Genomic DNA, 71,135 nt, shown 5'->3' on the forward strand with positions numbered 1-71,135 from the left:
TCAGTCTAGCTTTAAAAGCAGAGCCTGTGTCAGCCTCTCTAACAGAAACTGGGAGCTGGTTCCACATGACAGGAGCCTGAGAGCTGAAAGCTCTGCCTCCTGTTCTACTTTTAGAGAACTTAACAACCTCCAGTAAGCAGCACTCAGAGAGTTAAGTGTTCTGCTGTGTAATGTAGGCCTAATAGATCTTTAAGATATGATGGAGCATGGCTGTTAAGGGCTTTATAGGTTAAAAGAGGGAATTTAAAAATCCATTCTAGATTTAACAGGAAGCCAGTGAAGAGAAACTAGTATTGGGGTGGTGTGATCTCTCCTGCTGGTTCATACTTTTGCTCCAGTATTTTCACTCAATTAGCAGCTATTGGGACACTCTGATAACAGGGAATCACCGCTCTCAACTGTGGAAGTGACAAATACAAAAATTATTGTGTCAGCATCAACCTCATTCAGCATGATCCTGAATGTAAAATCATTCAAGCAGGTGAAAAAAGGAGGTCCTGCAGACTTGTTTAATATTGGAATTGAAGGATTAACTCCTTTATTGGACCAAATATAATACATTCTGTTTAAGCACAAAAACATGACTTATCCAGGTTTGTGTCTTCAAGACAAGCTTCTAGTTCGACATGTTGATCGGTGTCATCTGGTTTCATAGATAAGTAGATTTATATGTCATCTGCATAACAGTGAAGTTAATGCAGTGTTTCCTGATGACATTTTCCTGAAGGAAATATTATCTGTCTATGTTATTATCAATTAGCAAGAGGAAGATGCTCTATAATGTTTGTGGTTCTTGAAAGAAACTGATTTATTCTGTATTGACAACGGGAATAAGCATCAGTGACAGAGAATAAACTATCAACATGGAAATGGCAGCAGACAGCTGCTGGGAAGGGAGTTAAAGCTTTATTCAAGGCTCTTAATGTCAGTTGTTGATAATAAAGCTAACGCTCATCAAAGTGGGACATCTTTCATGTTGCTGTCACTTCGACCGAGACAGTTCAGGAATAATGAGACACTCATCCAGAAGAAGCTTGGTGAAATCCAAGCAGAGCAGTTCGATGTTGAAGACCACAGCTTTGGATGATGCTCACAGTGAAGCTAACAGCGGGCCTCAGTGAGCTCTCCAAATTCGAACGCTGTAAAGTTTCAAATGGGACCTTGCCAGTTGGGAACTATCCCATTGCCCAGTTGCATGAATGCACCAAAACAATGACAGCAAAACCTCTGATTGCTGAATAAAAATAGTATCTCCGCTTCAAGTGTAGTTATTGTGGATGGCTTGTCGGGGGAGCGGGGGGCTCAGTTATGTCTGGGATGTATGTGCTGGAGGAAAAGTGCCAGAGTGATTCAGCTGCTCTGAAACCAGTTTGTGTGTTCAGACTGTGAACCCAGATCTGGATCAGGAGAGAAACGGTTAACAAGAGACGGATCGTCGATTCTCTGGATGACTGGAGCCGAACAAACCTTGAACCAGAGCAACAAAAGACCACAATCCTGCGCTCCATCCTCCCCCCAAAGAAATAGAGGGAGGGAGAGAGGAGGCCATTATGTAACCCACCAACATCCCGCTCATTAACTGGTTCTCAGTTAGAGGAGCAGGGGAGAGGGAGGGGGTCACGTGGTCTGCAGGCTTGTTTACCACAACAAGGGGCAAACGAGAGAGAAACAGACTGTGAAGAGAGAGAGAGAGAGAGAGAGAGAGAGAGAGAGAGAGAGAGAGAGAGAGAGAGAGAGAGAGAGAGAGAGAGAGAGAAACAGAGAGAGAGAGATTTTCCCACCGACTCATTCACAACTCGAACTGCTTTCACACGCCACGCTGCCGACCGCCGTTGCTATGGAGATGACCGCCCAACCAGAGCAGCACCAAAAGAGACAAGATCAACTTTTTTTCTCCCAAATTTGACAAATTCATTAAACTTTCACAGATACCTGAACAGCTACAACACAGTAATAATACAATAGAATATCATCCAAATAAGCCGGGACATGTGGGAACAGTGAATTGAAAAAGCAAGTTTTAATTTGAAGGTCCTCTAGTGTCTCCATTCAAGTTAAAGCAGTTGAGAGTCAACAGATGAACGTTGACTGTTTGAAAACTGTTCAAGGTGAATCTGACAAATGCAGCAGGTCTCAGAAAAGTCGAAAGAGGGACACAATCATTAAAAATGTAAAAACAAACAGCATAAGGATCACTTGGCACCTAATGAAGTCGAAGGTCAACACGTCAGAAATCTGGTTGGATGTAAAAAGAAGCTGAGACCTTTCAGGAGTTAAAATAATGAGATTTCACTGTCAGTACAGTACCGCATTGAGAACAGACCAGGTTCTCACATGGACTTGGGCACACTATATAACCCATCACCTGTCAACACTTAGAAAAACTATTGTCTAGGGATTTTTAACTTTCCATGTTAAATTATATTATTATATTATATTATATTGTATTACATTATATTATATTATATTATATTATATTATATTATATTATATTATATTATATTATATTATATTATATTATATTACTAAGGCTGCATGGTGATCCACTCAGACTCACAGTGAGTGGCTTTGGTTCTTTCCGATTCTTTCTGTGAAGACTTTGCATGTTCACCCTTTGTGTTCTAGAAAAATGAGCTCTTTACTAAATTACGAACTAATTTCGATAGTCCATCTGTAATGTTAGAGAAGGATTCAGGAGTTTTCCCTCTGTTTGTTGTGGATGTATTTCACTAACTTTAAGCTTCCTCTGGGAAGAACATCACGTATTTATACATATTACATTATATTAAATCACCTCTTAAAACACTGTTATTTGCTCAGGCCTTCCATAATGTAAAAGTTTTTTTTTTTAATATACAGTCTCTGTCCTATTAAATATTTTATGTTATTTATAAACCGTTTTGTGGATTTCCTAATTATCTTGTTTAAAATCTAGTTTTTATTTCTTTGTAAAGCATTATATGTCTGAATGGTATTAATATATGTCTGGAATAACTGTCAGAAAGAAACTCTACTGTATATCCAACCTGCTCATTCTTGCTAAAGGCTGTCTTATGCTCTAAATTGTCATTGTCACAACTGCCTTACAATATGGTGCCACTGCAATCCCCCTTTTCTCTTGTTTGTGTTGTTTCTGTTGTCAATGTTGCCTCCACTCTGTTTTAGTTCTATTTTGACATTATTTTGAAAATTAATCCCTTGCTGGATGTTGTATCTTTGCTGTTATCAATAAAGTAAAAAAAAAAAGAATGGTATTAAACTTACCTTGCCATGCCTAAAAATATTTTTTTAAAAATATTTTTTTCATATGTAATATCCGAATTTAAGTTAACTTCATATTTTGTAGGATTATGTAAAGTTGTTTGATTTTAGCCGTGTAAACAAGGCGGCTGAGTATTTTTTTCCTTAAAAGTTTCTATTTTTCAACGGAGTTTGGTTTGACGTCCGTGAGCTGGAGCTCTGGCCGTATTCCGGCGGTGACTGTCGTAACTGTAAACACGCTGCGACACGTCGTACGGCAGTGAGCGCGTCTGGGCTACACGTGAGTGTGTGAAAACAAGAGTGTAAAAGACATTTCTGCCGTTTGCGTCTGTGTTTGGGCGCAGCGGAGGCCGGCAGGATGCTGTATCTGATCGGTCTGGGGCTCGGCGACGCCGCCGACATCACGGTGAAGGGTCTGCAGGCGGTGAAGAGCTGCTCCCGGGTCTACCTGGAGGCCTACACCTCCATTCTCACCGTGGGCAAAGAGGCGCTGGTGAGTCCAGTATTTCCTCGGTGAGCTGAAGTCTGCACACACCGCTTCAGAACCGTCATACCGGAGATGTAATCTGTAAAAACTGCCCCGTCTTAGCTGGAATTGTAGCTCTACATCTCTCCTCATTTCAAACCTCCACATTTTCACAAAGACTTTTTCTATAAATGGATCCAGTGGTGATTTACACTGCCAGGTTTTCACGTGTTACAAGCCATACATTAAAAATGAAAGACGATTGACATTTGTCCTCAGCCTCTGAGGACAAAACACACCCACATCTCACAGTGTCAGAAACAAAATAGAGCACAGTACCAATTAAAATGCTTAAATAACCCAAAATAGGAGTAACCTAACGTCACTGTGCACCACAGTGTGTATACATATGCTGTGCGTTATCTTGTTTCATTTGTGTATTATTACTGCTGTGCCTATGTGGTGTTGCTTTTGTGATGGCAAGTGCTATACAGTCTTCTTTAGCAGCAATGTTTTAACTCCTAGAACATTTCTGTAACATTGCACTTTGAGTAACACAGTCAAGACCTGAAGAGGTGTCTTAAACTGTGGGTAGCGTCATCAGAGAGATAGCAAACTGTCTTTTCTCCGTGTTACACACTGAAATAGTGAATGAAGCGATTGGAGACTTTACTCATGATCTTAGTCAGTCACATTCACCCGTCAACACACACACTCACACACCTATGGTGACAGCTACCGTGCAAATTTCTCACAACCTGGAATTCAACGTCTTGCCCAAGAGCACTTTGACACATGGACCACCAACAGCATGATGACCCACCCTATCCACTGATCCAGAGCCACTCTAGAGATAAACCACGGGGTTGTCCTGTTTCGGTTCAGGACAAACACAGCTGGAAAATAAACTTCCCCCACTTAAGCTCCAACAATGATGAAATATTGGAATTATTGACAATCTCTTCAGTTTCCCACAGGTCTCCAATAGTCCTTAATATTTCTGTATACTGTTGATGTTAAGTTAATTATTGGGGTAACCACATGAACATTAATTGACTGCTGCTTCTTATTGGAACTGAATGATCAATGTGGCGTCTCCTCTGCTCTACATGAGGGATGTCTTTATTCAGTTAATCATACATTTCCATTGATTTATTACACACATTGGAAATATTACTGTGATCTGGGATGCTTAGCTACAATAAAAATATTACTTTCCTAACTGAAATACTTTATTAAAAATGTAATAATACTGATGAAATTGGCTATTCAGGTAGTAATATAGCACTTTGGAAATGACATGGTTTTTCACTTATTATTTATCACATATAATGTTTGTAAGAGATAAGGATTATACTGTATTGATGAATGTGTTATGCTATGTTTCAGTCATGTCATATAGGTCACAGAAGCCCAAAAACATAGTATATAGGTTTGTTTGCCCCAAATTCATCTTATGTTCGGAGTTTGAGCGGTCTGAAAAGTGGCTCTGAGGAGCCTTCCTCCGAACAGCCTGATTTTCACAGCCTACTTTACGGAATGCACTTGAACGCATCTGGCCACTACCACTCTCTGGCTGTGTTGGAAACCCCATACTTACCTACTACTCATACTAACTTATTGAGTATGCAGTGCGTTTACACTGGCAGTATGCCAGTTGTGAGTATGCGAGAAGTTCCCGGATGCATACTGCATTCGCCAGAAATGTTGAGTATACATCGTGGGTTTGCTACTCATACTGAAATTACCCAAGATGCAACGCGACGGACAGCGGATTTGTTATTTATTTATTTGAATAAACTTTATTCAGTTCACAATGTTTCTTAATGATGTGCATTTACCAAGCTGAATATGGTTATAGATATAATTTTCCCTCCAATTTTTGTGCTAGTAGGTATGTTATGTTAGAGAATTCTGATTGGATTTACATTGATTAAAAATAGTTTAAAAACAAAACAAAAAAAACACTTAAATCTGACAACAAGTCCATGTTGAAAGCAACCATGATGTACCGAAGACAGCGAGCCAATCTTCGTTGAAGAGCCGAAAAAACTCTCCGTCGGTAAAACATCGTAACTGGTCCAGTTCCGTTAACGGGACACCGGTCCAAACGGCGATGTTAAGCGAGATACATTGCTGAAAGGTTGGCTTCTTGTTTTCAAAGTAAAAGCACAGATTTATCACTAAGGTTTCTTTGCATGAGAAAGGGAAAGGGGGGTGGTTTATTTTGGTGAAAATAACCGGAAGTGCGTTGCTCACTGCGACTGGCTTAAATTTCGCTGAATGCGTCCGAGCAAAATCATAAACGTTTGGTATTCGGACAAATAAACGACACACTCGGGCTCTAAACGACCACTTTTGTTGACGTCGACAAGAGGAAGATTTCAGAATCGTGTGTTTGAGTGTGTATTTCCTTAAAAGTGGAGTGCGCAATTGAGGGAGGCGACTGAATTTTTCACTTCAGGGGGATCATACAGAGGCTCTGGGAGGTAATATGACTGTGAAGACACCTTTTTAAAGTAAATTTTGCATAATATGACTCCTTTAAAAGGATACACTTTGATCATTGATTTAGTTTATTAGTCCCCATCACAAATGAATATTTGGGACTAAAACCCTTGTATTAACCCTGTTTGCTGATTCTTTGAGCTGGGAAATAACTTTCTTGGATACATTTACAGTTGAATTATTGATTGTGTTGTCTAAACTTCCTCAGGATACCAGAGGCAGATCCCTGGTTTGTGATGCTCTTTAGCTTCGGGGTAGTTAATCTAACAGTGTGGTGAAGACACAACTCGGGAAACCCGTCCGCCACAAGCATTAAGTGATGGTTCACAGAGTCCGACCTTGTTACCCGCTGTAATAGCTATAGACTCATGGCAAATCTCTCATACAAACATGAACATGACAGTGTTCATTAAATGGACCTGAAAAAAGCAATTGTTTGACGAACAGTGATGAAATCTGGATAATCTTTGACATGGTTTAGAACTTGTTCTCAACTACTATGGTCTAATATAGCTAACCAAGCCAGGAGCTAGCTTAGCATTCTGCTAATGTTCAAATGACACAGGTTCCAGTGATTCAATGTTATGAAAAGATCAAACACAACCAAAGTCATGGTCCAGTCTCACAACAATATTGAAATGTAAGGTTGCTTGTTACTGTCGCTTTAGTTGATTGAGACCCATCCAATATGGCTGCCAGGCTGACTTTTGCTCCAGCAGTCAGTGAGGCACCTGTGTTACTGTCTAATGTGTAACATTTTAATTTATGGTCGCTGTTAAAGCTGACAGCTTCATCTATGTGTTTGTGGTATCAGTTAACGCTGACTGCAAGACAAGTGTTTAAGTTTAAATCTGAGCTAAACCTAATTAAGACTGATCTTTGGGGTTGACCATGTTATGGTTTTCAAGTGAAAACTTTTTTTGTGCTTTGTCTGCAAAACAGTCACTAGCAGATAGTGACTAACACCCCCCATATTTGTGTTTCCCCCTTCAGGAGGACTTCTACGGGAAGCCGCTGATCCTGGCCGACCGCGACCTGGTGGAGCAGGGTGCCGACGAGATCCTGAAGGACGCGGATGTGACCGACGTGGCGTTCCTGGTGGTGGGGGACCCGTTTGGGTGAGTCAGGACATCAGAGGCCTCTCTGCCAGCTCGTAGCTTTCCCACAGATGTGAGGATTCACTGGAGACCGCATAGTTTAGTGACGGAGCTGCTCGGCCCTCAGATCTGCAGATTTCTCCCCAAAACCACCAGATTCCTCTCCGAGTTAATAACAGAGTGCCGAACGCCTCAAAAAAACAAAGTTTTCTTCAGAAGAACATCAAGTTTATAGATTACAGGAGGAGAGTAGCTGCTTCTGTTTGTCCCGCAGAGATGATGAGAGTTGTTTTCGTCACGCAGAAGTTTGACCTCTCTGTAAACTCCACATCTGTACTGAACATGCATGCGTCAACTTGTATACGTCAGCATCTCCTCGTTGATTTGTGCATCATCATTTACATAGACGATCAGAATTTTTCTCTATTTGTGAGTGTTTTTTTTTGTTCCTGCAGAGCCACCACTCACAGCGACCTGGTCCTGAGAGCAGTGAATGCTGGGATACCGTACAAAGTCATTCACAATGCCTCCATCATGAATGCCGTGGGATGCTGTGGTCTGCAGGTACACGAACGCAGCAGCAAAGTGTCTGCCTGGGAGTCGAAACGCAGCATGTAACCTTCTTCTGACATAAATTTCAATTTACAAGATGCGTAGCGGTTCGGTCATAACTCAGGGTTAAAGCCTGCGGTCATTATCCCACAAACTGTGTGCCTGAGAGTCACTGCTGAGGTGAAAGCATAAAATTTCAGGGTGTGTCGACGTGGGTCAAGTATCAGATTTATGATGTGTCGACCTGTGGGTACCAGCACAGGGCAAAAAGCACTCTAACCCTCCACTCCACACTTTCCATTGAGCCAGGTCACATATCCTGTAGTCAATACTCTGGGTTTTAATCTATCAGTTTAGGGAATCTCCAATTCCCAGATATTTTCTACACAAGCGTCCACTTGGACGTTGTTTTCATAGAGTACTTTTTTGTTTTTTTAACTCGGAAGTCTTAACCCCGGGAATAATTCCTTCTTTTATGGCCTTTTGACTTGATGAAATGTCGACCAGGAAGTCAAACCTGAGAAGCTAAGATTCTATAAGAGAGTCGTTTCTTTGAATTATTGCTCGGTGCTAAAACTGCCAAACCTTTTTAAATACCGAAACTGTTGACTGTATAACCAGACCTCCGGATGAAAATCTGAATATCTGAGATCTTGCAGCCTGAAAGTTTAAGCTCTGGGCTGAAATCTTTTCTTGTTTTTCTTGTCAATTGAAGGCAAAATAGCCTGAAATGACAGATCACTAAATGGCGTGCCTGCAAGTCATACATGATGTGTGTGTATGAGAAACCTGCAAGCCTAACCTCTGGGCAGAAATGACCCATGTGCCTACCTGACAGTCTGGACCAAGGGAAGGAATATAAGCCCATCATGTGAGAGTCGGGCGAATGCAGGACGGCTCACCTTTTATTTATTTATTTTTAACTGCCTGTGAGTCGGTGCGGAGGGCAGAGACGACTCCTGCTGTTAAGCCACATCTGCTGATGGAACTCATTAAACCGCATCATTGTTGTGATAGAGAAGCATCACATTAACGTGCCCTCATCAATAACTGAGCTGTCAGAGCGGCCAATCAGAGAGCTGGCCACAGCTGGGCCCACACATGCACACACACGCACACACACGCTCTGACGTGCGCTCCACTGGGAGGTAGTTAATATGCTAATGAGGGGCGGGGTATGCAAATGAGCTCACTTCTGCCCCTCCACTGGGAGCCAGTCCCATCAGGCCCTGCTGTCTGAGACGCCCACTCACCACATCACTTCAACAGACTTAGAATAAATACATAATAATTAATTCATCTAAATGTAAACATGTTTAATGATAGCAGGAAGAATACATGTATATTTTAGCTTATAAGAAACATTTTCTGTTGAGTTTTTTTTTCCCCATCGCCATCAGAGATTGTCCTGCAGTGTTCGGTGATTCATCCCAACTTTTTTTGACAGAAGGTTTTTCAAACATGAAGAATTTGAAGTGAAAAAATAACGTAATTGTTGTTTGTCCAGTTTTCTAGCCGCAGTCATCTGGTACAGCTCAGGTTTGAGTGCCAGTTAGTATAATACTTACTACTATTAATACATGCGTGTGTGTGTGTTTTTGTTTGTGTGTTGTTTGTTAGCTGTACAACTTTGGGGAGACGGTGTCCTTTGTGTTTTGGACGGAGACGTGGAGACCTGAAAGTTTCTATGACAAAATCTGTAAGAACAGAACAGCTGGACTGCACACACTCTGTCTGCTGGGTGAGACACACACACACACACAGACGTACACATGCGCACGTACATCATACTGTTAACATTAACCTAATTCGGCCCTCAAACCACATCTGGAAGTGTCAGCTCGCCTTATCTGCTGTATGTTTTTAGTGTTTTGGTCCCTGTAAGTGGTGTTACTCTCTGCATGCAGCGAAATGTGAAACGGATGAATATTCGACCAAAATCTGTTCAGAGAAACAACAAAATAAGAACATTTTTCCAAAGAAAACTCAGATGATTCAATAATTAACAATATGTCAGCATCGTGTTATTTAAACCAGTTGAATGGTAAAATGAAAAGAAAAAAAATCTACCAATAAAATTTTTCAAAACAATTCATAAAATATTTACTTTCTGAATTTTGAGGGCTGATAAACAACAGGAAATGTTTCATAATGAAAATTTTAAAATATGAAAAACATGTCTTATTTGAGAATGTTGTGAATTAACAGTACGATAATAATATTGTTGTGTGCTTCTGAAAAAACACGAAAAGAAAATCTTCAGTTGAAAAAAAGAGATGACGAAAAACTGAAGAAAAAAAACCCACTTTAGATTACAAAGGTACGGAAAGATTACAAAGGTAATGTCTTAATGTTCCGCTATGAATGATTCTGTTTGTGGAAATGTGGCTGGTGAGGCGTTCAGAGTCACCAGGTGTCTGTTTGTTTGGCCCTGAACGGACCACCATCAATCACCCCGGGGACCCTGAGGGCCTCCGAGGGCCCCCCACCGCACTGTCAGCTCACAGAGAGGTGGGAGGTGGAGGTCCTGCTGGTGCCTGATTAAAAATGCATCAGAGGAAATAAAAAAGATCATCAGAACAGGAAAAATGACAAACACCTTCAGTTTTTCTGACATGAAGACAATATTAAAAACAAAACAGGCAGAATGAAGTAATGAACATATCATTGAAACTTATTAATCAAAAACACCAAATTCTGACATGAAAGGGTTTTTTGGGGAGATAATGAAGAAAAAAAAATGCTTTAATCATCTTATTGTTGTTGTTTTGTTTTGGAAGTTTTCCGTTTTTTTTCTGTCACTTTCTTCAGCATCTTTCCTCTAAAAGAAAATGTTTTAAGCAGGTTTCTGACAGTCCGTACAACGTAAAAATGAAACAACACTGGAAACAATTTCAGTGTTTGTTGTTGTGTAAAACTTTAAAGCTTCATTTGTTTGTTCTGCAGACATTAAGGTGAAAGAACAGAGCGTGGAGAACATGATGAGGTGAGCGAGGACCCGATGGATCCATGCTGGTAGTGCTTCAGTGAAGCAGGCAGAAGCAAACAAACATGCAGATTTTGACTTAGGTGTTTGAACTCACAGAAGACGTTTGAATTTTCCTGATTGGCGGTTTCAGAGGGAGGAAGATCTACGAGCCGCCACGCTTCATGACAGTCCAGCAGGCCGCAGACCAGCTGATCCAGATCGTCCAGAGGAGGAGGGGCGAGGGGGAGGAGCTGGGTGAGTCTGCTCGCGTCTGATTGGCTGGTCGGGAGCAATCGGGACTACGCTTGGTTGGAAAAACCGTTACCAGATTCGGGTCAAATGCTGCACTGCGTACTGGGAAAAAGATCTCCGACACAAATCGGCTCGTATACATGATGCCATGCCGAGAGACTTAGAAGTTTAATAGTTTTAGAATGTTTTAGAATTGTGCGCATGTTCCAGAACTTGTTGAAACTACAGACCACCGGGTGATTTCCTGAAAGTTTTGGGTGTGCTGCAGGTGTGACGGAGGACACGGTCTGCGTGGGCGTGGCCCGGCTGGGCGCCGACGACCAGGCGGTCCGCGTGGGGACGCTCCGTCAGCTGGTGTCCTGCGACCTGGGAGCGCCGCTCCACTCGATGGTGGTCACGGGGAGACTCCACCCGCTGGAGGTGGACATGCTGCGAATAAACGCCGAGCCCGACGCGCTGAAGAACCTGCAGGCGATCGACAGCTCCACCTACACCTCCTAGCGCACACGCAGACCCGGACCAGTACCAGGACCGTCCTGAACTGTGAAGCCATGTTCTGATCTAACGGACCAGCAGGTGTGCGCACGTCTGCCTTGAATGTGACCGAGTCGCAGGTCTGGAGGCGAAGCTTCGAGGAGGATTCGGTTGGTCCACATTTCATCAGAGACATTCAAGACGCTACAGCAAACCCTGGCCCGCCGGTCCGTCAGTGTTTCCATTAAAGAATGAATCCTGAGAAGCTGAACATCATTAGAAACTGCACAACAACCGAACCATGCGGCTCTGAAGTTATTTGAGAAAAGGACCTTAAAGAACTAAAGCCAGAACCAGAATATTTACGATGGAATCCACACCGTCTCATGAAGGAGTTTTAATGAGGCGTCATTACATCAAAACAACTTCACACACGGTTTCCTTTCCTACTTTGAGATGACTCTGGTGATCTCCGGACCCGACGTCGGCTTTCTACTTTTAAATCCCTGAAACTATTTAAATACAGAGGCTGAAGTGACGTCAACGCCAAAGTCTTCCTCACAAAAGCCACGACGACATTTCCCACTATTGCTCGTCTTTCTTTGTGAGGACCATTATGTCTCTGGCAAATAGACTCTATAATAAAAGAAAGGACATTAGTTGGACTTTGTCTCTTTATTTCTATTAAATGTTACAAATTGTGATTTGTAGCATTTCATCACAGTTAATGATGGGGGGGGTAAAGATTTTCTTGAACAGATATTACCTGGAATAAAAAAATACTCTTATTACAACTTCATTTTGTGAGGAACATGGTGCAAAACAAAAACCGTCATGGCTGCAAAGAATTAAATTTTAATTTACAAAATATTCAAAAACTGCACTGAAGACCAAAGAAGAGCAACAAGGAAGTCACCATGTTTTTCTTACAATTTGAAATGTTACATTTTAGACAAACATTTCTGAGGGTCTGGAGGACAATTTTTGCTTACACAAAACACTTACATTGTGTAAATCTGTACTCAAGTGTTATTTTGTAGTAACTGAACACAAATTTGTCATGTTTACTTCATTTGCTTGCTCAAATATGTGTGGCAGGGACAAATTTGAATGAAAACAGAAGTTTGTAAAGCTGTCACATTGACTTGAAGGTAAATTATCAACACGTGTCTGACCACCTTTTCTTCAAGGTGACGGGCTCAGTATCGCTTTAGCACAAGTGTGTGGAGGAGAAAGTTTGTCTCTTAATTGGGAACAGGTTCATTCGTACAGTTCATGTTCAGGATGTGGGGTCAGGTTTCTCTAACCTGAATGGTCCTCCCAAAATTAATCAAAGCTCAAGTTTTGGAATAAATTGAGAAAAAGTTCTCAGGATCCAGTTGAAGTCAGCTCAGGCTTTAATGCAGTTTGTAGACGGGATGCTTCCATGTGAAATCACCTTTAAAGAACAGTACAGCTCATAAAAAAACCTTAAAAAATAAACTGACTTCAAAACAGAAAAAAAACATAAAGATGAGTTATGATGCAACTTTTTTTTGTCCTCCAATCCACAACAGCTGTGTTGTGGTCCATGAAAATGGAAATGATCAATAACAGAAATGATTAATGCGGCTTTAAAAAAAAAAAATAAATAAAGAGAGTGGACCCCTTTTTCTGGTCACATTGTTTTGGCACATTAAAAACAAAGTGACACCACGCTCTCTGGACCAATCAGCAGGCCCCCAGCAGTGATGCCACCGGTAGTAGGAGGGGCTCAGATTGTCTCTGATCAATGATGAAGGCACTTACCCAGAATACACCAGTCTACAAAGTGCAGGAAGGGGGAGGGGCGGCGGCTACCACCCACCAACATGAACAGGCAAACAAAAACAAAAAACAAAACAAAAAACAAACAAACATGGAGGTGGTGCTTGTGAGTCCATCAGTTCTTTGGCCCCTCCCCCTCTTGTCTCAGTCTGTCCTGCAGCAGCTCGGAGGGGGCGGGGTCAGCTGCAGACTGAATGTGATTGGTCCCAGGTGTGGAGGAGCGAGCTGCGCTTCTACATGGCGGCTACGTCGATCTGGACATACAACTGTCGGACCCCCGCCTGTCGGGAGAAACAAACAAAAACAGCAACTGAGTTTACTGCACGCAGTTAACACAACAAATATCAAGACTGTGGCAGCAGGTGGATGAGAAAGTTCAAACCTTTAATCTTTATATCTTATTAAATAGAAACAAATGTGTTCAAAATATGCAATTTAACATAGGATTTTAAAAAAAAGGTAATATTTATGATTAAAGTGAGAGCTGGAGTAGATCAGAGGTCTGCAGCCACATGTGGCTCTTCAGTCCTTCTGCAGCGGCTCCATGAAGCTTTCAGAATAAATCACCTCACACATTTTGTTTTCATTTGTTTGGTCAAGCTTCAGTGATTAAAATTGCAATTTTCTTTTTTCATAAAAAGGAAAATGATTATTAAAAAAGCAAAAGAAGGGATACAGGAAAATGATTCAACAAGAAAAAGGGGTAAAAGTTGCTGGTGGAGCTCAAAATGCGCTCACACCCAGAAACACGTTACAGTTAGCAAAATATCAATGAAATAAAACAGAGGAAAAATCTCTAAAAATAACCACGAATTGCAATAAAATATATCTAAACTGTCCCTGTGAAACTTCATGTTCTGTTTTTCAATGCAAGTCTTTTTTCAACATCTTTATTTCTTCTTGGTTTCAGATAATTAACGTGTTTTGTGACTCCAGACACATTTTATTTGGTGGAAAATCCTGAAAACGTCTCTTCTGGTCATAAAGGTTACGAATGTCTGACTGAGATGAAAGGAAACACGTAAGAATGAACGCCGGACTCTGACAGACCGACGCTGAGCCGCCACCACTCCAAAAGACCTGATCTGCTCACGGGAGGTTCTGAAGTTCTCTGCGGGTCTGAAACTAGCTTGAAGGCTCACGTCCCACCTACACAAGTGGAGGAGAACTCGCTCTGAGAGCAGCAGCCCCGCCCCCTCCCCATGCACCTGCAGCCCCGCCCCCTCCCCATGTACCTGTGTGAATATGTTGTGCGTCTGGCTCTGGATCCAGCGGGTGTCTGCGTCTGGAGCGACGAGCAGCTTTAGCGTGCCGATGTAGACGTCGGTGCACAGCGTCCAGAAGTGAGGCTCCTGCAGGTTGTAGACGCCCTGCAGCTGCTGCACCTGAAGGCAACACCGCGGATGAGGAAGGACGATAAACACACAGATTGGACACACGGCGCGGGACTCGGCCGTCACTCACCCTCTGGTAGCACGCAGGCAGAGAGGCGTCCAGGGAAGGAGGCGTTCTCTGCATCAGGATCCCAATGGACTCCTTCAGTAAGGGCACCACGCTGAAGGTCAGAGGTCATCGGTTAGAACCAGGGAGTATATTCACTCAGCATTTACAGATGGGTGATAGCAATAGCGCCTTTCAGTTAATTAATCCTTGAAAAAAAAAAATATCTTGACATTTTTTGAGCAGGTTTAGTCTGAGTTTTAGCCTCAGTCATGTCTGGATGCAGAGAAGCTATAGGGAGTCAACTGGGAGTTCCTTCAAAGTTTCACATTGCAGAATTAGCAGATTAGCGAGTGGGTTTTGGTTTAAATTGTTAGCATGAACTCAGCTGCGTGTAATCTGCAGGTACTTGATAGGAGTTTGAATCGGAGGTTCTTCGCCCACAGTTCTCTGGGTTCTGGTCGAGGTTTCAGCCTTCAAGTGGTCTGCCTTTGAGGAATCTGCAGAACAGCGAGCGAGCGAGGCTCCCGTGTGACTTTGACTTTCCAGCTGCAGAAACCTGATGACTGTGGTTGAGTGAAGGCCTCTCAGCCTCTCAGCTGACCACAGCGCGGCTCTGCTGACGCTTTCATTCTGCAGCTGGCTTCACTTTAGCCTATCAAACCACATCAGCACGCATCATCCTCATTTATCACCACGGAGGCTTCTGGGAAATCTGACCACTGCATTTGCATCCAGAAGATCAGCGAGCCGAGCCCAGACTGTTTCCAGGCCCATGCCGGTGGTTTGGCTAGTTGGAGCCCATTAACAGCTAATTGCACATTCTTTACATTAGTGGGAAGCATTTTTCCAAAGAGTCCATCAGGTTGGCGATTGATTTCCTTCCTTCCGTCCAGGCAGACGCTGGCATCAGGTGCTTTTTCACGGAGAAATCAGCATGCGGGGCTGAAACCTGAGAGTTAATCCATCTCAATGTGTTTACAGTTCTTGACTGTTTTCTTGAGTGCAGCTCAGCTTGGTAATGAATGTTCCTTCCACACACTTTAAAACATTTCAACAGACAACATGTTTTCTCTCGTTCTTCTCCGGGAACGTATATTTTTCAAACTAAACTTTTGGGATCCCTGCAGAGACTCGGTGATTTCTTTGGAAGACGGAGAAGTTTAGTGCAGAGCTCACACAGTTCGTACTAAAAACAAACTCTTGTGGGGTTTTTAGCTCCGACGACGTCAGTTCAATAAACAATGCAGTTTTAGCGCCACAATGTGGTTCTGGTGGTCGATGGCAGATTCCTCCAGTCAGACAAGGTTCTACTGGTTACTGAAGAGATCACTGGATGAGTGCAACTAGTTACTGAATGGTCGTTGTGGTCACTGCGGTGATTCTACTAGATACTAATGTTATCTGAAGAGTTACTGAGGTGAGATCAGTTCCCGCAGACGAGATCTTCCTTGATGATGAGGGGTCTTTTAAAAGGTTGTGGGGGGTCACACAGGCGATTGGCTATTCATCAGATCAATTAGGAGTCTACAGGTCTCCAGAGAGATTTCAGGGCTTATCATGTGGTTCTCTTGGTCTCTACTGAGCTCTAATGGCCGCAGAAGCAGTTGATCGAAGTCCTGGAAAAACTCATTAAGATGGTTCTTCTGATAACTAAAGCAGTTCTACACTCTCGGTGGTTCTGTTAAAGTCGGCTTCACACTGTGCAGTTTTAACCATCGCATCGGTTCACGGCTAGCGACACTGTACGATGTGCATCTAAAAAAACCTGGGAATAACGCAAGCTGAATGACGTGAGGCGACGTGAACGTGTAAGAATAAAACAGATTTTTATCCTGTTGTCTTTGGCCAGAAGACGGGAGAACGGCCGTCCTTGATCCAGTCTGACAGCGTGACGGCACAGAGCCAGGGATGTCAACACGATTCTCTCACAGCTGCTATCTTTTGTTTGGGAAGGTTGAAAAACGCACAGCGTGTAGCGGGCATAAGGTGGATCTTGTAGTCTCTGACGAGCTTCTATTAAACCAGTGGTTCTCAGACGTTCACACCGACTGAGAAAATACTGAAGTAGAGCTGAACATCCAGCAGTGGAGGCTTACCCTGTTTCTTATATCACCTATGAATATCATCTGTTATATTTATCATCGTAAGCTTTGCATTACTTTGATAATTGTATATATTTTTAAATACATTTAATTAGAAAACAAAAATTTTGGACTTGCCCTCTTGCACCACTGGAGGGAGAATCACCGTAGAGAGGACTAGTAGTTCTCTCGATCCATTAAAGGGCTGTACTGACAAAACATGTTCCACGGGTGTCTGAAAAGCTTCGAAACCGACTCCACATGTTACCAAGGTTGTCTGACGGTTTCTCTGGTAACTGGGGTGAACCTATTAAAGGTGTTCTTCAAGTCGACGCGGGACTCTACTGGTCATTCACCGAGGAACTTTGTAACAGTTACTTGAGTGGATCTTATGGTTCTACTGGGTATCAAAGAGATTTTACTGACCTTAAGTTATCACACACACAAACACACACCCATGATGTTAGTGGAGAATCGACAGGCTGACACAGCAACACCGTCAGTCTCTGCATGCAGACGATCAGCTGATCGATCGGCCGGCGGCGGTCACCTGACTCCGATGAGGATGGCGATCAGCATGGAGCAGATCGGGTCGGCGATCATCAGCTCGTATTTCTGCATCAGCAGGGCGGAGATGATGACGCCGATGCTCCCCAGCGTGTCCGCGATGATGTGTAGCAGGACGCCTGCCGCACGCAGAGTCAACACAAAGGTCAGAGGTCAACGAGAGAGCAAGTAAAATCAGGTGAGAAAAATATAAAACCAACAGCTGCCAAGAAATCCCAGCATTTCAAATTAAAAATACAACACAGGAAGTACATTTTAAATCATTTAAAAGATAAAGAATAATTAGTTCTTTGGGACATGTGATTGATAACATGAACAGATTTTTAAAGGCACCTCAATCTGGATCATGAGTCTGGAGGATCTCAGTTCTGATGTTGTGAAGCAAAGTGATGGTGTGAGAGCGCCCTCTGGTGGATCAGTGACCATAAGACCACAGCAGGTGGAGGTTTTACGTGTTCAGTCTTGTTTGAACTCTGGGATCTTCCACATTTACAGATTCGATAAGCAGATTTATGAGCCGATTGTATGTGTTCATTTGACCTCCTCCTCTCACTGAGCAACGGGAAGCCATCCAGCTCCACTCTGCACAAACTTCTCTCTGCTTTTGTCCAAAAGGTTTCAGGACTATAAACAGTCTCAGCAACATTCCTCTTGAAGAAACTCGGAACAGAAATCTTTAAAATCAGCTTTACACAGATGTGCAACACTTCAGTGTGTGCAGCCGAGCATGTTGGCGAGCAGTGATGTGAATAAAAACTAAAAGATACTGTTAATTCTACTGGAACACCATTTAAAAAAAGGATTAGTTTATTCAACTCAGTTAAAGTTACTGAAGTCTCTGTGAGCTTGTTGCTCGTTACTTTTGCTGTACGTAAACAGTGCACTGCAGCGCTGTCGTCTCCGCCCTTACTGCTGCCACTGTTAGCTTTGGCATTAGCTCGATCCAAAGCAGTTCACCGTAGTTAGCAGCAACTGGAGGAAGATCGCCGCATTAATGCTGAACTGATTCAGTCCTAGCAGCCGCATGAAAAACACCACCGCAGCTGACATTAGCATTAGCTTGCATTAACAGTAGCTGTGAGCTTGATGACCTTTAAAGGTGAGTCTTTCCTTCTGCTGCTGCCTGCATCCTGGCAGTTTATCTCAGATATCTCACTTTCATTATTATAATCCAGTATATCTTTTAAAAAGTACTAACATCCAGATAATAGGGCATCTTCCATCCACGAGCTAACTTCAGGTGAACTCTGTACAGGAACCAGTCATTACACTGCTGAGCTTTCAGCTACTGAGGGAGCAGATACAAACGAAGTAGTACATTTCTACTTGTTGCATTGAGCAAAACAACAACACAACCTCTTAAACAAGTACTTGTATATGAGTGGGTGTGGGTGTGGGTGTGTGTGTGTGTGTGTGTGTGTGTGTGTGTGTGTGTGTGTGAGTATGTTCTCACCTTGCAGGATTTGCTTGCTGGAGCCTTTTCCCGGTGTATGCAGCTCATCTTCAAAAAGAAAAAGAAAATACAAAAAAACACTAAAGATTTAGCTAGAACATCAAACGTCTATCAGATCTTTAACTCGGACTCAGTCTGCTTGATCAGCGGCTCTCACCGTGACAGTGTGGCTCCTCGTGGCTGCTGTGGCTGTGTCCGTGTCCTCCATGTCCATGATCTCCGTGCCCGTGACCGTGTCCATGTCCCCCATGTCCATCGTGACTGTGTCCGTGTCCTCCGTGACCGTGCTTGGCCTGGTGCTCGTGTCCGCCGTGACTGTGACCGTGGCTCAGGCTCCCGTTAAACAGCGAGTGACTGTGGCCGTGACCTGAGGACAGAGAAGAAACCCTGTGAGGACCCAGGCTCACCGGGCAAACAGGTTTGACCTGCCAGGCCACACCAGATCTGTGAGGCACTGCTGGGTTATTAGTCTAACATCTGTGTGTGAGCGACAGGAGTTGAACAGGCTCCAGTCGATGCCACCTCAACCTTAAGGTCAACAACCCCCCAAGCCAGGAGCTGTACAAAACACAGACCACCGTGCACTTTAAATTTCAGGTTTTATTTGAATTTCATTGAACTTGTCTAATCTATTTCTCATTTTGATTTGATTTCATTCTATTCTGTGTGTTGATACTGCTGGAACTATGAATTTCCCATCAAAGCATGTATCTATGTGCTGTGAATCCACAGGGGTGGGTTATATTCCAGGGGTCTTGGCATTACAGCAGGGGCCTGTAGTGCTACAGTACGCTTCGCATAGTTTTATATGTGGTTCTGCCGGTTTGTGTTTGTTTGTTTGTTTGGCATAGTTCTGATAAGTTTCGCCTAGTTGTCCACACGCTAGCACAGTGGTTGGTGTTCTCACATTACAGAAGATCTGGGTTTTTCTGTGTGGAGTTTGCATGTTCCCCCCCATGTATGCATGGGTTTCCTCAGGCAACTCCCGTCTTCGAAAAACAAGGAGGAGGAGGAAGAGGAGAAGAGACAGCTCAGCGACACACTGTGCATGATCTTGAACTGTGGCAGAACATGCTAACTCCGCCCAGAAAGGAAAGGCCCAGCCGGTATCTGAAGGCAAACGGATCAGTTGTGTGAACAGCTACCTCCGTCCCCATGCGAGTGACCATGTCCTCCATGCTGAAACACAAAGATCCCGACCAGATTGACCAGCAGGCCTGCAACGGAGACGGGCAGTAGCCGCTCGTGGTGAACATCCGGAGGCTCCAGAGCTCTCTGAGAGGAGGGCAGACGGACAAAGCTGATCAACACGGACGCCTGCAGCAGCTCCTCCCTGAAGGCGCCAACGTGTGAGAGTTTCTTACCTCCACTCCTTCGGAGAAGATGAAGAAAGCAGTGAAGATGAGGAAGAGGCCGTTGACGAATCCAGCCAGAACCTCTGCTCTCACGTAACTGACAAGCACACAATGCAGCAACCATATTGACCTGAAGTCGAACCACTCAGAGCGACAGTTATGGACAAACGGCGGCTGATCTTCTTACCCGTACGAGAAGCTGTCGTTAGACCTCCACCTGGAAATGACCGAGGCTGCCAGACCCGCCAGCAGGGCAGTGCAGTCAAAGAACATGTGGAAGGAGTCTGAGATCAGACCTAAACTGAACACAGAACACGAAGGCAGAGACACATGTCAGAGAGCAACGCTGGTGCAGGACATAGGCTTCAGTCACACGTTTAAACATTGGACACTCAAAGGTTCAGTAATCAAACACCACCAAGCGCAAACGAATCCAGGACAATGAACTTGAAAAGGTTACTCATTACCTCCGCCAGGAGGTTATGTAATCATGTCGGTTTGTTGGTTGGTTGGTTTGTTGGTTGGTTGGTTTGTTAGCAAGATCACGGAAAAAGTAATGGAGGGATTGCAATGAAACTTTGTGGAAAGGTGGGTCTTGGGCTAACTTAGAATCCATTAAATTTTGGTGATGATCCGGATCACTGTCTGGATCCAGGAATTTTTTAAAGGATTCTTTATCATTGACAGATACAGAGTCTTTCACATAGTTGGGCAGGCCCACCGACAGGGGGCAACAAACACCTGGTTCACACAGGACGCGCCGCTTCCGACGCGGAAGTGGAAGTGGAAGCACTGCGCACCGACTTTCAGATCGGTGCCCCTGTTAACCTATCTGACGGTTCATACAGGAGCGCGGTGGACCGCCGCGTGCGTGGCGGCTCGCGCCGTGGACTGCGGGCGCTCCGCTCCTCTATTTTCTCCGCGAACTGCGCACGCTGTGGACCACCAGTTGTAAAGCTGGACAGAGCAGATCGCACCACACAGGCAGTCGGGAACGGACAATCTGGAATCCGGTCCATTTTCAAATTAAAATCAAGTAAAATAACATAAATTATGTGGCTTTTCGGTTTTACTTTTCAGATATACACACACACACAGGGAGAGAGAGAGGGCGACAGACAGAGGCACCGCACGCCGCAGTGCTCCAATCACACCCCCGATCACAATGTTGTTTGATTATATATGGTGTTCTTATTGTTGTTGGTGACTGATTTGAGCTGTGGCAGAGGTCTGCGCTCTCTGAGTGCCAATTTCTAGTTTTATAAATAACCTAAAAGACTGTTTGGCTTTAATTTGTTATGATCATTCTCATTCACTAACGTCCATATTTAGAAAAACGGGTTGAGCCAGTTAATAAGAATCCATTTGGCTTCTTCTTTTGAAATGAGAGTTATTAGAATGCTCTATAATTTGGATGTCACTACTTCTTAAAAAAAAAAAACAAAGGAGATGAAGAAAAAACATGACAAACAGGAAGATGAAGATAAGGAACAAAAAAAAAAAGACAATGACAGAGAAAAACAAGATGAAGAACAAAATAAGGACGTGGAATAAGAAGACCTTGCTCAGTGGAAACCTGTTAGCTGTCAAATCTAATCCAAGACCTCAGAACGCAAGCTTGCACCTCTAACCTCTAGGACACCACAAATGTATTTATGAGCGAGTGGCAATGAGAAGCAGCAGCAAGGAAACAGTCGAGATAAATTACCAACATGCAGACAGCTCTGAGAAATAGAAACAAACCTTCGATTCGCAATGCCAGCGATAATCACAGCTCATGTGGGTTCAATGGGAGTTTTGCTAAATATCAACAGTTTGACAGACGTTTTGGCTGCAGGACCGGGGTAGGACAGTTGCTCGACAACACTTTTTTTTTTTCACTCAAGAGAAATGTAACAAGCTCAATGACACTTCGGTAACTGAACAGGAAATGGGGAAATGGATTTCACAGACACCGTGTTTTTTTACTGCTTCAGCAGTCCCTAAAGTGTTTCACAATGTTAATCATATTCACACACAGATTCACAGCCCAGTGATGATGACTGCCAATCAAAGCGTTGTATCCATCCACTGGGAGCAATTTGGAGTTTGGCATTTTTCTCAGAGGGACTTCATGTGGGTTTTCAACGAGTCTGTTCTGCCAACTGAACCCAAGCTGCCTCAACTATGACTGTAACTAATTTCAATACTGTAATCACTTATTGATTTGTCATTAATGCTAAAGGTGCTCCCGTAAATACAAGTACCAAATTGAAAGACAGGTGATCTCCACTGTGTAACAGGGACTCAGTGAGGGATAAAACAACAGCTTTGTAGCTTGTAGTGTTAATAAAATATGGAAATGAAGTCTATATCAGTATGTATTGTAAATTATGAGCACAGATCAAAGTGAAAGAGTTGGCATTATGTTAAACCACATGAACCCGACCACACTCTGAGCATATAGATGTACTTGATATTTAAAATAAAAACATTTGTCTGGTTGTATTCTGTTCATACAACTAATTATGTTTATATATGAGCCATCTCCCTGTTTTTATGGTGTTCCCCAGGGCTCTGTCCTCGGCCCCATCCATGATCACATTTTTCATAAATACGATATACAGTTTCTTGCGATGCAGATGACACCCAGCTCAACTTCCACTCCACACACACCTCTGTATATTAAAGGAATACTCTGAAGATTTTGGACCCACGCCCTATCCCTATCATTTACAAAGAGACATAAGCTCATAAATACCTTTTTGTGTCTGTCCGTCCAGTGGCTGGTTCCCAGTTGTTAGCATCGTAGTTAGCTTAGCTCAACCGCTGGAGGCGAAGAGGAGACAAAGCCGGACTGACGAAAGTGGACACAATACTCCTTCCAGTGGTCCAGGGGATGGTGTATTAGCGCGTGAAGTGAATCCAAATGGTTATAAAACGCTTAAAAAAAATGTGTTTTCTTTTCAATCCATTAAAATAACGTTTTGATACACACAGACCTAAGTATGCGCAGTGCTCCGCGGAAGGATATACCGGAGCACAGCAGTAGAAGCCAAAGACTCAGCCGCTGTGCGCCGGTACATCCTTCCGCAGCGCACTATGCTTGTGCAGATCTGTGTGTATCAAAACGTTATTTTAATGGATTGAAAAGAAAAAAAGTCTTTTAAAATGTTTTATAACCATTTGGATTTCCTTCACGTGCTAATACGCCATCCCCTGGACCACTGGAAGGAATATTTTGTCCACTTTCGTCAGTCCGGCTTTGTCTCCTCTTCACCTCCAGCAGTTGAGCTAAGCTAACTACAATGCTAACAGCTGCTAGCCAGCCACTGGAAGGACAGACACAAAAAAGGTATTTATGAGCTTATCTCACTTTGTAAATGATAGGGATAGGGCGTGGGTCCAAAATCTCCGGAGTATTCCTTTAACTTTTACAGGATATGAAATCATGGCTCCCCTTCAACTTTTTCAAACTCAATAGTGATGAAACAAATGTTATTTTCATTGGTTTCAAGCCTCCCTCCCTCACAAAAGTCTAAAGTTTTTCCAAATTCATTCAACTCCTCTGTCTGTCCCTTCTCTCAGGTTAAGAGTATGGGTGTCATCCTGAACAACACTCTGATTATTTGAAACATCAATAATTTCAATCAGCCCGCATATCCACAACATCAAGCACAGTTGCTCCTCCCTGTCATCCTGCAGAACTGCAGCCCTGGTTCACCTCCTTTCTGGTCTACACTGTAACTCCCTTCTCTCTGGTCTCCCTCTCAAACTCCCCCTTCAACAGGTTTATAATGCTGTTGCAGATCATAACCAGAATATTGTCTTTTCATCGCAAAACTGCAGTTCAACAATCCAACCCCTTCAAAATGTTAGGTCTGACATTCAAGGTCCTGCAGAGCGTCACACCTCTGTACCTCCTTTACTATATCTAGTCCCCCTGAATCACTTCCCCTCCAGTCCACATGACCACCATGGGATCCAGAGCCTTCAGCCTCTGTTCTCACAAGCCTCTTGAGCTCCCTCTCTGCCAACATCCAAAACATTCAATCCCTGGACCTTTTTCAATTCCATTTTAAAAAACATCTTTAAAAGAAAACGTACCACAGATGTAGTGGTTCTACTGCAAAGACCAGAATGTGTGCGATTTTAATTGAATTCCTTGTTTATTTTCAACCGTCCTCGAATATTGCATTGCATGATTTAGCAATGACCTTGAGTGTCTTGACAGGCACCTAAAATTACCAATATTACTTTTTACAAACAATGGAGCGATTGTTGATCAATGACTGCAGCAGTGATGTGAGAACATCCTATCTGCATTCATGTAGTGCATCCTGATGTGCTCCTGTCTGTTGAACATGTTGTAGTTTTCTTTTTATGTTCGATAGGAATGTTGTCATTAAAAGATAAAGTGACACTAACAGACAAACAGCACAGGAAAGCATTATTATCAGTGTTGCCAGTCAGGAAGATAAGCCGCCTGATAAACATCCGGAAGGAGCATGTGTTAAAAAGGAAAACAAGCAAAATAATCAAACCAGTGCTGGATGCTGTCTGACTTATTAGTGTGTGTTCAGGATTTTTAAGTGACATTTTCAAACAGCTGCCAGACGATACTGAAACCATTCACAACTATGACGGCGTGTGAACATTCACATTTACCTCGTCCTTTCTACAGTATCCTCTTCGTCTTTGGGATTGGCGCAGCAGTTTTAAAGTGCTTGAGAAGATTTTCTGGCGCTTTTGTGTTTGTGTTATTGTGATTTCAATGAGAATGCTCTGCAAGGGCTTCTCCGTGCTAATGCTAACACATACGTGGCATTTCGTGAACACACACACACACACACACACACACACACACACACACACACACACACACTTCAAGTCTTTAAATTCCTACCTGTTACTCCATAGCCCATAGGTCAGCTCCACAAAGGCGAAGGAGAGGTTCAGACAGAGGAAGAAAAACAGATTTCTGGACGTTTTATCGGCGAGAATCGACCTGAAAATGAAAAATTTTAAAATACGGAACTACATCAGCGGAAAAAAAAACTGAGACCAAATCACCGGTTTCCTGGTCATTCACGCACCACAACACTGCACGAGCACAAATCAGACGCCCGACTATCAGGAATAAGTGAAGGCATCAGTGAGGCTAACCGGTTAGCTCCAGGCTAACAGCTGCTGGTTACAATCAGCTGGTTAGCCGCGCTAGCAGCGAGGACTCTCACCTGAACCATCCCGACAATTTGAGCAGCAGGTTAAACTTGGCCGGTTTGTACTCGTCGTCTTTGATGGATAACGGTAACATCTTCACACTCTGACCCACAGGCACACACTCTCACGCTCTCTTTGCTCGCTTTCTCTCACTCACTCACTCTCTCACTCACTCAGACACTCACACACACACAAGCACGCACGCACACACACGCTTGCTGTTAGCCGCTAACCCACACGGAATGCTAACAGTCCACATCCGCTCACAGTGCATTTCATAATAAGAGCATGAATAAATCGCGGCTGGAAAGCCCCGATGACTAATACATAACGCTGTGTAGTACTACGACTAGTAACACCGGGATTATCATAACTACTTCCTGTGCTTGTACTACGACTTGCAACACCCGAATTATCATCAGCAATGCTACATACTACTACTACTTAATTAGTACTACTTAGTAGTTACTGTTGTTGCTTCTGCTTAGCATTGCTGTCTACTACTACTACTACTACTACTACTACTGTTATTCTGATTCAAAATAGTGGTAGTATTAGTAGTAGTAGTAGTAGTTGTGGTTGTGAATCAGTAAAATGAGAATATTGATAGTTATTATAAGTTTCATGTTTGTAATCACAAAGGTATAACAAAAATGTAAGTTTAATGAATGACTGAATTAATTTAATATTTACATGTTTTTTGGTCTGGCAAAAATATTAACTAACGTCTTTTTAATTAGATCTTTCTTTGTGAATGTGTGTGTGTGTGTGTGTGTGTGTGTGTGTGTGTGTGTGTGTGTGTGTGTGTGTGTGTTTATGTAGAATGTTAAATTGCTCTAAAGAAAAACAGTAAACATAGGATGGCATGATCACTGGCATCCTCCCCTTCCAGTAAAGAGCTGTACAGCTCCTGGCCCACCTGGAAAGTTGTTACTATCACCACAGACCCAGCCCATCCCTTCCACCTGCTGTACAGTCTTTTGACATCTGGAGTGTACAGGCCCGCTCCACCAGGCTAATGCAAATACAGTCTGAGCAGAGCAGCACCAAGCACCAGTGAGCAGCAGGTGGAACTCTGGTGCAGCAGGTGTGCTACAGTGAGCAGCAGTGAAGACCACTGTGCCACACTGTGCAGAAGGTGGTGCTCTGGTACAGTAGATGCACTCTCATCAGTTTTTTTTTCCTTTTCTGCATGTTTTTTTTTTTCTTGGAGTCATTTACCTGCATAATTATACATATATAAAAAAAGCTGCATCAAACCTAGACACTCGCATTCATTTCTATGAACTCAAGTTGCTTTTGTGCCATCTTGTCTTTTGTTTTGGTTTGGTAATTACTGTGGTACAGACTGGGTCCAGTGGTTAATGGCTGTGTTCTGTATAATGTATGCTATACCAAGAGCCAAGATCTTCAGCTATTGTTGTCCTTTCGCATTCTTTTGCTCATTCTTTGAGTGAGGGAATCCTCCATCTTTTTGTTCAAGCTTGCAGTGCTACAAGGTTTAATCGGCTGAAATTGCAGATTTTGATAAATATGCAAGATGAGTGTCACACAGTTGTCTTTTTGAGGTGATGTTAGGACTGCTGTTGTAATCTGGTTGACTGAGGTTATATTGATTGTATTTAAAACAAAATTCATATTGCATTTTTAAATGTAACTTCTTACACAGTGAGTGAACAAACCACAGGAACACAGAGACCGTAAAATATATCATTGAAAAGAGTAAAAAGTTATTTCTCCTGGGAAATTCATGTGATCACATTTGAAAGATACATATTCCCTTTTTCACTCCACTCTGTTTAGCTGCTTAAAATAGAACATTTCCTTTTAAAAGGAATTCATTTACAACAAATTACACGTTTATAAACACGATTATCACAAACCCACCTACAGTTCAAAGCTTCTGCTAATTTGACCATCAGTATTGTTAACAGTGCAGGTGTGTCTTTCACTGGTTCAAATATTTAAACAATCAAAATTAAAACCTTTTTGAAAATTCGTCAGAATACAGAAATTTCTCAAGCATGTCAGTGTTTTATTGTAATGAAAAGAAATCTGTTCTAATGAACATTTTTACACTAATATAATGGACAACAACAACAACAACAACAACAACAACAACAACAACAACAACAATGATAATAATAATAATAATAATAATAATAATAATAATAATAGAAAAGCTTAGAGGGGCGGGGCTTCTTCAAACTTTGGGAGCCCACCATAGACTGTATATATTGAGCCCACACACGATTCACTGCCCTTGCGTTTCCATAGCAACCGTGCACGGCGCTGGGGGACGCCTAGAGCGACCTGTGATTGGCCGGAGCGCAGCTGTCGTTCGGTTGAAATTTGCTCCGTGATTGGCTACTTTTCCTGTCTATCTAAAAATCTGTATTGTGATTGGCTGGCCGTCCCGCCCGGAGCCCGCCCTAGCAAGTAAGCTCTTGCAGTTGCACACTGGTCAGAAAAAAAATAGCGAGCAGAGGAGGTGGTATCACACACAGACTGGAGTTGTTTTCTAAAGTGGAAAGTTAATCTGACTCCTGACAGTTCGTGGGAGTTTTGTGCTGACTTAGATTTTATTTTCTCGAGCTTGCGAAAAAGTTGAGAGTCATGTAAGGACTTTTTGGCCTCAGGTGTTGTTGCTTCACGATGGAGGAACCTGTGACCAGGCAAGTTAGCTTAAGTAGAGGCTGCAGTTTTACTTTGTTATTGCAGTTCCTGTGGACTTAACGAGGTACTTGACAGACACGTCTTGTTGTGCATGTGTAAATCTGCAGAGAGTGTGAGGGGTCCCTGTCAGAGGGCGGCTCGGAGGAGGACATGCCCCTAACGTTACCTACAGATGGCAGCCACAGTGGGAGCATCAGAAAGGTGAGCCAGCACAGGGAAGGTAAACCTGGGCAAACGGGTAAACATGGCTCTCTATTACGTCTAAAAACTTAAAAGAAATCAATTTTAGCATTAAATATCAACCCAGAAGTATTTTCAAAGTTTTTCCAACTGTAATCTCTCTAAACAGTAACAATAACTTTAGCTATGTTTGTGGATAACTTGTAACAACTCACAGGCTTTTCGTCTTAATAGTTTGCTATTACGAAGTCGCTATCTGGTATTGTTCCTCTTTTCTCTGTGGTAATTTCTTCATTGATGATATAATGCATTGTCATTCTTTTTGATTCTGGAGAGAAAATAGATAAAAACAACTGTTTTTGCAGCAAATAGACTGACTACTCATACATTTGGGCATTTGCTTTCTTTTATTTGTGCACACTCTGATATTTTGTATTTTATCTATGTATCATTCATCCATGATTTATACCGTTTTAACAAACTGTCTGGGCTGATTGTAGCTGACAATGAGTTAGGGTAGGATACACCCTGCAAAGGTCGTCATATCAGTCACAGGACAAACAGAGAGACACACAGGTACACACACTCACGTTCACACTGATGAGCAAGTAAGAGTCACCAGCTAACCAAACATGAATGGAAATAAAATCATGATTATTGTTACTGTTTTAACATTAATGCCTGCATGTGCAGTGCTGCCACTTTCACCCTGACACCTATTCAAATGACTAAGTTAATATAAAATAATCAGTTTAAGGATGCAGAGAGTGGCCCTCCTTCAGACATATATTGATACACATCATAACTCATATCAAAACATAATGTTTCCTTAAATACCCAATGTGGTTTACTTCTACAGTTCAAAATGATTTTGTTGTTTTGTAGTAAATTTTACAAGCATTTTATAAGTCTTGTGTGAGCACAATGAACTGAATCTCTATCACTTTGTGTATTACAAACCAAGCTCATCAAAAACAAGAAAACCTTTTTAACTTGGTACATGTTACTCTTTAATTGATCTAATTTTGTTATGGGGGTGTTTGTAAAGTTTAATGTGCTTTGTATGTAGCTTTTTAGTAACTTGTAACTTTTTTACTATGCACAGTGTAATACACAGTATATCAAAAAGTGTGGATTGAAAGATGTGGGCAGTGATGCTGACTTTCTTGTGCACCTGTGTGGCTGTTTCTTGGAAAACAATAGGGATTAAAGACAAGGCCATTTGTTAACAGTGATTTGTTTTGCTGGAAAGATGTTAGGAGAAAGTCACCTGGTCATCCAAGGATCTGGACGCAGGTTTTAAGCCTCTGTCAGCACAGATGTCGAGCTGCCTCCATCCTCCTGCCCTCCTGAGGGTGGAGCAGCGGTGGGAGCTGGGCCAAAAGCCTAATCCATGCAGGCACTCTGAGGATTACTTGACGTGCGCATGCTAAACAAACACCTTAACTGGGTGAGAGGGAACGATAAAGATAAAGGGGAAAAAAAGAGTGTGAGAAAGTCATATGTGTGTATACACGGAGTAAAAGTCAGCTGCTTTGCTGAATCAGAGCATTATTGAAGTAACCACAGGGATGAGGAAAGGGGAGTATTCGCCATGTTTACAGTGCGGCTGGTCCATCTGTCATTTAGCTGAACATCTGTTTACCTTTAAGTGTGAAACAGCTGCATTGTATGACATACTGATGATTTTAGCTAGCAGACATTTTACAGTATGGAAGCTGTTGCCATGTTAATGAATTGCCTACAAAGGGAAGAAATCAGAGGGTGTTAAATCTTCAAACAGATGCACAGCTCTGACATATTAGCCTTGTTTGGTGATAGCTCTCTGCTCACTGGAGATGATAGCATGCCAAGAAAGTGTAATGCTTCTCACTCCTGAGCTCTCACTTTCTTATTGCTTTTGATATGATTCATCATACTTCGTCAAACTAAGCCTCTCAGTTGACATTCTATCAATCCTTAACTTATTTTCTAATCAATGAGCTTTATTAGTAAAATACTGCAAAAGCAGGAGTGAGGGAAAAAAAAGTCAGTGTGTCCCGCTTATGGTTGTGTTTACATCTTTACTAGAACTTAAGAAAGCGTAAGTACCTAAAAGGGAGTGTAACCACTGAGAGATATCTATTTCAGATGGGATGAATGAGCAAATAGCACCTTTATGAACACATTTGTGGTGTCGAGCACGTCCTATTACTGTGTGTTATGCATACAATTGTATATGTATTACACAGTTTGCAAACGACATGACAACAGGATGTAACATATGTGGAAAAAATCATTCTTATTTAGAAGCATTTTTTAATCTATAATTGAAGAAAAATGTGTGATTTTTGCACTTCATAACAGATTTGATTATAGAGAACCCTTCTTTATGTCTTAAGTTTCAACATCTGATTTAATGCTCAGCTTAATAATATGGGTTCATGAGCTTCATAAATAATTCCATTCTGTTTTTGTTTACAGTTACCACAGTGGTACAACTTTTTCTGAACTGGACTTGTAGGATGTTTCTTGTTTGGTTTGTCTTCATGAATCACTCAGAAGAAAAATTAATTTTCCTATGGCTTCGTCAGTTGTTTCCAACATGGCCGATGTGATGTTGGTTCACCTCAAAGTAGTAATACTGGTCATTGATAATACATTTTTAACTATGGGTGGGTACCGTTCACATTTGAATCGATACGGTACCAATTCCTGGTACCTTGCAATCGGTACCGGTACTCAGCAGCACCAGCTTGCTGTGCTTTTGTGTTTGTTTATGTGGGATTAAATGTTATTTTCTTGCTGGCTGCAGACGAGTCTCTAACCGATGCTAGTGTTCTAACGGTGCCAAATGCTGGAGTTGTAGCCGTAGATCTTAGATCTGAAGCTGTCAAAAATGCTGCACTCCTCAGCCCTGAGAAAAATCTTATGCTTAACCAGGTGTGTCCTAAGATTAGAAGTATTCCCGCCGCTGGACTTTTCGTCACAAATATTGCAGCAGACATGCTGGCTACTGACATGACGCTCTTGTTCGTGCAATGCTTTATTCATGTCCGGCACAGAGAATTGCCTGCTTTTCCAATCCCTCACAGTCACAAGTATGTGTTTAGGTTCCGAAAGATGGTTCCATTTTATTTTATGTGAATCGCTGTTCGGTAGCACTGACATAATTCTGTTGGTGCCTATAAAAGTACAGAATTCTGGACCCATACCTTCTTTTCAGCTAGCAGTTTATCCTCAAAGAAAAGAGACAAGAAAGTGTGAGAGCAGTTATTATCAGTAATGGTCAATTTGTTGTTCCTTTTTTTCTGCAGGGGTGTGATCCTTTTGCCCAGACTCAGCGCAGCAAACTGCAGCATCGGCGAGCTCGAATCAACCAGCAGATCAACAAGGAAATGCGTATGAGAGCCGGAGCGGAAAACCTGTTCAGGTGAGCAGCTGGCACTTGTTTTATCTATGCTGATTGGATCGTCTGTGATGCCTGTACAGCAAATGATGGCTGTAGTAAGTCCATAACCGACACATTAAGGGTATCTGGAGAGTGGCGATCTTTTATCATCGCCTTCTGAGTCGTAAAGAGTTTTTTTCCCCACACAATTTGTCCGTTTCACATTTTCATCTCTCTTCTTGTGTTTCTTTGCCAAGCTAATCTGACTTTATAAAATTGATCCAGGTTGGTCAGAGCTAGCTGTTGATTAGCTGGATTTTTGTGTTTATGGCCAAAACCAAAACCATGATTTTGAAAAGTTATGATGATTGTTTGTTCGACAAGGGACTTTGAGGAGTAATTTACCAGTAAATAGGGCAGAGGCGGGATGTGTTTGTGATGAAATGGTGAAAATAATAGCGTCTTGATAAGGACACATCAACCTGAATAAGATCAAAATTTGTCGATTTAAATTAAAATATCATCGGAGTATTTCTTAGTCAAAGAAATCAGGCTGCGACCTGGTCCTCAGTTGTGTGTATATATGCTTTGGTATTACATTTGTGTCTCTTATTTAAAAAAATCCTCAATCACCTGATTAACAGGAAGATTGCAGCGAATGGCTGAAGTTATGCTGTAGCAATGGTTTGTGTCTTTTATTCTGGTAAGAAGCTCGCTGTACAAGTACAATGGAGGGTTAAAAGAAGCTAATACGGTGTGTTTTGTCAAATGAGTTTACAAGCCTAATCTGTAGCTTCCAATGCTGATTCTTAGATTAACTGTTGACATCATTTATAGGAAATATCGTAAAGCTTCTTTCAGACAGGCCTCTCCTCTCCAAGATTGAGTTAGAAACACCATTCAGTCACGTCCGTATCAGTGCGTCTTTGTTAAGTTGTTGGTTCTGTCACGTTTGTGGCGCGGTCCAGTGATGGGAAAAGGTCAGAGGTCACTCCCCTCTAAAAGACACTCGCACACACACCAGCACCACCCAGTTTTATAGCTCTGTTTGTGTTCACTGTGTGTGAACGTGCATGCTCATATGCCTGTATGCCTCCTCTATGTTGTTTCCACTCTTTGTTTTTCTCTCGTAGTATTAGTTCTCGTAGTTCCCTAAAACTGAACTGAACATTGCATACTTTGGCACTAGTCAGCACCACTGTGCTGGCTTTGTGTCTTAAAGCAGCCGGCTGTCATTCACGCGGCACGCAAGAGCTTTATCACCGAAGAAAAGGAGGAATGAGAAAAGAATGGTGGCAGGGCATCAAAGTATTCCCTCTGAAAACATTAGCATCATCTTTATCCAGCTTCTCACCCCCTTTCTGTCTCCACGGCTTATTCTCCGTCCACGCACAGTCAGAAACATTTTCTCAAAGTGTACATATATGTGCATACATTTACATGATAAACAGCCCACTGTGCAAAACCCTGAGAAAATAACAGTTGCGGGGAACTTGCAGCCTCTTTTCACTCATAAAGATTCAACTTGAGAGGAGTAGAAAGAGGAGGAGGAGCCACTTAATTAAAGCAAGGAGCTACTTTGGGCCTCCTGAATAGAGCTGTGTCAGAATCTAACAACATCAACACAGAGGACACCAGTGTTTTATATTAAAGGCAAGCTCGCTATGATCCCCACAACTGTTTGGTTAAATCTATTCAGGTCCTGCTTTTAATCATAGTAGGGACACACGGACACTGTATATATGTATATAAGAAGGCTGGTAAATTGTTATTAGTTAAGTCTCTTTAGAACATGTTTAAAGCTGCAGAAACTTTGTATTTCCTCATTTCAGGCCTAAACTGATCGCTTGAAATTGAATGTGGTTTTATATATTGATTTTAATTGATTTATTTATTTTAATATTTGAAGAAAAACTTATCAGACAATCAAATTTGAGGAATATTATAAAACCTGATAAGCTAAGAACATAATATGAAACAAAAGTGAGTAAATATATGCACACAAATATGAAGAAGCAATAACATAAGCTGTAATTTCTTTATAATCACCTTTAATAATCACCTCATATCGCATCCTGTCATTCCATGTCAGCACACCCCAGCTTACCACAGTTACTATCTATATGTTCGATAATGCATCGTTTCTTCATATCGTCCCATACTGAGTTGTATTTTAGCACATGTCACTGTATCGTATCACACTCCATCAGATTGTATCATCCTGTACCCGACCCGATCATATTACACTGTCCCAAACTATCAAATCAACTCTATGATAGTGGATTGTACAGATTTGTTCTGCATCCTTTCAGACTGTATTCTTTAAGAGGTTGAATATTATTAACTGGGTGACAGTAAAACCCTTAAACGTACCAAATAACCTGTTGCAATTTCTGATATTTCCTATTTCCTTATATAGAAGACAGTTGAAGGTCCGGCGTTGGGTGGACCTCTGTGTAGTGTAGCAAACCTCTGAGTAGCTGGAATCTGTGCATTGTTAAATAAATAAATGATTGGATGACGATCGAGTCCACAAGAATGTTACCTCATTCACAACATCTTTTGGATTTCTGTGTGTAATGCCATTCAGAGGTGATGACTCAGTTTCAGGGAAATAAAACAAGCGCTCCTGCCCCTTTCTCTATTGAGGTGCTCAGTCAACGAGACAAAGAGGACCCCCACACGGCCCGCCGGCCTGTAATCGGCCGGCTTTGTGTCCACCTCCTGTCCTGTTCCCATGCACACAGTCCCAGCCCAGCTCCAACAAACTCATCCCCCACTTTATTTGTTTGGCACGGTCAGACTTTTTCTGCCCGGTCCTCCCCCTTTCCGGTCAGCTGGAATCGTCCACACACAAACACAAAACTTTAATTTTCACCTCACTCCCCCTGAAAATGCCCTGGAACTGGGTCATGGCTAGATCGCTGGTATGTGGGGGGTGATCAGGGGTTCACGATGCTAATTACTCTGCAGAGGGAGTGAAACTCATCAGGGCATGTGATTGGCTGGCCAAGACATTGCGCTACAGGAGGTTTTAGTTTAGGGACTGTAGTTGGTGTCATCCTGGTTAGTTCAGTCACGGCAAAAAAGTATGTGAAGTCGAGCAGAAAGCAGTTGTTGGTAAAGAAATAAGAGTTGTTTTCTCCTCAAAAGCCGTGGCATGTTGTGCATGCAAGTGGGTATGTGTGTGAAGGGGATATTTGGCTGCCCATTTAAAGCTGACTAATCAGATTGCCTTTGGCCTGATCCTAGATATACGTAGGTGTGTATGTGTGTGTGTCCTTGTGTGGTTGCAACTAGGTGGAAAGATATAAAGGCAGAGGTGAAGGTGAAGTGGTCTTACTTGGCAGGATAATGTTGTTTCAGAAGCTTTATTGCAGTGCTTTTTAAGCAAACAATACAAAGAAGTGGTGCTGAAACATTTCACTGGCCTATAAGAAAAGCACAAACATTAATGATGAGCTTTATTTTTCATTTACAGTACAGTGCAGCTACAGTGACGTTCACAAAAAGGCGTTCAGTTGAATAAGGAGCATTATCTTGTTTTAGTCATTTTTCTATGATAATAGAATTTTCTTGTTTGCACATGACAGCTAATGGAAGGTCTTTGTGTTCGGGACTGTTTGTTGACAAGAAAGTAATTTTACAGCCATTGACGTTGAATGTTTTGCCCTGTTTGCTATGATAAAAGCAAATGATGTCACACCGCTTGCCCAAAAACTTTGCACAATTGAACCCTTTCACTGCATTTCATACACTTAGCCATCCATTCATGCCCACTTCATGGAGACAATCATGACTGGGAGCTGGAGCTGATCCCAGCTGACGTCGGGCGAATGGTCGGGTACACCCTGGATGGGTCACTCACTGCTCTGAGAGTTGCATCGTGTATATAAAACCGCCCTTTCTTTTGTTCAGAGCTGGCGAATTTACAGTTTAATTGAGACTTTCAATGCTAAAATACAGGATGCTTGAGCACCAAGCTGTCATATTTGCCTGTAGATTATACATTCATTGTCTTTTATCTAACTTTAAATGAGTTATAGGGGACTGTAGTCTTACTAACTAAACCAACTATGTGCTCATTATCTAGGGAAAAAACATATTGTACAATGTTTTTAGAAGAACAAGAAGTAGTAAACTGTGTTAAAAGCAAAGATGTGATCAAAAACATTGTGAAGTGTGTATGGATTCATCTTTTTGTCCAAGTCAGAAAGTTATTTATATCCAAAGCAGTGAAATGTTGTTAATCTCTTTTTATGCTCAAGCCTCCTTCCTAAATCTCCTGCTGGATTTTATTTCATAGGCCCTAAAACCTTTTTAATTTTTCATCTACCTGTTCGAAAATGGAAACACTGCAAATTAAAAAAAAAAACATTATAAACCACACCATGTATTTCTACATGTTTCATGATGTTAGTGTCTTCACTGTGATGGATGGAAAAGTCTTATAAAAAGTTCTATTGCTGTGTAAAATTTAAAATCTTCTGTGTGCCAACAGGTGCTGTTTCTTTGGTCAAGTTGATGATTAGCTATCCATAATGGTTTCATCTTGAAACCTCCCTCCCTGTGTTTCTCACGCCTCTTCATCTTCTCCTCATATCGTCATTTGTTGTTTGTACAGTGAGGGGAACTTCTTGGTCTTGTATGTATCATCGGTCACCATGGCAACCCAGTGATGCCTCAGCTTTTCCAGTAACACCGTGGGTTCTTGACCTCAGAGAACTCACGACTGTGTGATCTGGCTTTACTCACCACTTACCGTCTTTTGTTTGTGTTTGGAGGGGTGGAGAGCCTTTGACCGAACGCACAGTGAATACCGTTTTTTTTTTTTTTTTAAATGCGTGCCAGTTTTAGAGTGTGTGAATAAAATGGCAATTGCTACTGCAGCAACACATCATCAGTAGGGTAAAACTAACCTGCCTCGCGATGGTCTAAACAATCCAACGCTTGGTGAATTCTGCTTTGCAGTGATAGGAAGAGCCGACATCGGAGGATCAAAAAGCGACGTCGCTGTGAACGCTTGGCCGCCACAAGCCAGTTCTAACAGCTCATGCTTAAAACCCAAAAAGTTCAGGATCGTGAGGCCCCGCTTTCACGGTCTGTACTCAGACTGAAAATCAAGATCAAGCGAGAAAAAACATCAAGATATAAATTTTTAGCCAGGTTGCCCAGCTCTAAGTGAATGAAGAAGAGAGGGAGAATAGTTTGAGTCGGTTGTATTTTAAGCAGATACATTTTGATTTGTCCCTGCTAAGCCTTTTTTTTTTCTATCACAATAAAAAAGAAAATCAGTATTCTTCTCTTGGCATCAAACAATACAGGATCTCAAACTGTAACAAAGACTACCCGGTAATATCATTCACAGTTCTCTTCATTTAAAGACCAAACCATGCATTTAGTTACTCATAAAATAAGGAAGAGGTTCCGTATATGCTGCATAGTAACCGTCATGTTTATGAATGTGGAATCTGTCATGATGGTGTACTGCTGTAAAACATTTAACTTTAACATTAAACTAACATGGTGACTGCTTTTGTTGTTTTTGGCACGTTTCTGTCTGTAGTCAGCATGCTCATCTCACAGTGAGAATACATGAGAGTACACTGTTAGCTGCTTTATGTGTAAATTTTCCACTCTCCGTCTGTGCATTTGTGCATTTTTGCCAGGTAACTCTGGCCTTCTCCCTTGATCCAAGGGCACGCTTGTTTGGTTAATTTGTGACTATGTGTTCTCCATGGATGAGAGTGTGTCTTCATGTGTTACAACGGGCAAAATGCTATTGGCTCCACCCTCTTAACCCCAATTTAGATAAGAGGTTAGATGGATTATTAACTAAATCAGAAATACCTCTCACAGAAGTCAGATTTTTAAAAGGAAATGCTTTAATTCGTCAACTAAACTAAACTAAACTAAAGCACCAGCAACTTTACTATCGGTGGCTAGTTTGCACTTTTCTCAGGATCACATGTTGTTTGCTGCTGATTTGATGTAATCAATCATTGTTTTGGATCTTTGCTGTGATCTCAGTTAAGTTTTTGTCATCACAACCTGGTAACGGATATGCCTTATTTTGCTAACATGAACCAAGGTTAAAAATCTTCTTATTCAGTCCAAACATGTCTTTTTTTTTCTCCCCCTTCAACCGTCACACTTAAATTTATGGTCTGCTGTAGGCGGTTGGCTTTGTGTGTGTGTTTTTGTGTGTTCTGTGGTTTTAAAGTGTGTGTCGTCTGCTTCTTCAGGGCGACAACCAACAACAAGGTGAAGGAGACGGTGGCCCTGGAGCTCAGCTTCGTCAACTCCAACCTGCAGCTGCTCAAAGAGGAGCTGGAGGAGCTCAACAGCAACATGGAGGTCTACCAGACAGACAGGTACACACACGCACACGCTCAGTCTTGTATTTCTATCCTTGTGGGGACCGTCCATTGACTCCCATTCATGTCTAGCCCCTAACCCTGACCCTTACCCTAACCCTAACCCACACCACAACAAAGCCTAACCCTAAAGAAATGTTTTTGCACTTTTACTTTTTTCAGTAACAACAACATGGTCAAGAAAACACTGTTTCTCCTACTTAGGACCGGAAAAAGGTCCCCACAAGGCACGTCGTTCCACGTTTTGCTATCCTTGTGGGGACATTTGGCCCCGACAAGGATAGAAATACAAGAACACACACACACACACACACACACACACACACACACACACACACACACACACACACACACACACGTGTGCTGTGTGTTTGCATGTCTGACAGCAGTATTGCCAACCTCAGGGTTCAGTCAGGGTTCAGGGGTCACTCAGCTCAGTTTGAGCTCCGGTGGGCCAGACCAGTGAAATGATAACCTCATAATCTTTACACACACACTTTAGATCAACTCCACATGTCTGACTGTGTTTCAGTGCAAAGATACATGAATATATAAATGGTAATATCCATTTATTTATTTATTAGACAGTGATATTTCATTCAGTATTTTTTTTTTAAATTTTTTTACAAAACTCATTCAAGTTGTAATTGAGTGTAATCTTAACATGCCATTTTAATTCTTCCAACTGGCAAATATGATGAAATCAAAAGTCATTTGGTGGTGGTGTGGCGTGCATGTTTTTAAAAATTCACCGCCATGCTGTGTCATTTCTGCTAATGACCCTTGTTGAGTAAGATAGCTTCGTTTCTCTGTTACACAGCTGTTGTCTTAGCTTTCAGTGTTCTGTTACATCTCCTGTAATGACTTTTATTGAAAAAGAGAAAAAAAGTGTATTCTTTGTATATTTTACATCTTAGAGATGTCAGATTGGCCCCTGGTGGACTGGTTTTGGCTCAGGAGCTATAAAGTCTACATCTTTTTCTTTAGGTACATTGCATTAAATCAAACTCCACAAGTATGAAAGCAGGTTGCACACACACACACACACACACACACACACACACACACACACACACACACACACACACGCATCCTGTATTTCCATCACTTTTGGGAAATTTACATTGACTCATTATTTGCTGCAGTTTCGCTCTAATCTGACATCAAAAACACAAGGAAGAGCAGCTCTAATAAACAGATTCATGTCCATCCGTCCCTCTTATTTACCCCGTTACCCACTTCAGGGTTGTGGGGCGCTGCAGCTGATCCCTGCTAATGTGATCTTGTGTACCTTGACACACTTTGGTTCGCGGAGCAAACATCAGCCGTCACATTTTCACATGGGTGATTTAAGGTCACCAGTTAACATGTTTTTGGGCTATTCAACAAAACTGAGAGCATGCAAAGGCCACACAGAAAAGCCCCGCCTAGACTGGAACCAAGAGGCCACACACACAACAAACACGGAGCACTCTCAGATTCAGGCGCGTGCAGGATTATTGGAGCAAGCCATCATCATCAGGATTAAAGTAATTTGATAAAACTCTGGAACTTTTTGTTTACAGGAGTCAGCATCTCTCCTTCATATGATCCTGAAGTGAAGGAAGATGGTTTTGCTGTGTTTCTGTTCTTCCAATACACACACATGGACATACTTTGTTCACGTGTCTTATTGAGACTTTGCATTAACAAGCTTCATCAAGCTTTACATTTAAAATCAGGCAATAGATACAGTTTAAAGTCTTCACACTCTGTATTTATAAGGCTTGATTTTTTTCCCTTTGGGACCCTGAACATAATAAATTGTCAGCTGGGTTTATTTATTTATTTGTTGTTTCAAAGTCAAGGTAAGGAGCTTGACATTTATAGTCCCGACCAGTGTGGAGGCTTTAAACTTGTGTGAGCCATCCCCCACAGGCAGCAGGGTTTTTTTTTCCCTCCACAGACCCCGGGTTAAAGGAGGGATAAATCCCCCGATTAGAGTGTCATTAATGACCCCGTGGAGCGCCTGTTTGTGGTCAGTGTGAATGGGAGGTGCTGGCTGCCGGGGGGTGGCGGGGCTGTAAGGGTTAACTGGTGGCTTTGGCTTTGCTTATTGGCAGGATAAAGCACTGAGTAGACCGCCTGCTGGGTTTGAAGCCAAGCAGATGGCGGTGCTCACTGGACAGTGATGACTGAGGCTTGTGCCGCCTGTGGACATCAGTGTTCACCTGGTTTGGCCTGTAAATAAACCACACACACACACACACACACACACACACACACACACAAAGGAAGATGTAATGTGTTTGTATTTTTTCACAGTGAAGCCATCAATGTTCCCATGATCCCTCTCGGCCTGAAAGAAACCAAAGAGGCGGATTTTACTGTTTCTATCCAGGTGAGGACAACAACCATCTAGCCGGGTCATAATTGATCATAATTTATTGGCCCATTATAGCTTTTGCACCTTATTCTCAAACTAAAATAAGTATATAAGTAATGAGTCCTTAGCGAACAGTGTAAACCTCCCTGCTGTACGTTCAGGTCAGCCACAGTAGTGGCGAGCTGGATATTCTCTCAGGTGTTGCACATTGTGAAAAGTCCCAGAACTGCTGCCTGAGATGATCTTAAAAGCATTGATCGGCGTTCATGGCTTAATGCGTGTCCATCATTCAGGTCAAATCTCCACATGAGAGGCAGACCTGTGATTGCATCTCTCTCTGTTCTTGCTGCAGGACTTCATCTGCGAGCACTACGGAGAGGACAGCGCGCTCTACGACAAGGAGATCAAAGAGCTTATGGAGCTCAGACAGGTTAATAAATGTGCCCAGTCCATTTCAAATACAACAAGCACCCCTGTGGTTCAGCGTGAGATCGGTTTTTATGAAGAATAATTGTCCTTCTAGCATTAGGCAGGCGTATCGGTGGAAACAGTGCAATAGTGATATATTGACTAATCGACATCTTCAGTTTACTTGAATATAAAAGACTGATTTGTTTAGTATGTCGAAAAGTGATTGCTTGAACTGAAAAATGTAATGTAACTCACTTTTCTGATCAGACTACTGTTGCCTGATTCGGTGTGGTCGTCCACTTCAACAAGTTAAAATGTAAAAAATGTTAGTAAGCATGTTGAAATGGGAATAATATTAAATACAGCAGATAAAAGCTGGGTTCATAAGTTGAAGTTTATGAATAACAAAGCTTAATCAAACTTTATTTGTATAGCACATTTGAGGTGTGAGGCAACTTAAGGTACTTCACGTCAACAAACATAAACTAAACGAAACAAGAAGAGCTGAGAATTTAAACAATAAATACGTAAATATTTTATACATAAAAACGTTTAAAAAAAAAATGAATAAATAAAAGAAAAAGTAAATGCAATATGACAGTTAAAGATGCAGTGCAGCACAGAAATGGCTGATTGGTTTACTGAGAGGCAGCCGAAGATGAAAAGGTCTGGAACTCTGTTTTTAAACAGTGCAGATCTCCAGCTGTTTGACAGGTTCGTGGCTGGATTTTCCAAATATGTGGTGCTAAGAAAAAAAAGCAAACAATTTCTCAGGTCATTGTCTGAGCTTCTGTATAAAACTAACAGTAAATAATGAGGTGGTGAAGTGGATTCATACAGTTTGCATTGGAGTATACAGCTAACATGATCCGATTCTGCTTATTATAACTCAACTGTCCGTCTGCCGGTGGAGAAACTTCTACAGTCGTGATCTTCAAGTACTGTGTGTGAACGCAGTAACGATGCATGCCTCACTGGAACAATCAGGTTGAATTCCAGTGCACACACGTCTCAGGGGGCTTCAGCTTTAGTCGAGCAGAATAGTGAAGTTTGGACTGGTGTGGTGAATGGCCTCACGCAGACTGAATGAGTGTTTGTGTCGTCGTGTTTGTGCGGCTCAGGCTATGCGCACGCCGAGTCGTAACCAGGCCGGCCTGGAGCTCCTGATGGAGTACTACAACCAGCTGTACTACGTGGACCAGCGCTTCTTTCCCGCTCACAGGAATCTGGGTGTTCACTTTCACTGGTAATACTTGATTGCTTTGATAGCAAGATGGGAAAAAAGTGTGTTTTTTTATTTCTGACAATTTGTTTCACAAATTGGTAATGTTCCTGACTGCTGATGTTTCTGTGATGACTGAACTGTAATTTCAAAAATTTTAATTTTCTGGGTTACAAATTAAAAGTTCAGAATCAGAATTTAGCCTGAAGCCTCAATTCATTTAAATTCAATTCATCTTTATTTATATAATATCAATTGCAACACAGTTCCTCCTCTAAATGAGGATGGTTTCTCTACAGACCACAGTGTGACAAGTGACTCTTTCTCGCTCAGGTACGACTCCCTGACGGGCGTCCCGTCATGCCAGCGCGCCTTAGCCTTCGAGAAAGGAAGCGTGTTGTTCAACATCGGCGCTCTGTACACGCAGATCGGAGCGCGGCAGGATCGCTCTGCGGCAGCCGGCATAGACCGAGCCATAGACGCCTTTCAGCGAGCTGCAGGTACAAAACACAATCACACCCGAACGTTCCAGCAGCTCTGGTTGTGTGAGACTCTGGACATAAAGAAGCTTTGTTATACACAGAAACAGATGAACCTGATGACCCCTGTCTGCTCTGTTGTGGCTTCTGTTGGTTTCTCCTCTTATTGTGTCATTATTTCTAATAAAAGCAGCCGGTGTGATCCACTACCATGTCCCTCTCTGCGTTGTAGGTGCATTTAACTACTTGAAAGAGAATTTCTCCAACGCCCCGAGTCTGGACATGAGCGGGCCGTCGCTTTGCATGCTGGTCCGGCTGATGGTGGCCCAGGTGCAGGAGTGCGTGTTTGAGCGCGTCACGCTCACCACGCACAGCGCACACTTCAGCTCCCACCTCCGTCTGGCACAGGAAGCGGCGCGGGTGAGTCAGGGAGCGTCCCGTCTGGCTGTTCAGGTATTACAAATGTGATGCACTCACCGTGTGTGTGTGTGTGTGTGTGTGTGTGTGTGTGTGTGTGTGTGTGTGTGTGTGTGTGTGTGTGTGTGTTCTGTAGGTGTCCGACGTTTACCTGCTGGTCCAGCAGACCATGACGCAACCCCTGATGAAGGACTACGTGCCGTTTTCATGGGCGTCCATGGTTCAGGTGAAGTCGGAGCACTTCCGGGCTCTGGCGCACTACTATGCTGCCGTTGCGCTGTGTGACCACATGTGTACGTAATGGATGTTTTCATTTGCTGTTCATGTGTGGGGCACTATTATTAAAAAATGCTCCTTTTCTGAAATGAGTAATAATAAAGTGAAAATCATCCCCCTTATATTCTTATAAAGGATGTGGCAGTAACTGGAACGCAGCACTGCTTTTGCAGCTAATCTCCTCATTGTGTCACTAAATGTTTGTCTGCAGCTTTGCACTACTATGCCCAAGACAAATTTCCCCATGTGGGATAATAAAGTTTAATTCAATTCAATGCTGGTGTTTCCACCAGAAGCCGTTGGGCATTGCTCTGACACCTTAATTTAACGACACATTTAACCCACAGCGTCTTCTGATGATGGCGAGGAGGAGGAGAGTGATGAGGAGGCAGAGAAGTCCTTCCTCCAGTTCTACGTCAGTGTTCCTGCAGGGCCGCCGCTCAGTCAGGTTTTACAAGATCCTGAAAAACGACGAAAACTTGGTGAGTTTGCTGCTATGAAAGATAGTAAAAGCTTAAAAGTCGGGGAAATATTCAGGATGGAGTTCATGTCGAAATGTTTAAAGATTGTTATTTAAAACTTGCATGAAAGGTGTAATTAGTCTATTTAGTCTGTTATTACAGTGCTGTAGTGAGTTTTATTTCTTAATTTTTGTAAACAATTAAATCTACCATTTCTCCTTCGGGACTGAGGACAGATGAGTTACTGGATTGACAGGACAGACTAGAGCTAGCTGTATATCTGTCAACAGAGTGCGATTGTGCCTGTCCCTGTGTCTGAAAGGTAAAGCCCACCTGCGGCGCGCCGTGATCAGACACGAGGAGGCCATGCGCGTCCACGGCCTGTGCAAGATCCTGAGGAAGATGGACATCCTGCAGGACGTCCTGTCCCTCACACACAAGCGCTCACTGGACAAATACTCCGAGCTGGACCGAGAGGATGACTTTGACGAGACCGCAGAGGCGCCAGAGATAAAGTGTAAGGTTTCGTCTCTCTGACAGTGACGGCGATCGTGACTAAATGCACAGTTTGTGATTTGTTACTCCGTTTGCAGCTCACACTCACCAGAAACCAGACATCACTGCACCCAACTTCTCCACAGTCCAAGTCACAGACATCTTCCAGAGACTGGTGAGACACACACACACACACACAGTGTGAAAACCGTAGGTAAAAGACTGACATTTCCTGTTTCTGTTCCAGGGTCCCCTGTCAGTGTTTTGTGCCAGGGCTCGCTGGGGCCCGGTACGTTTAATCTGCCTGCAGAGGAGAGAGGGAGGACTGGGCCTCACACTCCGAGGAGACTCCCCCGTCCTGGTGGCTGGAGTGGTGCCTGGAGGCTGCGCCGAGGCGAGTGGGCCCGCACCGGGGGAAAATAAAGCTTTTATCTGCCAGAGTTCAGCTTGACCTTAGACTGAAGTGCCGCCGCCGCTAGAGGGCACGAGGAAGTTACCACAGCTAATGAATTTTAAAGAGGTCAGAAATGTCGTGGCTGACAGACAGTCGTCTGTTGTTTGCTCTGTGCTGTTCAGGAGGCGGGACTCAGAGAAGGAGACTACATTGTGGCGGTGGATGGGGAGGACTGTAAGTGGGCCAAACACGGCGAGGTGGTCCACATGCTGAAGAGCTGCAGCGACAAAGGCGTGGAGATCAGCGTGATCACGTTGCACGCCAACGATACGCAGGTGAGGAGCGCTGCTGCCGTGACCTGCAAATAAAGACGGTTTCTTTTAACGAGGGGTGAAACGATGCATCGCCAGACAGTTAAAAATCCATAAGAATGTGACGAATTAAACCGGTGGGATAAAAAATGCATCATGACGCCATGAGCAAGAGAGCGGAATGTAGTTTTTGAGCGCTTCCCTTCCTTGCTGCTACGTGTTCCACACTCCATACATGACACAGAGAGAGGCAGACGGCCTGTACAGACGACAGCTACGTTCTGGCTGTGGCCTCAGGACATTTCAAACGAGGGGCCTGGCAGCATTTTGGCTTTTCGAGTTCGGAAAATGAAAATGGTGGGAAAGTAACAGACAAGGCCAAAACTATCTGCATACAATGCAATTAGGCTTTGATTGTTCATTGGAGAGATTTTTCATCGCAGTTCATTTATATGAGAGTTTATTGTTTTAGGAGGAAAAGTAGATATGCCTCAGTTGGTGAATTGCAGTCAGTTGCTGTACCTACTCCAGGAATAAAAAGAAGTTCACTTTGACAAGGCACGGAAAAGATAAGGAGAAAATGCAGCATTGGATTTTAACAGAAATAATGAAAAAAATTCAGTCACAGTTTGTTAGAATCATTTTGTTAAAAACAAGTCATGGAAAAAAATGTTGCTGTGGACATAGTATTGTGAATCTCATCCAATCGTGAGCTCAGTGAATCGTTACACGTGTTTCTTTTTGCCTCTTCTTGCAAAAACGACTGCCTTGGGCTCCTAAAAAACCTGTTTGCAGACATCTCATCGAGGATCTCAGGTTGAAGCTGGTCCTCAGTTACAGTTTTGAAGCAGTAATCAGTTTTCTTTGAACGTGCAATTTGAAATTCTTACTGTAAAGCATAATGGGGCAATGAGAACATTTTAGACGCAACTTTTTTTGTTGCTTCAGTTTTTTTTTGTTTTCTGTGTGGAATTATTGCCTTATTCCTCATTTGTGGGACAGAAGGATTTGGCTGAGTGGGACAGTGAAGTTTCTATAGGTGAGGCTGGTTCAGAGGAGTCAGTGGTCAGTACGGACACAGATGGAGAGGATGGACATGCATACGAGTGCTCGATGCGCACGCATGTGGCACTCGATGCCTCCGGGTGGCATGCATACAAATGATCTGCAGGCACTGACGTCACCATTCAAGACTACATCTTAAAAAAATGAAGTCATTTATATTAGTTAGAATGTACTGATCGGTTATTGATACATTCAAACAGGCAAACATTGACATGATTCAGTGCACTGCATTATATTTAATCTCTCATAACAATTAGTCTTTTTCTAATGTGGATGCACTGATTAAAAACACAGCAATCTCCATGATGAAATCACCCTCAATGTTTTTCTTAGAATGTTCAAATTATTGCAGATTTTGTGTGTGTGTGTTGCATAAATGAATACTGATTTAACTACATCTACAATGTGTTTAGCATACAGGATGATATTTTCTACAAAGACAAGAAGGCAATTCTTGACCTTAACCGAAGAAAATCCTTGGATCTGTTGAGAAACAAAAGACTTGTGCGAAGAAACTAAGAAAAAATGAGAAAAGTTTGTTAAATCCACCTCAGCGTGTTCAAATTTTTGGGAAGAATACTTCCTGTCACGTCATTTCCAACAAGCAAATTCCAGTCTTCATAATTTATGGCTTCCTGTAACGTCACTTCCAGTGAATGCCTTCTGTTTTATCGTAATTCGATATGGCGGCGGCGCATTGTACGAGTACCTCGGCACCAATATGTCCACCGTCTTGGATTCCGCACCAACGCCTCTTGATGTTTTCTGTGTGTTCAGCAGGTGGACAGGAGGATCATCATGCTGTCCCACTGTGGCGACAAAGAGAACAGTCGGCAGCGTCTGCTGGGTGGGGCTAAGGGCCAGAGCTCCGCCTCCCTGCTGAACTGGAACAGGAAGAAAAAGAGGGAAGGCAGCAGCGTCACCAAGAGACTAGGGAGCACTTTCAGCCTGTCGTTTGGAAGCATCCGAGACGCTGAGGCCATGTACTGAGACGGGACAGTGCCGGATCCACTCAGGGAGTCTGCAGCCAGACACGCGGTACGACTCGGAGCGACACCTCGCCGTACCACGGCAAACGGCTTCTGCTGCGGCCGACACAGACCGCTTGACTCCGCCGCTCCGCAGCGTTCTCACATGCCTTCGTTTCCCAATCAGACGCGTGGCGAGGTTTACTGTATTATTGAGTGGAGGCGTGTGCTGTCCTCATGACGTCCAGAATCACTCACTCTGCCGTCTGAATCAGGATGTGTCTATACCAGTGTCAGATCTGGGTCTGACGCCGTGTCAGGCACTCGCACTCGTTACGCCGCCACCCACTTTATGTCGGCAGAGCAGGAACCCAGTAAAGGAGGAGCAGCGGCAGCACTGCGGAGAGTTCTGACCCTCACACCAGCACTTGAGGCAGAATCCTGTGATGGTTAGTGTTCACAGTGAACCCAGCCTTTTTATGGAGGGATCCCATTTTTTACCATTGCTAACTCTGGCGACCCCCGCTCCCTGCAGCACTCGCAAACGGAAGGAACCTCATATAAGTACACCATCTGTGAAATACAGCTTCTTTATTATACTCTGTGACAGTGAGTCCCTTTTTTCTGAGGGTAAACTGTCGGGAGTTGCACCCTGTCTCAGCTCGCACAGCTTCAAACTTTCACTCACCAGTTTTTCACCCCAAAAGAAGCATCCAGTTGTAATTTCATCTATCGCTTCCATGAAGCCAGATTCTGTGTAGCTTTCTTGCGACCCTGTCTTTACCTTTGTAACTGATTCATCTTTCTCTTTAGCCTGAAACTGGGCCATTTCTTGTCCTGCTGCCGACTCTGCGAGTTTACCTTTGAGATTCACATTCAGCACGCCCGTATCCTCAAGAAATCTTACAACTTTTTCCATTTATATTTTCTGCTTTTTAATATGAAAATTTCACTTTTGACATAACACTTACACTGAGTAGATTTATGGCATCAATTAATCCTTATTATCATGTGGTGTTAAGACAATTAGTATACCCCTCAAGAGGGCTTTGCGACCCCCCCAATGATTCCTTCCATTCCATGCCCCCCGCCCCCAGTAAGTCATTTTCAGATAAATCAGTTAACTAGATGAAATGGATGAATGCACTGCAGCAGCCTGCTGGTGTGTGGAGTTCTACTTTCCCATGAATAGAACTGGTTGAATCACAATAAAATAAAAGTTTCTTATGTTTCCCTCATTGCTGAGCTGCACTTCCTGTGGTCTGACGTAACCGTGTTTCATCTACATGATTATTTGTCATTAGAGTCAGTTGTGGGTGTGTTCAGTGTTAGAAATGATCCCCCAGATGTTGTTTTTCTTTCTTTTTTTTTTCCTGGCCTTATGTCTTGTGAACTGTTGCACTGGCAGTCATGGTTGTTGTCATCTATGAAGTTGAACGGGGTGTCCTGGAGGAGTAGAACGGCACAGTGCGATTTCCAGGAGCTTAAAAAGTGTGTTCCGACAGAGCGTGGAGGAACTTCATTATGTAGCCAGATAAGTGAAAACTTTGGTAAGGATGAGTAAATGGCCCTTTCTCTCTGCATATTCTGTATATCTCCACAAAATTGAAGTGTGAGGTTGGTCTAAGGGAATACAGACACACTGCAGTGTTAGGTTCATCTGTTTGTTGAGCTGCAGTCATCAGTCTGCATGAACACGCCCTAAAAAGTCTTCGGATTGGACTCTGTCCTCTAGTTGGAGTTTCAAGTGCAGATTCATTGTCTGCAAAGTAGCAAAGCATTCAATCATGTTGAAATATTGTGGCAAACAACTGTGAAGATTAACCATTTCAAACAAATCATGTTTTTTTTTTCCTTCTGTACCATACAGGGAAAAAACACTAGCAGCCAGCAAATCATTTCAAACGGCATCAGACAGTGGTGGGCTTTTGAACTTCATTTGGGTCAAACTGAGTCTTATTTTCATGTTTTTAGATATATCACTGGTACTAACTGTGGTACAATCCTAAAGCAGAAAGGCCGTGAGCACATTTACAGGATGAAACATTTCAAATGAGAGAAAATATAACTGCAAATGCTCTGTGGACTCATCTCATGTGTAAGATGAAGGAGAAAAATTGAGAGATGAAAGGAGGATTGATGAAGAAACCTGCATTTCCTGTGTGCTGTGATTCCAGATTTTCATCGGTTTAGCCTGGATGTGTATTTCTAATTATGTCATAACTTCTGCAATTTAAAGCACTTGACAAGATTGATCTGAAGTTTTGTGATGTAATTTTTTTTTTGATGCACTGAGACAAATTGTCTGCTAACAGAGTTTTTGATGTAATAAAAATAATGCACACGCAGAAGTTAATGTCAGAATCAAATGTGAAACTCAGAAAAGGCGCAAAAACCATGTGGAAAATTAATCAATAATGATCTTATTTTAGTTTTTTATTTCTTGAAAATTCTTACAGTTTAGTTGATTAAGACAGGTGACTTTTTTCTTTGGTTTGGTGGGAGTGTTTCTTTTTTAAATGTTCTTTTTAACCTGAATTGACATTTTCTCCACTTTCTTTCTTTTTACAGACAGAAAGGTTATTCCTTGTTTTTTAAGAGACCGTTTATTTTTCAAGACATGACTTTTGGTTTGTCTTTTTTGTCTTAAATTTGAAAACAGGTCTTTGTTCCTTAATGTATTTATTTTATGTCCAGAAGCTTCTTTTGTAAATGAAATATTTGTTGCAATGTGAACGATATCCCAGAACAATACAAGTTGTCTGAGTCCCAGCACTGAACCATGCACAGCAAACATTTGGAGCTGCAGCCGACGAGTTCAGAGGGAATTTCTTTTTTTCAGTTAACAATATATTTTTCTTTTTATCGATAAAATGTTGGTACAAGTAGAAGTGTGCGGTAGCATATTATTGTTTATTTTTGTTTCTGTATGTTTGTGCCAGGATGATAGTTAAGATTACAGAAGCCAGACTGGACAAAAGGAACTCTTACTGATGGAAACACCTTGCCAAAAACAGTATGAAAAAAGATTTTTTTCTTTTCCAGCCATGAATCCACAGCTGCTTTGAAAGATCATGTTGTTGAGAAATGTCTCTTTTGTTTTCTGTACTTTGCCCATATGTTTCTTGTTTGTAAGAATGTGAATGAGTGAAGAGAACTAATATCAGTCTTTTCTTTTTGTTTTCTGTCCGTCCCTGATGACTGCACTCGGGGACTTGCACTGTTTATGTATCAATAAAAGTAAATAAGGAACTCATCATTGCTGTTTCACTGATTACAGGAACCGTCTTTCAGTTTCTCTCCATGGTTGTTTCATTTGAATCTCAAAACATAGACAAATCTTCAAACCACTTGGCAGCTGCTCACAACAGAGCGGTGTTTCTCTTTCATTTCATCAAATTGCAAAAGTTCTCAATGTCTCAGAACATATTTGCAAATTATTTGGTACAGTTAGCCTACATTTAACCAAATTTCCAAGTGATTACATTGTTGTGATCTAAACTGATAGATTGATTCTCAGTCTAATGGTTGTTCTCTCCAAAACGTGTCAGCGTCCTTTCATTGTTTCAGCTAAGAACATACTGCAATCTCATGAGAGCCATACACCTGACAACAGAGAGATGATCAGCACAGCGACTAGTGAAGAAGTGAGCTGTGAAACCCCAGATTCACTGAAGACCACAAATCATTTTTCTTCTTTTTTGTTGGAATTTATATTAAAGCTAGGGTTGGCGATCTTGGAAAACTAGCATGTAGCACGAATGTAGCATCTCCCCAAGGCTCCGCCCAGCTCCCACCCCATTGGAGGAGCTCCGTTGGGAGTGGAGACGCGGAGACGTTCAGCGCGCTGCGCGCGATGCGCGCGGCACTTCCGCGTCCAGTGCGTTCCTGGCGTAACCTGTCCTCAGCGCTTCGTTTTTCTTTATTTGCACTAAGCCAAGTTATGGCACACTCACCGGTAAGTAAAGCACAAAAACATTCTTCTCCGCCATTCTGCAACGACGCTCCGTCCTTCTACGCGCGCACTGAACCAGGGTCAGTGCACGCCATTGATATGTACGCGCAGGAGGCAGGTCGCCCGGTGAAGGGATTTGATTGGTTTAAAAAAAGGTGTCCCGTCAAGACGATTGGTTGCTGTTTTTCCCGTTTTACTCCTGCTGTAGATAGCAGATATTTTCCAAACTACATTAAAAACACGCTATGAATTGCTTCCCATCGGGTCATAAAGATAATTTTAACCAGTATTTAAAAAAATGTATCTCATTCAAATCGCCAACCCTAGCTTTAAGGGATGGTTTACTCTGGTGCACTCAAGAAACTTTGTGTCTGAATGAAAATAACGACGACTTCTTTGGCAGTATGAGATCAATGTGTGATGTCCAAACTTAGTTTGTCTTCTCTCTGTTTTTATTTCAGGTTTGTACACATTTGTATTCTGTTAGCTTTAAGAATGTGAAAGTTTCGAGAATTGAAACAGTCTTGAAACCCAAATTATGTTTTCAAATCTGTAAAGGCGCTTTTCCCACTAGTCCCCCAGTTAGCCCCGCTTTACCCAGTTCAGCCCTGGTCCCTGTGCATTTCCATTACATTATCCATCACCTGTTCTGTACCAGAAGGCCGCGGGCCTTGAGAGCCAGGCCCCGCCGCACTGGAAGGCCATGGGTCTGCAGGAAATTGCTGGTTTGAATGTTTGGGTTTGCGATATGCTGAGTTCATTTTTTCCAGGATTGTTATGATACAGGTCTGAGGCTCAGGACATCATATGGGTGAATGAAGATTTAAGATCCCGAATGGAGTCTGAGGTCAAGTTAAATAGAACCACTGCTCATGAGGCCAAAACCCTCTCCAAGCAGACACCACTCAGCCCCCTGCGAACCTTCAGAAGGGACCCAGCACCCTGAGGGACTCTTCCCACCACCGCTGTCGTTCAGGGGCCAAGTCTCTTAAGGAACAACAACCCCAAAGCATGCTGGGGCCCTGGCCGTGAGGGGCTGAGTCTGCGTGGGGTTGGTCGATGAAGGTTCAGCTCTTTCTGGGGTGGTTTTAAGTTCCACTGAGGCCAGTCCCTGACGGAGTGGTTATTTCCGAGGAGCCGGAACTTTTGTTCCCACCCGGACTGTCTTTAGCGGGGACTCCCGGTGACGCAGCTTCCCATAGGGACATGTGCTGAGACTCGCTCAGAGCACGCTTCCTCGCTCCGTCATGGGAGTAGAAAACTGGGAAAAACAGGCATGAATCCTTAATATTTCACCATCAAACTGAGGACCGATGTGGTTCACAACGCCATGGTGTGTGAGAGCCCGTGCTAGAGGGATGGGAGTCCGTGGAGGATGCACATTTTGCTGCATTTCTCCCAGCATGCGTGGTGCTCTGCGGCCTCCTAGCCGCCTCACACTAAGGCTGGATTGTGAACTTACTTTATTTTAGAGTTCTTTGCTCAGTTTTACTGACGTTAAAGCGATACGACAACATTTTGGCAAATTGGCCGAATTAGGGCAATTCCCCAGTCATTTAGAACAGCCTGCTTACTTTTTTTGTGAGGGCGAGCTGTTGTTTATTCAGCGGTAGGTCTGAGGAGGGCTTCACGGCGGACATAATGGAAGTGGATGGTACAGTTGCTTCCCTCGTCAAAATCATCAAATACACAATCCAACAACCCTAAAAACACTCGGGTGGACACATTATAATCTGCACATTCACTACGCTGTGAAACACCTACAAATAATATTGTAGCGTTACGACACTGAAGCAAATACTGGGAACTACTTTTTCTTATGAGATCACTATGCCCAGACGCCATGTTTAGTAAGTAGTTCCGTCTTAGCAATCTTCGCAAAAACCACTCAATCTCAGAATTTTGCATTAATATTTCAAAGCGTAGTGAATGTGCGGATTAAAACTTGTCCACCAGAGTGTTTTTTGGGGTTGTTGGATTGTGTATTTGATGAGTTTGACGAAGGAAGCAACTGTACCATCCACTTCCATTATGTCCGCCGTGAAGCTCTCCTCAGACCCACTGCTGGGTAAACAACAGCTCGCCCTCACAAAAAAAGTAAGTAGGCTGTTCTAAATGACTAGGGAATTGCCCTAAATGGGCCAATTTGCCAAAATGTTGAAGTATCGCTTTAAGCATATTTTCAGACAGTATGATGACACCAAAACACCCAGGGGCCTGTCCCCTGTGCGGCAAGAGAAGGAACTGCATTGCCTCGCACATCAGAAATGTGCACCGCGTCACCAACAGGGAAGAGAGACTGATATTGTGTGACATGGCGACTGGAAATTTCTTGATAGCCACCGGGAGATGCCCAGTGTCGAGGTGTCTTGCCTCTCCTCTCCATGAGGAAGCACTGCTGTGGTCACACCAAGAAATGACCACTGAAGCCAAACGAGAGCTACTGCTCAGGTCCAGCCAGAAAGCGGCAGTGGATCGGTTAGGCATTCTAAGGGCCACTGGTCCGTGCCCACCGATGGTCTCGCGCCTGGACCTAACCCACCCCGATCAGGCCAGCAACAAGGCAGAGACGCACGCTGGCAGCTCAGAGCTGGTGACGCAGGCCGGCCCGGAGCCGGAGCGAGAGACAGAAAGAAAGAGAGATAAAGAGAGGGGGAACGGGGAGGGGGGGCACAACCTATGTACAAATTCACAATGCAAAACAGTGTTCTTGATGCACCACACGCAACCAAGAACAATCTAGACAACACCAAAACAGAGCCGACAACCAACACAAAACTGACAGAACCATACATATGCATATATATATATATATATCCCCCCCCCCCCCCCCCCCCCCCCCCCGACGAACCATAGTAGTGCACACACCAGGCCACAAAAATAACGTGATCATGCAAATATGATGGTGATAGTGATGGTGATAGTGATCATGCATATATGACCTCTGACCCCTGAGAAGGCGAGAAGCAGGTCAGAGAGGCCCTCAGAGCCCAGACAGCCGGTGGTCATCACAGAGCCTTAATCCAAGCCGCTCCCCCAGGCATACCTCCCCGCTCCGGTTCAGAAATGGGGCAGAGGAAAGCCCCTGGCCGGGAACCCCAGCAGTCCCGGGCCCCGGGCCCTGCGGAGTCATGACCGGCAGGAACCGGTCCACCCTGGGCGCCGGACGCCCGGGGCGGGCAGAGCCGAGAGCCCAAGGCCCAAGAGCTGACCCCCCCCACAGGCGGAGGGCCATGACCCACCCGGGAGAACCGGCCCACACGGGCGGCTACCCACCCCAGGCCAGCACCCCCCCCAGCGCTCCGGCCACGCACCCCGAGATCCAGGGCATCACAACCCCCACCCCCGTCCCACCCCTCCCACCCTGTCCTCCCCCCCCCCCCCCCCCCCCCCCCCCCCCCCCCCCCCCCCAGGAGAGGCAGGAGAGGAGCAGAGCACCAAGGACTCGGAGCGGGACCCCATGTTCAAAATATATATTTTCAAAATATGTATTTAGTAGTTTTTAGAGTTTTTGGTTTTTAGTCGGCGCCATTTTAAGGACTTCTTTTTTTTAAATTATTTATCTTTTGAAATGAATAAATCCAATTTTAGAGACACTTGCTCCCAGTGTTGCATATTTTATTTATTCAGAGGGACTCCCCACTGTGACCTAAGTAAACTGGGGCTCTCCGCCCCGTGACACACACGCATGCGCACACACGCACACACACACACACACACACACACACACACACACACACACACACAAAACCACTCATTCCTAAACCAAACACACTCACATTCCGACACACTCACACACACCCGCTAGCAAGCACGCACACACACACACACACACACACACACACACACACACACACACACACACAGAGTCAACACTACCCTAAACACACTCACATTCCCACGTCATCCAACCGTCATGTCCTGTGGGAGACCCTCCTGGAAGGCAAGGGAACACCGAACCCCACATCCAGGCCCCTCCGCCACCCACAACCGCCGGCCCCACCCCCAAACCCCACCACTGCCGACAGGTATGCACCCCCCAGAGCCAGCAGCCCCCCAAACCACAGCCGGAGTACCAGGATTACATATTTCGGCCGGCTGGCACTCCCAAAGTCTGTGAGAATTGTATCACCCAGGCTACCAGAGCAAGGGTGTTTGTCGCCTGATGACTGGGTGGGCCGGGTACCGATACTGGGACTGGACTTTTCTAACAAACACCGGCCTCCTGAGGTGGTGAGTTGGCAGAATATTTACACACCTTGTTAGAGTCGGGCTGATTCAAAGTTGTCTTCCCACAGCTTCACCATCATTCTTGAGGCTATGGGGAAGAAGGTGGTCAAATCCATGGGGCTCCGGCAAGGCCCCAGCTTCCTCGATCTGCGCACTGCAGTCTGCACCTACGTGAGTCAACCTGTCAGCCGGCTTCCTGTCACACATATTTGGCTTTTGACATGTGTCTTCTCTGCTTTCAGAACTTTGAGAAGAACCAAAATCCACTAGTCAGAGACAGGGTGGCCAAGTTCATATGCCACAGCCTGGCGATAAATCAGACCAGTCCTACTCATTGCAGCATAGCCCTCGCGGTCCTTGTTGCCAGCGACGGCCTGGTATGGGCCCGACGGTCCAGTGCCATCCATTTTCAGGGCTAGTTGATTCAGCAGGTGAGTTGTTACACACTCCTTATTGGATTCCAACTTCCATGGCCACCGTCCTGCTGTCTATATCAACCAACACCTTTTCTGGAGCAGCGGGTTTCCCCTTCCGAGTGATTGAGAAGCGAGCCTCAGACAGGTGTAGCCCCGGGAGGAACCTGGGGCTGCAAGGTGCGTTTGAAGTGTCGATGATCAATGTGTCCTGCAATTCACATTACCGTATTTTATGCCCTATAAGGTGCACGTAAAAGCCTGTAATTTTCTCAAAATCCAACAGAGCGCCTTATAATTTGATGCGCCTTTTTTGCGGCAATTACGGTAATCACCCTGATCACATGAGCAAACAACCCCTGCTTGCTAAGCTGCTAAGCTAGCTAGTGTAAACAGAACGGCACTCATGAAGCTTCAGGCACATTCTCCACTCTCCCAACCGCAGAGCACGGCACGCGGCTGCACGTGGGCGGACGTGGGAAGTGGCTGGACACCGGGCGGCAGCCCCCACGCTGCGACTCCGAGAACTGCCAGCCCCCGCCTGGCAGCCCACTCGCCGGGATGCTGGGAGCAGCTGGCCGGCTGCGGCTGAGCTGTCGGTGGGGCACTTCACACAGGAGACCGCAGCCAGCTGAACCCGGGTGACCAAGCGAGTTAGTCGTGGCCGCTCTGAGCTGCATATCCGTGAAGAGGAGCGAACCTCAGTCAAACTCGCTCTGATATGTCGTTTTATTCACACATTTCAACTGAGAATGTAACAACCTAGACTGCCAATATGTATTTTGCTCATACTACTCATACTATACATCCTATGCGCCTTAAAATGTGGTGCGCCCCATGTATGATTTTTTTTAATAAAAGCCATTCATTGACTGTGCGCCTATTAATCCAGTGAGCCTTATAGTGCCGAAAATACGGTAGTGCTCGCAGCTAGCTGCGTTCTTCATCGACGCACGAGCCGAGTGATCCACTGCTAAGAGTTGTCCAGAGGTTTGGAACATCTCTTTCTGGCCAAGGTTCCGTGAGATTGCAGTTCCAAGCCTCTCGGACCCAGAGGTCCGAGAGAGGAGAAGAAACTCGACCGGGTGCTCCCGGCCGCCGGGGCGGAGTGCCCCGCAGTGCTGGGAGACATTGAACCCGCTGGCCCCCCTCCTCCGGGTGGAGGCCCCCCCGGAGAGGGGGCCAACACACCACTCGCATTGACAGGTTTGGGTTCCTAGAGGCGCCACAGCTGGGCCCCCGGAGGAGGGGGTTTTGCAGAGCATGCGCCTGGGCCCTGCCGTCTCGGCGGTCTGGCCGTCCGCGAGGGTCATAAGGGAGGGAGCCCTGGTGGGGGGACCACTCCCTCGCTGCAGCAACTGTAGCATGTGCGTCCCCATATGGCTGGTGTCGCGGCTCTGGGGGGCATGCAGCATAGACTCCGAGCGGTCATGACGCGAGCAGGATCATATCGGCCTCCTCCACTAGACCTTTTTGCATATCCTCCACCGGATGGGTGTGACAGATGTGGGAGGAAGAGTCGGATTGGATGGAGGTCCACCGCCATGATTGGTGCAGTGGCCGTGTGCGCAACCAGGAAGCCCGGCAGGGGCGCTACCAAACCTTCCCGGGGCGCCGGGGAGATTTTAAGGGGAATCACTGGGGGAGGCAGTGGTGACCCAGGAAGGCCTGAGCAGACTTGTTCTCCGGTAGGAGAACGGACAACAATTATAAAACTTGGCTGTATTGAATCCGACATCACTGGATGTCATTTGATTTCTATCTCTAGTTTGATACCTATATCTTAAAGTCATTAGGTTTATAATTAGGTTTGACATAATGACTGAATGCATGCGCCTGCTTGCTGTGGTTGTGTCAGAGGGGCTGATCTGCGGCATTTTTTTTTTAAAGCGATTATGTTTTATTGGGGATGTTTCGGCCAAAGGGGTCCATGGAGAAACGCTTCGCCCCCACTGGACTGGGACCCCTGCTCCACCCCTGATGGCTCTACTGACTTCCTCGCGGTGCGGGTCGTGGCCAAAACCCCTCTGCAGCCCGCGGGAAGCAAGGTGTCACTATCTGTCAGGAAACCGGGCTCTGCTCACTTTAGCCTTTAGTGGTCCTTCACTCTCCTCTGCTACAGCATGAGACGCTCAGAGACGCTGACTCCACATGGTTCAGTAACACTTCCGGTCTGATATGTGGCCCTGTCAGATATCAGGCGCTTACATAAAGAGATTCAGACTCCTAACAAAACTATAAATGTCTTAACATTTAAACTTGTACTTTGTGATATGCTAAGCCCACCTACGGGCTTTGCTATTGGCACTCCTCTTGGCCCCAGGCAATCCGCTGAGACAAAACTGAAACATGCGCACCAATCCTACCCGTGTGTTGGCACATCACCACGCCCCTCGCCGAGGGTATTTTACCAACAGTCCAGGTGGCAAATCTCCCTTCTTCTTCCTCAGCCCTTGAGACTTACAAGAAGCCATTCAAGACCTTTGCGATCAAGATTCAAGATCAAGATGGACAAGCCGGCCCGCGACGAGTCGCTATCGGGCATTGGGCCTTTCACCTGCCCCTCCTACGGCACCGCTCTTATGGAGCAAGATCACCATGAGCACTGCTTCGTCTGCCTCGGCTGGCAGCATCACCGCCAGCGGACTTCATGCCCTGCCTGCCTTGCCCTGCCGCTAGAAGAATCCCAGCGGCGAGCAGCCTTCATGGGCACCGCATCACTGGCCTGCGGGCATGATGCCACCGCCGAGAATGTTCCTGCCCCCACCCCATATGACTGGGCCGAAGCAGGAAGCATCAGCGGCAGCAGCAGCAGCGTCTCAGCGTCGGAGATTGACTCAGCGTGACTCCCTCTCCACCTTCTCCCGAGCCAGCCGCCAGAGTGTCCCGCGCGAGCCTGTAGAGCAGTGGTCCCCAAACTACGGCCCACGGGCCGGATATGGCCCGCCTCCACGTTTGGTCCGGGCCCCAGAGAGGATTTTGATTTTGTTTTCATATACCGTATTTTCCGCACCTAAACCTCTAATTTTGTCAAAAACCAACAGTGTGCCCTTTTTGTGTAAATTACGGTAATAAAGACCACCCGGTTGTTTGACTATGGTTCTCATAATGTTTTGCCACCTGATCACATGAGCGACCAAGCTCTGCTCGCTCTGCTCTGGACCATAAAATCACACAACTGTCCTCCAGTCTCCCAAGCGGGGAGCACGGTGAGGGGCTGCACAGCCCAGCAAGCCGCCCGACAGGAGGAGCAACCCCCACCCGGTGGCTGGCAGCGGGAGGGGCCGCCCGGCAGCCCGCCCACTGCGACGTGGCAATCGGCTGACCGGCGGCTGAGCTGTCGATGGGGGACTTCACTCGGAAGATCAGCCGGCATCAACAGCTGGCTGGACTCCGGTGATTCAGCAAGTTACACCAGTCGTGGCCGCGTGCTGCGCTGCATGTCCATGAAGAGGAGCGGTCCTCAGTTAAACTCACTTTGATATCAATCAATCAATCAATCAATTTATTTTTGTATCGCCCAGTATCACAACACTAGTTGCTTCAGAGGGCTTCAAGATGTTACATTGGTTGGTAAAAATAAAAACAGTGAATAAGCATAATGTTAACATGTCAATATTTACAGTAACGAGACAAAACGAAACAACCACCGCCTTAGACCCTCACATCCGGCAAGAAAAAACTCCAAAAACCCAGTGGGAAAAGAAGAAATCTTGGGGAGAACCACAGTATGGAGGGATCCCACTCCCAGGGACGGACAGCTTTGGCAACAGCTAGCATGAGACAATAAGAAGTAAAGCAGGACTATGTTGAGTACAGTCCGTTGGACGGTCCAGCACAAGAACCACGGATCCCAGAAGTAGAACCGAAGCCAGTCCGCGGGCACAGCACCGACAGGAGTGTCCTCCCGGTCCGGACGGAGCTTGTTGGTAGGCCCTTGTAATAATGGAGTCAGCAACTGAAACTCGAGAAGACTCCCCCTCAAAGGGGGGGACAACAGGTGAAAAGCAATGAACGGACTAAAGGGAATAACATTCAGACATTAGAGGATAGGGCTCAGTGCACCGTACTTCCCACAGCATTCTAGCTCCTACGGCAGCTTTGTGGATAGTTTAGTATTTAAATTAGTATTTAGTTTAGTTTAGTTTAGTTTAAAATCCCTAGCTGACCTGATCATAGGCTGCATCGAAGAGAAACGTCTTGAGCCTAACCTTAAATGTGGAGACTGTGTCTGCCTCTTTGACACCACTTGGAAGCTGGTTCCATAAAAACAACGGTGTCTGATAGCTAAAGGCTCTTCCACCTAGTGTCCATTTAGAGACTCTAGGAGTCACCAGTAACCCTGCATTTTGAGAGCGAAGTGCTCTGATTGGTTGATAAGGCGTTAAAGCATCTTGGAGATAGGTTGGAGCCATCCCATTCAGGATTTTGTAAGTGAGGAGAAGGATTTTAAATCTAACTCTAAACTCGACAGGAAGCCAGTGAAGAGATTTTAGAATGGGAGTAATGTGTTCACGTCTTCTAGTTCCAGTTAATAATCTGGCGGCCGCATTTTGAACCAACTGAAAGTTTTTTAAAGCACTTTTTGGCTGCATAAAGGGAGTTGCAGTAGTCCAGTCTAGTAGAGACAAATGCATGGATGAGTTTTTCTGCATCGCTTCTAGGTAGAATGTTTCTTATTTTAGCTATGTTGTGCAAGTGGAAATATGCTGTTTTACAAGCCAGGTTGATGTGTGCTTTAAAGGAGATATCCTGATCAAATAAGACCCCGAGGTTCCTGACAGTAGAGGAGGAGGATACACTGACGTTATCTAAGGTGATAATCTGTTCGGATAGACACTCTCTCAGTTTATGGGGGCCTAGTATAATGACCTCTGTTTTGCCAGGATTAAGACGGAGATAGTTCGTAGTCATCCAGATTTTAATTTCTCTGATACAGTCACTGAGTCTGTCTATTTGATTAGTTTGATCAGGTTTCATAGATAAATACAATTGTGTGTTATCTGCATAGCAATGAAAATTGATATCGTGACTTCTAATTATGTTCCCTAAAGGAAGCATATACAACAGAAATAAAACTGGCCTGAGCACGGACCCTTGAGGAACCCCATAACTGACCTGGGAGCACGGTGAGGACTGTTGGTTAATGTGAACAAATTGGTACCTATTAGATAAATAGGATTTGAACCAGCAGAGGGCTTTTCCTCTGATGCCGACCTCACATTATAACCTCTGCAGGAGAATATTCTGGTCAATTGTATCAAAAGCTGCACTGAGGTCTAAGAGAACCAGGATTGAGACTAGACCTGCATCAGCCGCCAATAGCAAGTCATAAGTGACTTTAACTAACGCAGTCTCAGTGCTGTGATAAGCTCTATACCCTGACTGAAATTTCTCAAATAAACTATTGTCCTGTAGGTGACGGCAAAGCTGTTTAACCACGACTTTTTCCAGAACTTTTGAAATAAAAGGCAGATTTGATATTGGTCTGTAGTTGGCTAGAATATCAGGATCAAGATTAGGTTTTTTCAGCAGTGGTTTGATTACTGCAAATTTAAATGACTGTGGCACATAGCCAATTTCTAGAGACATATTTATTATAGTTACGATAGTATTTAAGATAACTGGAAGAATATCTTTGAAAAGCTTAGTTGGAATTGGCTCTAGGAGACAAGTCGAAGTTTTAGAAGACATTACAATTGAAGTAATCTCAGCCCCATCTACTGATGAGAAACTATCTAGTATTTCAGGTATTTCAGGTGGCGGCAGAACTGGATTCCCTGAGCTTCATCTGAGAAAAGCGCTTCACTGATTTAACCTCTGATGGTTATGATTTTATCATTAAAGAATTTAAGAAAGTCATGGCAGTTTAAAGATTCTGGGATTACTGGTTCCACTGCAATATGACTGTTTGTCAGTCTGGCTACAGTGTTGAACAGAAACCGAGGGTTATTTTTGTTTATTTCTATTAAACAAGAGTAATATAATGTCTTGGCTTTAAAAACAGTTTGTTTATAGCTTAGCAAGCTACATTTCCAGGCCTTCAGAGATTGTTCCAATTTAGATTTACGCCACAGTCTTTCTAATTGCTGAGTTTTTTGTTTGAAACCATGGAGCAATGCGCCTGGGTCGATTGGTTTTCAGCTGCAACGGAGCCACTACGTCAAGGGCAGATTTTAGTGAGTGCATAGCACTGTCAACAAGCTGATCCCTATTATCATCACCGGTCAATAAGCTCATTTCTGTGAGTTCACAAGATAATGAAGAAAATGCAGGCTGGATCAATTCTTTGTACCGAGCCACAGATTTTTCAGATAATGTCCGTATCAGCTGAATTTTATCTTTTTGAGCAGAGTAGTCTTCAATCAAAACTTGAAAAGTAATCAAAAAAATGGTCTGAGAGTATGAGGTTCTGAGGGAGAACATTTAGGTCACTGACCTCTATCCCATATGTTAAAACCAGATCCAGGGTGTGCTTGTGACTATGAGTGGATTCATCAACATTTGGAGTGAAACCGATGCTATCTAATACTGCAATAAACACATTACTCAGACTGTCACCAGAATCATCCACATGGATGTTAAAGTCACCTATTATAAGAATCTTGTTATGAGCCAATACTATATTGCTTAAAAACTCTGAGAACTCAGTTAAAAAGTCAGAGTAAGGAGCAGGAAGTTGATACACAATAATTAATAGCACAGCTTTTTGATTCTTCCAATTTGGACAAGTAAGCATTAGTATTAAGCTTTCAAAAGAGTTGAATTTAACATTAGTTTTGGGTTTAAGAAGAAGACTGGAGTGCGATATCGCTGCCACACCTCCACCTCGACCTGTTGATCTAGCTGTTTGGAAATTAACATAGGTTGGAGGGGTACATTCATTGAGCCTCACATAGTCATCTTGCTGAAGCCAAGTTTCTGTTAGAGCAAGGAGATCAATGTTATTGTCACCGATAAGGTCATTAACTAACAGAGATTTAATGGAGATTGCTCTAATGTTTAGTAGACCACATTTTATGTATTTCCTACTGGAAAAGTTATTTTGTCTCATACAGGTGTTAAGCTTTTTACCCATTGACTTTTTTTAATGCTTTGAGCACTATGGACAGACACAGTCTCTGTTTGCCTAGGTAAACCTCCATGCTTGACTTGTAAAAATCCGGGAACAGGAGTACTGACAGGATCAACAAGATCAACAGAGGAGTGTTCTACACGACTGCTCTGCACCCGGGGCTCATAGCTGGTTTGTCAATTTAGAGTACTAAGCCGATCAGCTATATTGTGAGCTAAGAGGGCTGCACCATCCAAAGTTGGGTGGATGCCGTCCCTGCGGATGAGCCCAGGCTTTCCCCAGAAGGTGCACCAGTTGTTTAGAAAAATAACACCGTTTTCCTCACTCCATCTAGACAACTTGCAATTGAATGATGAAAGTGGGCTATACATTTCATCATTGACCAAATTGGGCAGGGGACCAGAGAACATTACGGCATCAGACATCGACTTAGCCAATTCACACACCGAGGCTACTTGTAGTTTGAGCACCTCTGATTATCTCCGCCAGGCATCATTACCGCCTGCGTGAATCACGACTTGACGGAATCTCCTACCTTCCTGTTTTAAAAGCCTAAGGTTCCCCTCAATGTCACCCACTCTGGCCCCCGGGTAACACCTAACCTTCACCGCTGGCAACTTCACGTCTCTAACTATAGAGCTGCCAGTCACCAGCGTGTCCAGTTCAGGCAGTGTGTCGTCGCTGAGGGGAGAGAACCTATTGCAGACGTGAAGCGGTTCTTGGAGTGCTACGTGGCGGTGCTTAGCACTAGCCTTCCTCCGAACTGTCACAAACCGGGTCCTGGTCTTGCCCCGGCTGCTCGGGACATGCTGCGGGGCTAGGCTTGCTAACACTCCTCTCACTGCAGGAGCGGGCTGCGAGCCCTGCCGCTACCTCGCTGTAGCTAGCGCAGCCCTGCCCCTCACATCTGTGCAGCCGCTCCTCTAACTCAGTTACCCTGGCCTCCAGCACTGTCAATACACTGCACTTGACACAAATACCCCTATCGTCAAGGGAGGCAGGGTTCTGACTCAACATACGGCATACTGAGCAGGAAAGAAAAGAAGATAGAGGGGAGGACGCCATAGCGGTCCCAGCGGACCAAGCTAGTTAGCACGCTAAGCTAGTTACCATGCCGGTGGCGCTGACGGCGGAGAAGAAATGTAATTCACGAGAGATCACTGGTCAATCGGGGGTGAAAATAACCCCGGGGGGGTAAATAACCCTGATTTTTTGATTGCTTCGTGAATTAACAGTAATAGCAAGAGAGAGACAGCAAGCACTTCAGTCGCTCGCAAGCTTCACCAACACAGAAAACACTCACCAGAGTGACGTCAGCAGTCACCGCTTTGCTCACTACTGAACACATTTCAACCGAGAATGTAAACCACCTTGTTTATTCTATGTGCGTCATAATGCGGTGAAAAAAGTAAAAAAAAATAAATAAAAAAAAATAAAAAAGCCATTCATTGACGGTGTGCCTTATAATCTGGTGCACCTTATAGTGCGGAAAATACGATGTGTGTATGTGGATTTGACAATAAAGTTGGACTTTTGTAATCAAATGTTCCTTAGTTATGAACTATTTTCATTATTATATATATTATATATTATATATATTATATATATTATTTTCATTATTAATTATTATTATTAGTGCTCCACTGGCTAAGCTCAGAGTCATGCCGTTACAAAGTGTTCGTTGGCACACGCATCGCAGAGATTCAATCTCTTACCGAAGGAGCCAGCTGGAGATACGTGGACTCTCCAAGAAATCCAGCCGATGACATAACGCGAGGTCTGAAGCTCTCAGATGTGGCACATCCACACCGATGGATCAGTGGTCCAGATTTCCTCCATCAGCCTCATGACCAGTGGCCGACAATGCCAACTGTAACAGTACTGTTACAGTTGGCAACTGTAATGAGAACAAAACTGAAGTAATTGTGTTTGGTGAACCTGTTCCTGCCTTTGACCTCGGAGTTCCTCACAGTTTTTGTGTAAAGAACCTCGGCGTCATCATTGATAGTTCTTTTAAACTAGAGAAGCAAATCAGTGCTGTGGTGAAAGCCAGCTTCTTCCAGCTGCGACTGATCGCCAAAGTGAAATCCTACTTGCCCTCTGACCAGTTGGAAAAATTAATTCACACATTCATTACGGCACGTCTGGATTATTGTAATTCCCTATATTATGGTCTGGACGCTTCATCCATTCGTCGCCTACAGCTGGTACAGAATGCCGCTGCTCGCCTCCTCACAGGGAGAAGGCGCTTTGATCATGTTACTCCTGCGCTTCAGTCACTTCATTGGCTCCCTGTGTCTTTTAGAATTCAATTTAAAATTTTACTGCTTGTATTTAAATCTTTGAATGGTCTGGCCCCCGAATATTTGTCTGAAATGTTGTGTTTGTATGCTCCTGTAAGAGCCCTGCGGTCATGTGACCAGCTGCTCTTAACCTGTCCCCGATCGAGACTGAAAACCAGAGGTGACAGGGCGTTTGCGGTCGCTAGACCTAAACTCTGGAATGAGCTCCCTCTGAACATTCGTTCTGCTTCATCTGTTGAGTGTTTTAAGTCTTTGTTAAAATCACATTTATTTGCTCTGGCGTTCAACACAAGCTGAGCTGGACATTTTTGTAAGTTATTGTTTTTAAACTTTTGTATTTTTCTATTGTTTTTTTTTCTTTTCTATGGTGTTATCAACATGTGCAGCACTTTGGGCAGAGTTTTCTGTATTTAATGTGCTATAGAAATAAACCTTGACCTTGACCTTGACCTTGTAACAGAAGCAGTGCCTGAGGCCGTTGAACTCAGAAAGTCCATCCTCATTGGTGTTACATCAGAGGTGCATGATCCAGACCTACATGATCCAAATCAGTTCCGCATCTGGAAGGATCTAGTACATGCTACCGTCACTTCCCGCCATGGGGCGGCTACCTCCAGCGAGAGGCAAACAGCTGATGCAGCCACTTACATCTCAGCAGAGAAGTTACTCTTGGCTAAGGCTCAACAAGACTCCTTTCCTGGTGAGTTGAAGGCCCTCAAGGCCGGTCGACCCATCCCAACTGACAGTCGCCTGGTGACACTCTCACCCGAGTACGATGAAGCCACAAAACTCCTACGTGTCGGAGGAAGACTACGACATGCAGAGGATCTCGAAGCAGATGCGATCCATCCAATCATTCTGGACCCAACGCACCAGATCACCAAACTGTTGATTCAAGAATTTGATCAGAAGCTTCTCCATCCAGGATCTGAACGGGTGTTAGCTGAGATGCGACGCCAGTACTGGGTCCTTCGTGGCCGGGAAGCGATACGGAAACACCAGCATGGCTGCAGGGAATGTCAGCTCTGGCGGGCCAAGCCAGATGTCCCAAAGATGGCAGACCTTCCACCCTCCAGGCTGCGCATCTACAAGCCACCGTTCTATTCTACGGGAGTGGATTGCTTTGGGCCGTTTATCGTGAAGATTGGCCGCAGGACTGAAAAGCGATGGGGGATCATATATAAGTGCCTAACCACCAGATGTGTCCACCTCGACCTGCTGGAGAGCCTGGATGCAGATGCATTTCTGCTGTCTCTACGATGATTCATTGCCAGGCGAGGCACCCCATTTGAACTCCTGTGCGATAACGGCACCAACTTTGTTGGAGGAGAACGGGAGTTACGAGAAGCCTTCAATGCCATGGCACCAGAGCTACAAGACCAGCTGGCAAGACAGAAGATCTCTTTCCAGTTCAATCCCCCAAGCGCTCCACGTTTCGGCGGAACCTGGGAACGAGAAGTTCGCTCAGTGAAGGCAGCTCTCAGAGTCACCCTTAGAGAGCAGTCAGTGCCAGAGCCAGTCCTCTACACCCTTCTCGTCGAAGTGGAGGGGATTTTGAATGCTAAACCACTTGGATATGTCTCCGCTGACGCCGCCGATCCCGACCCAATAACACCACATGTTCTACTCATGGGACGTTGTGATTCCTCCCTGCCACAGGCGCTGTATGACTCCAGCAGCATTCTGGGGACACGACGATGGAGACACAGTCAGGTGCTAGCAGACAACTTCTGGACAACTTTCATCCGACGGTATCTGCCAAGCCTACAGGGGAGATCGAAATGGCAGACTGATGGAGACAAGCTGACCGTGGGCAAGGTGGTCCTCATCGTTGATCCACAACTCCCACGAGCACTATGGCCAGTGGGCAATGTTGTCAAGATCCATCCTGGAGTAGACGGGAACATAAGAGCGGCCACTGTCCAGGTTAAAGACAAGATCTACGTGCGGCCTGTTGCCCGACTCATCCAGCTGCCCAAGATCAGTGACTCGGAGGATACCACAAGCTAAGGGACTTTCTCTTGGAGTTCAAATGTCCTCAAGACAGACATTTGGGGGCGGCTGTGTGAGAAAGCCCTAAAGATCCAACAGCACCGCCTGCTGGTGACTGGAGGAATGCAGCCTGAACTAGTCTGGGCATGCCCAGTCACACTACAGCTGCAGGCCGATTCTGCAGGAGGACTTTATGGAGCTGTGTGGAGTTTTTGTGTGTTTTCCTGCCTTTTGTGTGCGTTCATGACGAAATGTAAGTCATTTTCCACTTCTCACTGAAGTATATTTTATGTTTATTGAAGTATTTTGTTATTTCATAGAGATATGTTGTGTTTCCCTTGCTGATTAGTCCTATTTGAATATAAGTTAGTCCTGCTTGTAATTTGTTGATTCTGCAGCCAAGTTCACATGCTTATTGTGATTTATTGCACATCAATATTGCATCCTGATTTACTGATTTATAATTGTGACTGTGATTGGTTTGTATTATCCATGTTCAGCTGTTAGTTGATTCACTGCTCACTATTGTTTAGAGCATTTTGTGACACAGTGATTATTCCTTGTTTTTCCAGACCACACACACACACACACACACATATATACACACATACACGCATGCATAAATACGCATAGTGTTGCTGCTAAAGAAAGAAGAATAAGAATAAAGAAGAAGAAGACAAACTGATCTCTCTGTCCTGTTTCCCGACTCTCTGACCGGAGTCATTGGCCATAATCTTCCGCCTCATCCAGAAATCCTATATTCTGAGACTCGCCCCTCAAACAGTGGCAACAGAGGGGTGTTACTTGCGTTGTCTTATACAGTTGTTTATCCTCGTTATGGTCACTATATGAAGGTTTGTATGCTTAGGAAGTGTTTTCTGTTGTGTGTGTATTAATGTTTTGGCGCTATCTCAAGGGTTTGGCCGAATTGGGCTGGTTTTTATAAAAATGGGCGGGTTTTCAGTTGTGCTTGGGCGGGAAACTACCATGAGGATCTGGCAACACTGCAGGAGGTTAGAGGCGGGTCTGCAGGCGGTGGGAAAGGAGTCTAAAAAGGCGATAGTTAGCGGGTCACAGACACCGGTCGACGGGAAAGGGGTATTAGCGGGTTCAAACGGGTTTTTTGGGCCAGTGGGAAAGGGGTACTGATGAGGTCGATGCAGCGTGGCCACGTTAGTGCACTTGTTGTTTTCGGAGACAGCGTGAGATATCCTTCATCAAGATGCCCAACATTGGCAAGATTGCGAGACCGGGGGGGGGGGCATGAAAGTCATGAAAACATGAAAAGTCATGAAAACATGACTTGTGAATTTTTGGGGGGCCCCGAAATATTAGCAAAATGCTGTTTCCCCCGAGTATTTCCTTTATTTTATTGTCATTATTTTTGCAAGATCATTATCATGGATCATATGCAGAATTAAGCCGTTTTTAATGTAAGATTTGCGCATCACTATTTCACTTTAATAAAGTTGCTGGCCTGCATGCAGTACTTGCCCTCACCATTGAAGCGTGGGGGCGCTGTGCCTTAAGCATTACTTGAAGCTGACGTTCTTGCTCCGAGGCACGAGAACCCCACCCCAAATAAGTGAGCCCACCCGACAGCCGCGGTATAGTTCGCACACTGCTGCTCATCCTGTGTGAAGTAAGATGCACGTCCTTGTTCCATTTTCAATCTGTGATTCTGTGATCGATCTCGTGGTCTTCTGAAGAACGCCGTGAACTCGCACTTATCCTGATGCTCCACACCTGGCTTGAGTGAGCTGCGTCTTTTCATCCTGACTCGGCAAACGTGCAACCGATTAATCTGAGAAAACACCGACTCGGCTTACTCAAGCCACGCATTTTCATTTATCCTACTTTTGTGCAATACCCCCCGGGGGGTATTGCACAAAACCTGGATAAGGAATTAAGCCGGAAAACTGTGGTTATCCTGTGGTGGTGATCCTGTGGTTATCTTGAATGAAGTTAGCCTCAAGTCGGTTGCACAAAAGCTGGCCAAGTTTATCCCGGACAAGTCACCATGGTGATTTATTCTCTGCAGCTAGCCTGCTCCACACCAGGCTAACTACCCAGGATAAGATTAAACTGCTGTCAACAATGAGAAATGGGCATGATTTTCAGCGTTTCCTTGGTTTTTCCACACATTACATCATTTAATCATCCTGCAGCCAAATCTTACAACTGTAGTCATTGCATTTGCAGGGTCTGGTTGACTTAAGTATTATTTTGTTGCACAAATTATATGAAGACCAACAAAACTTTCAACACAGACATTTCAAAATCCTTTCTTTATGAATCCTTTCTTTATTAGCAGGGTGGATGAGTGGTAAACGCTCTTGCCTCACAGCAAGAATGTTACGGGTTTGATCCCCGGACCATGGGGCCTTTCTGTGTGGAGTTTGCATGTTCCTCCCCATGTCTGGATGGGTTTCCTCCGGATGTAAATCATATACCCGGTGGTCCTCTGTGTTCTTGATACTTCACTGAAATCGCAGCTTCTCTGCTTCACTTTCTGTGAGCTGCATAAATATTTGCACTTGTCAGTAGAGATAAAGACAATTATGATATTGACAGGATTTGATATTCCATTAAAGCTACAGTTTTGATCTAGTGTAATTGTGTTCTTGAAATGTAATCATTCAAAGCACATAAATCTAGAAAGCAGCACTTCAGGAATGTGACACTTCAGGATTGAAAAAAAAAAAACCTTGAAATTAATCCACCTTTCAGAGCATCTCTGGGGGAACGACTGCATCCTCACTGTCATTTAGCCTGACAGGTTAGGAACCTGAACACGATGAGTGTTCCAACATATTTTTTTTCTTTTTTCTTTGGAATATTTTATCAGTTGGCTGCTAACTTGTGTGTACAATCAGAATAAGCAAATGTTTCCATATCTGTTTCAACTCCAGCCCCCCCCCCCCCCCAAAAAAAAAAAATATTTTTTGAAATTGATTAATTTGGGGCTGCCAATGCAAATGAGCTCTGAATGAGTGAGCATGTCAAAACACAAACACTTCAGTGTCACAGTATACCTGCATGAAGACAAGAATCTTTCAAAATATAGGAAATTAACCTGAATATTTTGTAAATTATCTCCGAGTTGGTTTCTGGCAGCAGTGATGAGCTCTATGCTCTTCAACACTTCTTCAATGGTGGTGTTGGTGGTTGACATTCAGTTGTAGTTAATTGGCACCACTATCTGTTTTGGTGGAGAACTGTCATTTGTGGTGTGCTCTTGAAATGTGTCCGTGCGGAAAGACCCGTGTTTGGAAAAGCTTCTGAAAAAGTTTGTGGTAAAGCTGTTGTGGGGGTGCTGAGGGGGGCGGCCAAAGATTTCTCCATGGTGGCTGTGGCTAACATTGGCCACTCCCTGGCTCCACCCAGGGCCGGCGATTAGGCTGGGCATCTGGGGCACTTGCCCAGGGCGCAGAGCCATAGGGGGCGACTGACGCCGTGAGGGGCGCTGGTCGCCGGACGCCTTGCCCGGGGCGTCTAAGAAGCCGGCGCCGGCCCTGGCTCCACCCCTGCCTCCTAAATATTCACTTCCATCACATGAGTGACTTTGTCTTGTTTCTTTCCAGAGGGTCAGGAGAAGGACAAGGACGAGAATGAGGACGAGAATGAGGACGAGAATGAGGACGAGAATGAGGACGAGAATGAGGACGAGAATGAGGATGAGAATGAGGACGAGGAGGAGGAGGAGGAGGAGGAAGAGGAGGCTGATGGAAGTGGCTCCTCCTTTGATCCTCTGAAAACCAAGGCACTACAGAAAGTAATTGCCATCGTTTTGGACATCTTTGACCCCATAGATCCAACTCTCACTTCCCACAAAAAGACCATTCTTCCCCGGAACCCTGAAGTCATGTCACACAGAGCAGGTATGGAAAAGTGTGAATGAACGCATGATTGTCACTGATGGAGCATCTCCATCGTTCTTTGGTCTTTCGGTCTGTCGGTCTTTTGGATGGCTGCAGCAGCCGACAGCAGTGCATGCTGGTGCGTGCTTTTACGCGTAGCGTTTGTCCCATTCAGATGGACTGTGGCAGACTGTCAGCAGTGCGATATCAATTTACAAAATCTGTGTAGTTACCCCAATCTGTGTGTCACGTCGGGGCACTTGATGGCTGCTGCAGTGTTTCCCCTAGGTTGAGAATTTATTTGTGGTGGTGGGCCGGGTGCTGTAGGAGGACGTTGCGGTGTTTGATAAGTGCA

General features: G+C 44.2%; 3 protein-coding genes and 1 long non-coding RNA gene across 5 annotated transcripts; 2 read left to right on the forward strand and 2 right to left on the reverse strand.

The window, feature by feature from the left end:
• Nucleotides 1–3,517: 3,517 nt before the first annotated feature.
• Nucleotides 3,518–12,227, forward strand: dph5 (diphthamide biosynthesis 5). Its single transcript, XM_030083500.1, has 7 exons — nucleotides 3,518–3,754; nucleotides 7,229–7,353; nucleotides 7,788–7,896; nucleotides 9,505–9,625; nucleotides 10,831–10,870; nucleotides 11,004–11,107; nucleotides 11,373–12,227. The coding sequence occupies exons 1-7, from the start codon at nucleotides 3,620–3,622 to the stop codon at nucleotides 11,603–11,605; spliced, it is 867 nt and encodes a 288-aa protein (XP_029939360.1). The 5' UTR covers nucleotides 3,518–3,619; the 3' UTR covers nucleotides 11,606–12,227.
• A 725-nt stretch (nucleotides 12,228–12,952) lies between these two features.
• Nucleotides 12,953–25,708, reverse strand: slc30a7 (solute carrier family 30 member 7). 2 transcript variants are annotated; one of them, XM_030083498.1, is made up of 11 exons: nucleotides 25,500–25,708; nucleotides 25,169–25,270; nucleotides 20,471–20,584; nucleotides 20,293–20,380; nucleotides 20,074–20,203; nucleotides 19,086–19,295; nucleotides 18,929–18,976; nucleotides 17,459–17,594; nucleotides 14,849–14,939; nucleotides 14,620–14,769; nucleotides 12,953–13,665 (listed from the first exon to the last, which is right to left on the reverse strand). In XM_030083498.1, the coding sequence occupies exons 1-11, from the start codon at nucleotides 25,577–25,579 to the stop codon at nucleotides 13,618–13,620; spliced, it is 1,197 nt and encodes a 398-aa protein (XP_029939358.1). In that variant the 5' UTR covers nucleotides 25,580–25,708; the 3' UTR covers nucleotides 12,953–13,617. The 2 variants fall into 2 exon arrangements, with proteins under 2 accessions (XP_029939358.1, XP_029939359.1); XM_030083499.1 differs by having other exon boundaries at nucleotides 20,471–20,579; nucleotides 25,500–25,641.
• A 2,245-nt stretch (nucleotides 25,709–27,953) lies between these two features.
• rhpn1 (rhophilin, Rho GTPase binding protein 1) lies at nucleotides 27,954–47,171 on the forward strand. The gene is made up of 16 exons (XM_030083762.1): nucleotides 27,954–28,160; nucleotides 28,269–28,362; nucleotides 31,638–31,753; nucleotides 37,957–38,085; nucleotides 40,393–40,468; nucleotides 40,806–40,883; nucleotides 41,986–42,110; nucleotides 42,420–42,586; nucleotides 42,798–42,985; nucleotides 43,119–43,275; nucleotides 43,606–43,740; nucleotides 44,042–44,236; nucleotides 44,313–44,389; nucleotides 44,462–44,608; nucleotides 44,791–44,943; nucleotides 46,762–47,171. Exons 1-16 carry the CDS (start codon nucleotides 28,141–28,143, stop codon nucleotides 46,972–46,974), a joined length of 2,070 nt encoding a protein of 689 aa, XP_029939622.1. The 5' UTR covers nucleotides 27,954–28,140; the 3' UTR covers nucleotides 46,975–47,171.
• An 8,370-nt stretch (nucleotides 47,172–55,541) lies between these two features.
• LOC115382110 (uncharacterized) lies at nucleotides 55,542–58,918 on the reverse strand. Its single transcript, XR_003930495.1, has 3 exons — nucleotides 58,908–58,918; nucleotides 56,313–56,317; nucleotides 55,542–55,646 (listed from the first exon to the last, which is right to left on the reverse strand). It is a non-coding gene; the product is annotated as an uncharacterized LOC115382110 (long non-coding RNA).
• Nucleotides 58,919–71,135: the final 12,217 nt, after the last annotated feature.

This window comes from Salarias fasciatus, chromosome 23 (genome assembly GCF_902148845.1).
Source record: "Salarias fasciatus chromosome 23, fSalaFa1.1, whole genome shotgun sequence".
NCBI classification, from domain to species: domain Eukaryota; kingdom Metazoa; phylum Chordata; class Actinopteri; order Blenniiformes; family Blenniidae; genus Salarias; species Salarias fasciatus.

Coding starts and splice junctions, on each gene's coding strand:
- dph5 (XM_030083500.1), top strand. CDS start 3,620: ATGCTGTATCTGATCGGTCTGGGGCTCGGCGACGCCGCCGACATCACG. Junction 3,755..7,228: donor CCGTGGGCAAAGAGGCGCTG/GTGAGTCCAGTA, acceptor TTCCCCCTTCAG/GAGGACTTCTACGGGAAGCC. Junction 10,871..11,003: donor AGCGTGGAGAACATGATGAG/GTGAGCGAGGAC, acceptor TGGCGGTTTCAG/AGGGAGGAAGATCTACGAGC.
- slc30a7 (XM_030083498.1), bottom strand. CDS start 25,579: ATGTTACCGTTATCCATCAAAGACGACGAGTACAAACCGGCCAAGTTT. Junction 20,585..25,168: donor TATGGGCTATGGAGTAACAG/GTAGGAATTTAA, acceptor TTCTGTGTTCAG/TTTAGGTCTGATCTCAGACT. Junction 20,204..20,292: donor TCTTCTCCGAAGGAGTGGAG/GTAAGAAACTCT, acceptor CCCTCCTCTCAG/AGAGCTCTGGAGCCTCCGGA.
- rhpn1 (XM_030083762.1), top strand. CDS start 28,141: ATGGAGGAACCTGTGACCAG. Junction 31,754..37,956: donor GGAGCGGAAAACCTGTTCAG/GTGAGCAGCTGG, acceptor CTGCTTCTTCAG/GGCGACAACCAACAACAAGG. Junction 44,944..46,761: donor TGCACGCCAACGATACGCAG/GTGAGGAGCGCT, acceptor CTGTGTGTTCAG/CAGGTGGACAGGAGGATCAT.